Genomic DNA, 72,089 nt, shown 5'->3' on the forward strand with positions numbered 1-72,089 from the left:
ATTAGATGGATGAGCAAGTGAAAAGATGTGATCATTTTTCCCACTATAAAAGCAAAGTACATGGCATCAAATCATTCTTGTAAATAATATCTTCGGCTTAAGTTATTGTGTTCAAATGTTGGGCTAGAGACAAAAGCCATTGCAATTTAGTTTGATAGTTAGAGTGTAATATTTATAGCATAGAACCCAACCCTTCATGCGAGGATGAAGAATATTAATGTCCAATACCATTTTGTTTGAGATATGGTAGAGAATGGGAGGGTGATGTTGGAATAATTTGACACTTGAAGAATGTTGTAGATGCATTGTTAAAGCTAGTGAGCACAATTTTTTTAATGGTGCCATGGTTTCATGGTCCTTTACTATATTAGGTGGTAGAGATGTTGATGCTCTCTTTGATATTTCAAGGTGTTAAAAAAGTGAGAGAATATTAAGGCATCTCAACATTGTTTCTAATGTTAAGATTACAAAAAGTGTGATTTTCATATACAAAATAGAATAACACAAATTTTGGTCTACAAATTTGGTTTTTAGTCAAAATTTATATTCTCAATTCTTAGACATTATCTATGGGTGTAATTTTTACATAAATCTCATTGAGTACTTCAATTTAAAAAACGTGGGACCAATTAACCTAATAGATCAAAAGTTATGGCTTTTAAAAGTTACACTCTTTGATTAACTTATGATGTGTGTTATGACGCATCATAAAACATATTTAATTGGGTTATAATTTGGGTACCACTTTTTGGGTGGGTTTAGCTCATAGATATTTAATTATCATTGGAGGGTTTTGGGATTTATATATTCTAAATATTATTTTCTTGAGATGGAGGTTGTGTACATATAGTTTTGTAGATATTTTTTAGCTGTAAGAATTCTCATAAATCTCTAATCGGTGATATTATTGTGAATGCTTGTTGTCCAAGAGTATTGTAATTGTAGTTTATTGAATAGTACATTGAACTACATTGGAGTGTGGGTTTTTTCTATTGAAAAGGTTTTCCTCATGTACACCTATGTGATGGTATTTATTGTTTATTTAATGTTTAAATATGTTTATGCTATTTTTTTTTGGGTAATATATATTCAATTCAAAAAATATGCTTATGCTTTTTGTAATTTGTAAGAGATTAAAATTTGCGTAAAGCTCTCCTCAAAAGTGTAGGAAGCATTTCTATATACCCTACTTCCTTTCACATTTATACAGGGTTGGATAAGGGAAAAATTTGATGAAGAGGATATTCTTGCATGCACTCAAATATGAATGACCTCATATCATTTATTACACCCACCTTGTGTTGCTTATAATCCTTATTTTAAAAAAAAATATCAAGGTTGGGTGTCAATACGAGTGTGCTTAAGAAAATAGTGTAGAACCTTGTTATATGTATGGTTATGATGCATTGATTGTGGCTCTAGCTTGAAAATTCAAGATACTCAACATCATAGTACACGCCATAAAAACTCTCCTCTTACTCAAAGCTTAAGATGGAATCCTCAAAATCATAACCATTTGTACCCTCAAATCCATCAAGTGTGAAAATAAAATTTGATTTTCATTAAAATCTACAAATAGGAACTCTATATTTGATCCAAAATTTTCTCAGTAAAATTTATTTTTTGGTCTTATATGCATAATTTATTTTCCTCGTACGAATGCCAATGATATTCATCTATAATATTATTATGTAATTCAAAAGTTAAACCTCATCATCATTGAAGGTATCATCAATTATCTCTTGTCATGCTTGTTCCTCAAATGTAGATAGGGGTATTGAACACAACCAGATGTTAAGAGGGGGGAGAGTGAATCAACATATACTAATTTTTTTTCATTAATTTCATTTAGGCTTCATAAAATTATTCATCGCATGTGCATGAATGTAAATAACTGAACCATCAAACTCACCACACAAGAACACCCAAAAATTTGTTTGGAAAAACCATGGTGAGAGTCAAACTCACAATATAATTTTGAAATGCTTACAATGATTTAGGCCATAGGCTAGGGAGCTCGGTGCTCCAGAATTTCAAGCTAAGACGTACAACCTTAGGGAAAGATACAAAAGAGGACTTACATTGCTAAAGACCACTTGTCCAGGTCAAGATACAAAGTACTTGTTCAGATACAACAAAGATAAGAAATTGAACTGTAAGGAGATAACATCTAAAAATATACAGATTGCAGTTCACAAATTAATACTCATCTGATCCAACTTCCATTACTATACTAGAACACATTAGGACCTTTGTATCACTTCACATTAACTTCACATGTCACACATCTCATTTGCACACACACACACACACACACACACACACACACACACACACACACACACACACACACACACACACACATTCTCTCACTCACTTGCCTCATAACTCAATTATTCTATTTTTTTATATATCAACTAGATCTTCAATATCCTCCATAAGATCATCTTGTAAAGACACATAGCATGTATATTTACCAAAACAATCTATACAACACATGGAAAAGACAAAAGAGATGTGTAAAGACTTACACAAAGTTGACACACCTTCCAAATATTTTCAAAAGCATTCTTCACTTCACCACACATAAATGTTTTCAACCAAAATACATAATTAAGTTCATACTAATCTGTTTTACTCAAAACTTTTATTCCAAACCAAAAATAGAACTTGCGAACCATCACACAAGAAACATAAAGTGCTAGAGTACATGAATCAATAGTTCATCACACCTTAGAGTACTAGAAAGACGAGGAATGAAACACATTCCTCTACAACATCCTAAAACCACATAGACCCTAAACACAAACATAAAATAACTCTTGCAAAAAAACATCTATCCATTTGAAGAAATAGAAAGAGCCAAAAATCATCCCTCTACAATGATTACATCCTTCTAATACATATCTGGTACAATCACAGATCACCAAACCATGATATAGATTACTAGAGTAGTCACCAGAATTAGTTGAACAATTTTTAGACCAAACAGAAAGCCATTAGTTCTCTGGAAACATAATACACCAATGCCATCTAGAACACCTCTAGATAGATTCCATACATTTGCATGATATTTTCACACAATATATCCAAACACGTGTGATGCACTCATTCCATCATATCTGCATAATCCCGAAAGCACCTTATTAAAACATCATAAATATTTGCCAACATATAACCATATACCTTTGTATCATATCACTACCAAAAAAAAAAATAGACTACCAATCACCAACAAGATAGACACCAATAACAGAGCTTAACCAAATCACTTCTCATATCACTTCCAGACCACCAACAAGTTTGGCATCAATGATAACATAAACTCAAATGTGTAATAAGGGGAACACATTTTTGACCCAAATATGTAGGTTTCTTCTCCATTACATCCAATAATTCTTAAACATGTTCAACATTGATGAGATATTCAATGTTTAATTTCTCTTTTGTATGAGATTTATCTTTTCACCTTTCTTTCACTTGGAGGTTTACACTTTTAGATAGCTACTTGACTTCTCATTTTCTTTAAAATTTTTATTATAAAATCCTTAAAATAATTTGAAGCTTAATGTGTTTGATGTCATAACTAATTTTATGCCTTCTATATGCACTTGATGCTCATGATATGCTCAAAAAATATATGTACTGCAATAATTTCTTTCTCACATAATTGATTTTTTACATTCATCGTCTCATTACAATAGTATACTTTATCCATTTTTCTATAAAGTTTTCTCTAGTTCCTATGTTTGTTCAATTTTGGGTTTGGAAATAGTTGAGATTATAATGGCACAATTATTACATCTATCGAACATAGGTATCTTATCTTATACAATATAAACATATGCGATGTTGACAAGAGGGCATGAGAAAAGTTGTTCTATAAGCTATGTAGACATAAAATGTTTCTTACTTCATTCAATGGACTGATGTTTTAATTCAATGAGCTTGTGGGAGGGATGACCTATCAAAATCATTTCTTCATTCATCTACCTAGCTTGAAAAAATCAATAGGGTGGGTGGGTGGTGAGCTAAAATTATGCATTTGATAATTTTGAATAATTTGGAAAAATGTATTTTTTTACAAGAAACAATGATTTTATAGGTATGTAAGGTAATTTTCCAAGTTTTACATGGTTTTTCTTGGATTAGACAATCAAATGATTTAATTTAGGGGGAGATTAGAGAACTAAAATTTGAATAAAAATAAAATTTTTTGAATATAAAGTTTTTAGGAAGTGTAGACGTCTAAAAATGGTCAACGCTTGTGGAGTCATACTTTAACATTCGCGCATTGCCTTATTTTAGGGTTTTTGCATTGCATTAACATTTCTTCTATGTTGCGCACTTGGTCTTTATCATTTACGAGCATCGAGTCCTTCTTCTACATTCCTCATTTTTCTCGCTTTCAAATTAGGTCTTGTCGATAGCAATCTTCAGTCATGATTTTGGTCGATCTTATCCTGTCGCATCATGGTGCGTGCTCATTTATCATCATTCTGGACATCATCAATCCTAATCGATGATATAATTAGGGTTTTGTCCTCTTGTCAATCTTTCAATCATCTTTTAGTAATCATTTGCGATTATCAACTTGTCAATTTTGTCATTTTGTGATCGATTCGTCATTGATCCTTGTCCTTGTCAATCTTGTCATTTTTGCGATTGATTCGTCATCGATCCTTGTCCTTGTCAGTCTCATCATTTTGCGATCGATTCATCATCGATCCTTGTCCTTGTCAATCTTGTCATTTTGCAATCGAATTGTCATCGATCCTTTTCCTTTTCAATCATGTCAATTTGGATCAATTAGTCATTGTTCCTCGTCAATTGGCGCCTATCAATTTGATCTCCTTGTCAATCTTGGTCAATTTGTCATCGATTTTTGTCAACCAATCTCAATCATTTATCAACATTGGTCCTTTGCCAATTAGAATCATGATCGAACCTACATTAATTTCTTGTTGTCTTGACCTAAATCCTTGTCCTCTTATTTCTAGGGTTTTATGATTTGTTCATTTAATCCTTTTCTTCTTCTTTGTAGGTTAAATAAATCTATTTATTTAGTCCTGGGTCTCTTGCATGAATTAATTAATGGATGAAAACCTATTAATTAATTCACCTAATTTCTATTTCATCTTTTTCCTCAATTTTCCAATTTACTAATTTCTCCTAATTCCTAATTTCTATTTCTCCTATTTTCTTCAATTTTTCTAATTTTTCCCCTAATTTTCTCCTATGTTTATGCTTCCATTTGTTGCAATCATGGAGGCTATTTTCTCTCTTCCCTTTTGTCATGGAATGACATTTTAATCTTGTCATAATTTGTCATAATTTTGTCAATCAATCAATCTTGCATGTCAATCTTGTCATAATTTGTCATAATTTTGCCATTCATGATTTGAATTTCCATTCGAATCAATTTCATGCTAATCTTGTCCTCTCTCCAATTTGTCTATAAATTGGATGATTTTCTTCAAAAATAAAAAAATCAACCACGCTTCTAGTATCCTTATGCTACAATTTTCATCTTGTCAATCTTGCTTGCTTTCATACTTGCATTTTGCACTTGTAGGTGAGATCCACAAACAAAGTAATTTGAAGGAGAAAGAAGGACAATGGAGGAACAATGAAGGAGATACATGCTTTGGTTTGCATTTTATTCTAGTGTTTCATCTTCATGCCTTTATTGATTGTATTAGGATTTCTTATCATTGCAATCTGGTTTTTGTGGTTGAGCTAGTTTAATATTGCTTTGATGCATTCCATTTTCCTATCTACAGGAAGCATAAAATGCAAAACTTGGAGGTCAACAAATGTTTGTCAAGAATCCTTCCAAGCCTTTTCAAATTGTGATTTAAAGTCTTGTATGCATTATGTAATAAGCTTCTTACTTTACATGAAATGTTGAAGGAGTGAGCTAGTATCTTCTCTTAAAATCAATTGAAGAGACGATTGCTAAGTTTATCCTAACTTGTAATTGGACTAGGTTATAAACCATTCACGTGCTTTATGCTTGAGAGATGAAACACACAACAAGGGACACATTTTGAGCAATAAAGTTGTGAATGTTATAAAAATTTGTAACATCTTGAATGTGATATGGAGAAATGGACCCATCTTTTTATGATAATGTTATTTCCTTTAATATTGATTCAATAATTTGAGACCATTACTATTGTTGTAAGTGTCCATTATAGTCATAGGGTGCAAATGGGAAATTTATCATTAGTACATATTTAGGCGCACATACATATGCTAGGATACCATAGCATAAAAGAATAGAAATTCAAGATCTTATGAGAAAAAAAATTGCCAACTAAGTCATTAAGTGGAAGATCTGTGCTTGTAAGAGTTAACATTTTTTGATTTACCACCAAATGAAAGAAAATATAGAACAAAGATTCAATGAAACAAGATGTACACAAAGGTATATAAATTGTGTCGTATTGAGTGGGTAAAAAATGTTGATGTTTAGATTTACACTTTCATGTAAACCTATACTCGTGTGGACACCAAATATGGGAAACTAGCAAGTGTGAGATATGACTTGTAAGATGACCTCCAAGATTGTGAATATCTAACTCTTCATAACTTTTTTAATGAGTTCTTTTTTAATCACTTTAATGAAAGGGGAGAAAGAAGAACTAGAAATGAAAACCCATTTTAATGAGGCAATGCACCAAACAAGATATTTCTATTTGTATAAAGAGTAATTGAATAAGATTTAGTAAACAAATAGGATAAACGAACACAACTTTGGTCAAACTATTTTAATAAGGTGATGCACCAACCAAGATTTTTCTATTACATAAGACTAATTACATATGATTTAATATTCAAATTGGGTAAACAAACACAATTCAACAATGAAGGGTAGAGATATGCATGATCATTGATTTGTAGAAGGCTGTAAATCAATTGAAAGGTATAACCAATCTCAGATGTATATAAATCAAGATCTTTAATAGAAACTAAAAAAATACCTATTCATTATGTTGACAAACACCCTTACGCCCCTTACACCCCTTCTGTATGTAAGACCTCTAACTTTTTCTCACAATGAATTTCACTTTCTTTTCTCATTCATACCTTTGTGAATTTATAAAATATTAAGACAAACTAATATCAAAGCCTTGACTTTATATCCATAATTCTTAGTGAGCTTTTATATTTTAGTTTTGTTTGAGGACAAAGGCTATGCCTGGAATTTAAATATTTGTGAACATGACTTTACATGTTCCTCCTTATAATAAAAGGTTATCACTTGATGAAATAGTTTCACTTGCCTTTAATTAATCATTAACATTCTTGAGAATTGGAGGTTACACATGATTTTTATTCAAATCAATTATCCAAAACATTGAGATATAGAATATTAGAAGGTGGAGCCTACTAGAAATGATCAAATATTCTCTAAGGAAGGAAAAAAGAGAGTTTCCCAATAAACCACGAGTTTATTAATTAAAACCTTTTTTATAATGTGGAGCCCGCTATTTGATATATTGAATCCAGTTTTCTCTCGGGGCCCACTGGACAAGTCACCATTTTTGATCAATAGTGCAAAAAATAATCCTAAGAGACCTTGTGACTTTTACACAAATGGGCGATGGATTTACTTTTTATTGGACAATGTAGAATGTCTTGTCAACACAAAATATTATAATATTTATTTGTTTGCAATTATTACACATGAAACTTTAAGATAATATTTGTATTATATTGGTTTGGCCCCCTATTTTGATTTATATGATTTATGCTACCATATTTTGAAAATGCTTCACACTTAAAATGATTTGTTCAAAATATTTAGAATGATCATGAACTTTCAAAATAATTGTATAAGATAATATTTTGTTCACATTTTTATTAAAATAAAAGTTTTTAAAATGAAGTGTTTAGCATATAGATTTGTAGTAATTTTAGTAGTATAACAATAATTATAAAATTTATCATTTTTTTAGTGAGATTTTTCTTATTCTTGGTCTTATTTTTTTTTTTATGTTTTTCTACCTTATCTTCTTTTTTTCTTCTAGATTCTTGTGTCTTTCTAGCACGAGCTTCCTTCTCCCTCATCTATTTAGTCTTTTTGGTTTGCTAATATCCTTATTTCTCTCTTCTCTTGCTATCTTATCATGATGGATCATGGTGTTTGATCCAAAACATTGGTAGTAAAAAAATTCAAACAGTCAAATATATAGGAAAGACAATACACAACCATCAAATTAGGAAACCATGAACTAAAACCATTTCAAATGCGGCACCCAAATCTCTAGTTAGAAGATAACACCCAAATCCCAAGGTGAATCCATAGGCCAAAAATAACATATTCCTTATTCTCATTAGTTCATTATAATTTACTCACCAACTTAGGTTGTTTCATTATCTTCATTCAAAGATGCTCACGAATACCATGTGAAATAAGTCGGTTAACAATTGTAACTCTTGCTTATAGATCTTTTATATGTCATTGATGCTTTTACATTTTCAAAGTGGGATACAACTTTTAGAGGCCATAAATTTTGAGCTAGGAGGCTATTGGGTCCATTTAAAAAAATGTATAGCTTAAATAGATCTATAAAAAACGTATCTTGCAAATGGATGCTAACCAATTAGTAATTATTTATGGGGCCTAAAATGACCTTTATATACAAAAAAATCAAGTCTTTTTCTATTCTATAGCTTTTTGTTTTTAAGATTCTAAATATCAGAAGTAAGGTTAAATACTCTTTTACTAACATTATCCTAGTCGTTGATCACCTTGCAAGAGAGAAGAGAGCACTAAGACTATTAACTAATTACTATAGACAAATAGGTCCATAGCCTCATAACATTGCCTAGTTTCATTTGTTGATTCACTTTATCAATGTATTTGCAATGTGTTACAAAGCATCAACTTTCTAGCATCACCCTCCCATCCTCTACATTATGAAAAAATGGTACTAGACATCAATAGGTTTCATTCTTGAATTAAAAGGTCATGTTAGGAGTGTAAATTTCTATTGTTTTTGCTTGCATTTTGCCTTCTAGGTTCCCTAGGTTAGGGTTTTTGAAAGGCTTTGAATAGGGTTTTAACCCTTTAGGCTCTTGAAAAAGAAATGTTGTCTTGCACTCTATTTCACTATTGACTGGCTAGGGCAGGTTGCCATTTTTAAGTTATGACTCGAAGGGTTTAAATTTGTTGTTTAATCGACCCAATGTACTAGGAATTTTATATTTTATCAGTGAATCACCTTACGGGAGGGCCATCTATTATTTTTCTTAATTTCCTGTCTTTTTATCCTAGTGCTTGCACCTCTCACGACCCCCTTTACCCTTAAGCAATAAATTCACGTGCTAATAATTCTATTCAAGTGAAGGCTTTAAGTGACCCCGCATGCCTGTTAGATTATTCAGGTATTTACTTGATTAATTAAACAACATTTGTTTAATTATTTAAGTTCCCTTTATCTCTTTTACACTTAAGCTAACTTTAGGTGCATAATAATTAATTCTTTTATTAATTATTATGTGCAAACCTAGGTTTTCTTGATCTATTAGAGGTTATTATTTTCATTGTATTGTAAGGATTATCACATTACACATTTTGTGGATATTGAGCTCTCATCTTTTTGAGCATATTTTCTGTGTATTTGTTTTATCTATTATTTGCTTCCTTGCTTCTCCTTGTAATAGTTTTTTTAGCTTGCAGAGATCATTTGGGCTCTTGTGGTGTAGTGTTTCTCAACTCTCACATGGTATCAGAACTTCAAATATGTAGCTATCTATTCTTGTTTTGAGAATTTTCGCATTGGAAGCAGATCTGGGGTTTCAAGAAGTTTTTCTTTTGTACTTAGGGATAGGCCTTCTTTTTTTTTTTTTTTTTTTTTTTTTTCTGAGCACTTTAGGTCTAAGCAGACTTCACCATTGTGCTCAGAAGGCCCAAAAACCCCTATAGTCATATAAAACTTGACCATTTTTGGCTCTTGAACTTCTGGGAGTATTTTTTCTCCAGTACCAGGTCGTACGGCCTTGACACGCAGTTCGAGAATTTTTTTTTTCAAAAATATTTTTATTTTGCCTTTTTACAGCATGCAGGCCGATTACGCAGGGTACCGTGGCCCCCCCTGCCATCCTGTAGGAGCGCTGCCGCTGTTAGTGCGGGCCCGGGCCCTGCCACCTACCGGCCTTCGATCGTCGTTGGCGCCCTCTGACCCTCGTCGGCCCCGCTGCCGCAACCCCTCCCTGACCCCCGCTTGCAGCCCTTCTTCCCGTCGCAGCACCCTGACCCTCACCGACCCCACCTCCCCGTTGGCTCCTGCTGTCGCAGCTCCTTGTCGGCCACCACAGCGTCCCGCGTTGTCGGCAATAGTGCCCCGCGCCACCGACACCAGCCCCACCGCCACCGGAACCCCTCCGCTTGGCCGCCACTGTTGTTGCTCCACCACTCAGCCACTGACGCACCACCTTCCAGGCACCAAAGCGCCGCCCATTGGCCACCTCCGCCAAGCTCTTGCCACCAGACCTTCTCCCTCTTGTCTTTTTAAGGGGGGGTTCATTTTTTGGCCATATCTTGAGCATAAAGATTCTTTTTTTTGAAAACGAATAGGCATCGGAAAGCCAGTTCCTTGTTGAACCTCGTGATGTTCAAATTTTTTTCCAATTTTTCTATTTGACTATGTTTTTTCCAGTCAAAGTGGAGTCTCATTTTTGCACTCCGAGAGCCATAAAATGAGCATCCAAACTCCGTTTTTTGAAAAAAAATTATCGTTGGAAAGCTTGTCCTGTGTAATTTCTAGCCATATGAGTTTTCTTTCCAGATTCTGCTCCAGGAATGTTTTCTTCAGTTTTTTGCTTTTTCAACACTCTGTGGATATCTTGGTTGTTTCAGATCCTGGGATCTCTTCTCTGAGTGGGATGTCTCTATTTTGGTTCTCCCTTCTATTTCTAGTCTTCTTCTCATTGTAGCTTCTTTTATGCAAACACACTGAGATAAAGTGCCATCATGCATTGTTTACTTGGGATCTTGCACATCTTGTGCCTTATTGTAGATGCACTACTTATAAAGTGCCATGAGGGGGTTGATATTTTCCTTGTTTTCCATCTACCTTTATCCAGTGAGTGTTCCTTCCATGAAATTTGCCTCATGCTGTGTGTCAAGTGAGTGTTCCTTCCATGACACTATGTACTGTCTCTGCACCTTCGATGTTCCTAGTTCTTCATCGTGCAGTTCCTGTTGGCCATTCTTTTCAGTGTACCTGTCCCTCTCCCTTTTCAACATTATGAGGAGGTTTGTCTAGTTGGTTCTAATGCTTCTGTGGTTCGATTGATTAGCTCTTCAGGCTTTGGTTTCTCATGCCATCTGTATCTTCGAGTTCAGTTGTTTGCCTTTGTTTGCCTTCTGATTCGAGTAGTGTCATTTGAGGGCACTCTTATAGATTACAGTCTTCTCTACCTGGTCATATTCTATTTCAGTGGAGGTTCTTCAGATCAACAGTTATTCTTTGATAATGTTTGCAAGTTCTTCACGCTTCAGTGATTCTTTTGATCTTCTCTTGTTCCTATCTTTTTGGAACATTCTTGTTTGGAGGCTTTTTCAGTCCTTCTTCTTGGTTTTTCCATCTTTTGTTCCCACGTGGTTTTTTCTATTTCTTCGGTTCATAGAGATTTGGTTGTATTTGGGTACCTGATCAGGCCTTGTTGCCGGGACCCATCTTTCTTGCTTTCAGTAGCTGTTCTAGGTTTTAGCTTCTTCCCAAGTCTAGCTTAAGGGGTGGGGGGGGGGTGTTAGAGTATTCAGGTATTTAATTGATTAATTAAACAACAATTGTTTAATTATTTAAGTTCCCTTTATCTCTTTTACACTTAAGCTAACTTTAGGTGCATAATAATTAATTCTTTTATTAATTATTATGTGCCAACCTAGGTTTTCCTTTTTAGGGTTTCTTGACCTATTAGAGGTTATTCTTTTCATTGTCTTGTAAGGATTATCACATTACACATTTTGTGAATATTGAGCTCTCATATTTTTGAGCATATTTTCTGTGTATTTGTTTTAGCTGTTATTTGCTTCCTTGCTTCTCCTTGTAATAGGTTTTTCAGCTTGCAGAGATCATTTGGGCTCCTGTAGTGTTGTGTTTCTCAACTCTCACAATGCCCACTATTGACAAAGAAAATGTGAAGCAGGGTGTTACTTTTAGAAGCACATTTTATGTTGCCCATGTGACCCTGCATGACTATCTCAGCAGAAAAATATATCCCGTGGGGTAGTGGGATAAGGATATTGCAAGAGGGAGATGTTACCCCACAACCCCGCGTGGCTCAACCAAAAAGGAAAGGTCACACCGCAGGTTGGTGGGATGAGCATAAAGAAATGAAAAGACCTCACCCCACATGAGTTTTAGTATGAAGATATAATGGTGTGCGCTGGCAGGATGTAAGCAACAGTGAAGAGAAAGTTATTTTCCCATTATCTCGCAGTGAGAGGATAAACAGTAAAAGAGTTATGTGGGCTAGCGGGATAAAATAACAAACAATGAGGTGTTGCCTTCTACCTTACAGGGATAAATCAGAGATGATAGAAGTGATGTGGGCTAGTGGGATGAAAGGGGAACCAAAGAGAAAGCTTGTCCTCGTTGCCCTGCAAGAGAAAAATAAGGGGAATGATGACCTTGTGGGCTCACGGGTAAGGCCATAACAAGAAAGAAAGTCTTCACCGCTATCCCACAAGACAATTAAAAGGAAAAAAGGTGGTGAGGAATAGTGGGGCTATATTCTTGAAAATGAAAAAAATCAAAGGGTGATGGTGACAAAATTTGAAGGCGTCACATCAACAGTCAAAAGGGGATCAAGGCATGATTGGATCCATCCATTCTTAGATCAACTGTGGCATCCAAAATTCAAGGCCACCAACTCGCAAGGTTTGCACGAAGGGAATTAAGGGTGAAATCTTGTGAGAAATAAAACCAAAATTTGCCATTCATTTGCACACCTTGCATTCAAGCAACTAAGCAACGAACAATTCCAGGAGACCTCAGGTGATTTCCAAAAGCTCAATTACACCCACAACCTATCATGGAACAAGTAATTGATAAGACTTGCATCTCTGTGATTTTGTTGAAAGCATATAGGGTTGTTACAGGGTTTGTAGCTAGAGAAGAAATATAATTCATAGTCCTAGGAAGTAGTAATGGCACCTAAAAGAAAGGATACCATCACCCCTACCACTGAGAAGACTCCTGAGTAGGGAGAGGCCTCAAAACCAAAGAGGAAGAAGTCTGCCACCTAGGAGAATCCTCAAAATCAATGCTTCCTCAACAAGATCCACAGGTTAACCTTATCCCTTCAGAACAAGTAAGGAGAATAGAAAAGGGTAGAGCAATTTTGTTTTATTTTATTGAAATTCTTGATAATGATGAGGATGATGCAGGAGTTCTTCCACCTTCACCTCCCTAAGAAATATTTAAAGATTTTGATTTTGTAGAAGAACACATGGATGGTGATATGACAATTATCCCTAGCATAATTCCTTAAGAGGAAGTCAATGATGAGAGAATTCTTGTTGCGACTCAATTTTTGTCTGATGATGAATTCATCAAGACCCTTGAGTTCATAAGTTTTTGGCTTCACGCCAAGCTAAAAAATATGTCAGAAGAGGAGATGGCAAAGTTTGACAGGGAGAATGTAGATTGCACTCTAAGGCCAAACAAATGATTAAGGCAAGTGACATGATGTTGATCCCAAGTTGGGTATGCAAAATATTTTCATATTGGATTCGGTCATGAAGTAGGATGGCCCTATTTATGCCAAATAATTTGGCACTCATGGTACATGGTTCAATCCAAGCATTAAAGCACTAGCACAATGGGAAAAGACCCCCAATATTGAGAAGCCTAAATTATTATTTGGGGTGGAGGAGAAGATATGTGATGCAATAATTAGAACACTAAAAGATACATCAACAATGGAAGCTGCAACAATTTCTTTGCATGCAACATTTTTTGCTAAGGTTGCTACAAAGGAAGAGGAAAGGAAACATGACCTATTGAAAAGGTAGCATGCAACCCTTTTTGCCATTTTTAATCAATTATACATAGAAAATGCCAAATTAAAAAGGGAGATAGCAAAAAGGGATGCGACCTTTGTAGTGGTGACAAAGAGACAACCACAAAGATAACAAGCACAGGTTGGAATAGGTGAGTCGGAAGAAATTCCCTCCTCTTTGATTTTTAATTTTGAAATGATAACATTCAAAAATAAGGCATTGGCCACCATTATCAATAATGGTGACAAAAGGCTAGTGCAAATGAGAGATGAAGGAGAAGACAAGTTCTTGGCAATCAATAAAGGTATAATTTTACATATGACCAATAAGATGCTAAATAAACTATATGAGGTCCATGCCTCATATTCCTATGTTTTTTGGGTCCACAAGCAACTGCAGGACCTAATTGAATTCTTTCAGTCATTAAGGGACAAGTGGCACCCTAGGGCCACCACTCTGAAGGAAGTATTTTTGGCAATAAAAAATGTTCTCTTTGCTCCCTAGGTTATTGGAGAAACTTGGAGAAATTATAACGTAATGATCAAATAATTTACCCAAGTTATGAATCATGAATCAATATTGAAGGAAAGAATGGCTTATTTTAGGGGTCTACAAAAGTGAGATATTCCCAAAATTTTGAATAATGAGAATCAGGTAAAAGATCTAGAGGAATGGAAGAATGATTTTGGAGAAGCTATAAATTTAGTATTGGACCAGCTGGCGTGGGGAGACCCCACTCAGAGGAACAATTATTATTTGATTATTGACAGAATTTTGGAGATTGATTCTTTATACAAGAATTTTGTGGCTGAGGCGATAGGTGTGCTGGACAACAAGACTATGGAAGTTGTGAATAAATTTCAAGAACTAAGAGATTTGAGTTGTCTCACCATTGAACAAATAGATAACTAGTATAAGGAGTACTGCACACTTGAGGAAGAGAAACTAGAGGAAGAGTTGCTCCCATTGTTAAAATTTTGTTTGCCACATTCTCTTTGTAGGTTTCCTTGTAGGTGCACACACTTCTGCTTCATATTCAACATGTACCAACTAAGGATTGCGCCACTTTCAACACCATATTTTGAATTTTGGACAAGGATAAAAGTTGCAAAATGAGGACACATCAGCCCCACTCCCTTTAGGCTTGCAACATCAATCCCAAAATGTTGTTGTCTTAACCACCTTCTCTCCTTTTCTTTCAAAGAGGATTCAACATTGTACTTGAAAAGGATACCTTTAGGCATATTCTATTGTAAGCAATCAATTTTTGACTTGTGTCCTATCGACTCAAAGCTTGTTTTGCTCCCTTGTTCTATAAAAGGGAAATCAAGGTTGATAGGAAAGGATCCTGGAATTTTGAGAAGTGTATTGTATTAAGTGTAAGCATAATATATAGGGATTTTCTATTTGCGTGTATATTGTGAATTGCTATTACAGTGTAATCAATCCTTTTAAATATTAATGAATGAATGAAATCAATTCAAGCTGTCTCCACTTTTTATGTATATGTTGTATGAAGTTTTATGTTGAGAACACATTGATTTATCTTATCTAATGGAGAATGTATATTCTTGACAATGGGTCTCTTTTAATGAAAGAGTTAAATTCTGTTTCAAGATTATTGCACTATACATGCTTTTGAGTGTGATGTTAGGAATGATTGGCACCGGTTTCAATTAACATGATATGCAAGACATGAAGTGTTAAGTTGAGAGTTATTATATAGATATACATTGTGGTTTTTTATGGTTCGTATGTATTCAGAGTCCGCCCTCATTAAGATAAGCACTGGTCTCTTCTTTTCAATTGTTTTAGGGTCATTTATTCTCATATATCATTTCTTTTCTATTTGTAGGAGTAGTTTTGGTGTAGAAACTGTTGTCATTTTATGACACCCTTGGTCCATTAGTAAGAACCGATCAGAGATATGATCCATAGACCCACGCTGCCCTATTTGATCAAGGAGAAAGCAGAAGAATCATGAGGTGTGAGGTGTTGTCTTGTTCGGAGAAAGTTCCTCCCTTGGCCTTTTCTTCCTTCCTCGGAACCCCGAGGTTCCGAGGTTCTTTACCTTTGCCTTCTCTCACTTTTCCTTCTTCGGAACCCCTTCCCTCTTCGTTTTCTTCTTTCTCCAGAACCTTGAGGTTCTGAAGTTCCTTCGCTTTGCTACCTCTCCTTTATTTTCTCGGAACTCTAGAAACTCGAGTTTTCAAAGTTCCTCTCTTTCTTTCCCTTTCTCTTCCATTCCTCGGAACTCTGGAACCCCAAGGTTCTGAAGTTCCTTTCTTTTCTTCTTCCCTTCCCCAGAACCCTGAAACTCTGGAACCTTGAGGTTTCAAAGTTCCTTTGTGAAATTTTGCCTTTTCCTTTTCTTTCCTTCTCAGTTCCTCGAAACTCTAGAACCTCGAGGTTCTGAAGTTCCTTTCCCTTACCTTCTCTGAAACTCCAAAACCTTGAGGTTACGAAGTTCCCTCCTAGCCTTTCTTCCTTCCTTTCTCCATAACTCTGGAACCTGGTGGTTCCAAATTTCTTTGCCTTGCTTCCCGAAACTCCGGAATCCTGAGGTTTCGAAGTTCCTTCCCCTCCTTGCCTTTTCTCTCTAGTTTCCCCAGAACTTTGGAACCCCGAGGTTCCAAAGTTCCTTCCTTAGCCTTTTTCTAGTTCTCAGAAACTCCGAAACCCTGAGGTTCCAGAGTTCCCTATTGCGTCTCTTTCCTCTTCCCCAGAACTTTGGAATCTCGAGGTTCCAAAGTTTTTTCCTTGTCTTCCCCACTTTGGGAACTCAAGTTTCCAAAGTCCCCAGACTTCTTTCCGACTGGTGACACTTCTGGATGGCGTGATCGACTGTCACATCTTTAAATGCTCCGACGAATTTTGTGACTTGTGCACCTTCTTTTGTGGAGCCACAAGGGTGCATTTAATATTTTTAGCAGGATTTACATTAAGAGAGGTATAGGGCCATGATTGTTGTGGTGACTTATGTCATGTCTACACACTCTGAGTTTGGAAGGTCAGTCAATCCACCCTTCTTAGGATTGCCTTTTCAGGGTATGGCTAGGTTGCATGCATGCATGTACAGAAGTCAAGTTCATGCACTTCCCTGCACTCTCAGACTAACATATAGGGGTCATGATCAATCTTGCAACCATTTTTCTATATAAGGTTGTTAAGCCTCATTGTAAAGGGTTCTCTCCCCGATGCCTTGAGCTTTCCTACGTTCTTTATCTTCTCTTGAAGACTTGTAATTATTTTTGAATTTCTACAACTGTAAGTTTGGCCTTTGGCCTTTGAATTAATTGAAATTACATTCTTTCCTTCCTTCAACTTATACATGTTATGTATGTTCCCTTACCTTCATCATAAGTGTATGTTTTGTGGCCCTTCTCTCCATATATGTTGTGTTAATTTGTTTTTCTGAGTGTGACTTGTGGGAATCCTTCCCCCCTCTTGACACTTAGCAAATTCTAACCTCCATACATGTGTTTGGGTCACTCATGCAACTAAAGTTTGTGCATCTCTTGGGTATTTCAGTTGATTCATCATGTTATTTTAGGTGGGGAGAGGAACAATCTCTTATCTTGGTGCATCACCTCCTTTCATTTTTAGCATTTATCTCTTCCCTTTTCCTCTGTAAGTTGTTAGGGTAGTTTAGAACTAAGAGTTGAGGTGTTGAGTTGATTCAATACCTACACTTGGATTGAGAAGGAAGCCAACTATCTTCGAAGATTCAACCCCTTGTGCAAGGTCCCACACTTCGGGGTCGTTTCCATGTTTCACAAGGTTGTTGAGTTGATATCTTAGCAAGGTTGTGAGCTTTTGTGATAACAGAAACCATTCCCAATAGCTAAGTGAATATAAAGAAACCAAGATTGTAGCCAAATATGAAGTTCATAATCTTTCCTTGGTATAGTTTCATTGGGAATATCTGCTATAGTTTGCAATGTCCAAGCAAGAATTGAAGTAGGTTTGTTTAGACATTGTTAAGGTACACGTGCCTTGGTCCTGTAGAGCCAAAAGTGTTGAAGATTTCAATCTTGTGACTGAATCTCATTTGTTGGCCAAATACAACCTTGAACCTAAGAATAAGAAAGTGGCTAATCCTTTAGGGTTTGGGGATTTGTTGATTTGGGAACCACTAGGTCGAATTCTTTTTCAAGCACATGGTACTCTAACTATCACATAAAACTATAATTGCTCCTTGAGTTAGTCCCACATTCGAATATAAGCATTTACACCAAATTGATTCCTCACACATGAGTAGCTACCATGTACTCTTTTTATGTTGTAAATAAATGAACCACATCTTGCAACTTATTCATCAAATTGATTGTGCCACCAATCATAGTTAAAACATATCCATTGGTGGATCTCTTTCTATCAACATCCCTAACTCAATTTAATTTTATAAATACATGAATAGTCATTGAGTGTCAATCTGCCATAGAATGATAATGAATTGTTAGGATAGGGTGTTGTGCACTTTGCATAACATTGATTTATTTTAATTATGAAATTAATAACTATTTGTTGTAACATTAAATAATTATTTGGGGCCACTTATAAAGTTTTATTTAACATTGTGTTAATTATTTATTGTGTGAAAGATATAAGGTACTATTTGATATTTGTGGAAAGATATTTAGTAAAGTGAAAAATTAGTACCCAATAATAAACGAGGGGTCAATGGTTTTGTGAACTCATGGTTTTGAGTCGCATGTTTTAACTTTACCACTTGGTTGTATTTTTGCAAGCTCATGTCTATAAAAGGAAGCACATGTTTAGTGGTTTAAGGTTGACTTGTAGTGTTTTGTCTTGGTTGTCATTGTATCGATTCTTCTTTTGAAGAGTGTATATGTGAATAATGACATGGGATGTGCAGATACATGCTTGAAAACATTGAGGATGCATTGAAGAGGCTTGAGGTTTCAAAGGTGTTCATAGAGGCTATCCAAGTGTATTGTAATGTCTCATTGTTGAATAATACATTGAGCATGGATTATTTTGGAGGTTGAGTTTTTCCATCTATGAGGGTTTTCCCAAGATATATCTTATGTTATCTTTTTATATGTCTTTGATATTTGCATTTGGTTATATGTATACGTGTATGCATTGTTTTATCTCAAAGGATTAATTAGGAAATAGATTGATCACCATTGTTTATTGTTCTAACATTTGGTATCAGAGCCATGTTTGTGGTGGTGGGGTTATAGATCCATGTGATGGTATAACCCTTGAATGAGTAGATTTGATACAAAGTTGAAGCAATGTGAATGCAAGGGAGTTTCTAAAAATTTAAGGGTATGAACACATGTTCTGATTAATAAAAAAATAGGTTTTCAGGACCCGAAACCTTTAACAAAAGATATTAAGATAAGACACCAAAAAGATCAGTGCTTAAGAACCGCATACAAAAAGACTGGCAAAAAGCTGGTGAACCGAAAGGACAACAAAACTAACAACAACAAAGAAACTAAAAAGGCGCTACACAAAAATTTTCTTCAACAAGTCCTCCACCTTTATCACCAGCTCGTCGTAAGTGGCCCCGACAACTTTAAGGTCTTCCGGATCCTTGTTAGGTTTTTTGTCCTTCTTTTTGCCTCTGGTGTGGGTTTTGGGGCCTTGAGCTTCCCCTGTTCCTTTCGTTTCCGGGTCAATGTCCAGGATTTCCTTTTCATCATCCAGTTTGCTGATGAGAGTGTTGGTGTTATTGGCTGAAATCTTCAGGATGCTAAGGCTCTATTCAACAATGTTCTTCAGACACTCCTCAATTTTACCAATTTTGCTGACAGTTTCCATGAGAGTGTGGTCGTTAGTGTCAGCAGGATTCTTTCTTTCTAGCAAATCCTTCTCAATTTTTTTGAACCTAGGGTTGAAAGCATCTCTTATGTCTCCAGCTTTGGCAATGGTGCTTTTCAGGTCCTCTATGAAGTTGGCCATGGTCTTCCCTTCCCCTGTAATGCTGGTTTCTAGGATCAAGATTATGTTACAGAGTTTTTTATTTTCATCCACAACTTTCTTGTAACCATTGATAAGCCACTCCATAGTTTCCATGAAACCTTGCAAACCCTCGGGGGGAGGGTTGGAGGGGGGGGTCATCTTTTCTAGGGGTTGCCTTTTCCTCTTTAGGGGTGTGTTGGATGGTTGTGTCAACAACCCTAAGAGGCTCTTCCATGGTCTCCTCTTTCCAGATTTTGATCATCTTCCAGGGCCCTTACCTTCTTGTGGGCTTCTGGTTCCTTAACAGTCTCCTCTTTCTTCTTGTGCATTTTCTTGGCTTGGGTGTGAGATTTTGTCTTCTTCTTCAGCCACCCTTGAGGGTTCTCCTCCTCAGAGTCGTACAAAGTCTCCTCTTCCAAAGAAATGCTAATCAAGGGTCTACCTTTAGGCTTTTTTCCCTTAGAGGATGAGGGTCTGGTTTTGATGTATTTCCTCTTCTTCCCACTTTCATAATCCGAGACATCCATGCTGTCCTCAGTATCAATCAAAGGGTCACTTTCAGACTCCTTTTCCTCTGAGAAGGCATGGTTAGACCTCTCATCCTCAGAATCTACAGAGGGCTGCATCCGAGCAATTTGGTTGGCCTTAAGATGGTCATAGATTAGTACCATAAGGCCTTGATGCATGGTCGTATCACCCCGTGGGTTCTCTTTGTAGGCCTTGAGGGATGCATTCATCGAACAGAGCAGAAAATAAGGGAAGTTAACCTTATCATTGTGCCTAAAGTGATTTAGTAGAACAAAGTGATAACCATAAACTTTAGTGAACCTACCATCTAGAGTGATGTATTGCATTAAAACAAAGAGGACTTCCCACCAGGGTTTGGTAAAAGCCCTGGGCAGGTAGTAGGTTTTGCTCAACTTTACCAGTAATTTTTTCTCTTTCTCGGTGTCCAGGTATCTTTCAATAGCTTCCCTACTGACTTTCCCATCTCTATAGAAGTTGCACCCTTCTCTTGTGAGGCCCGTTGCTTGAGCAATTAAATCTTCATCGATTTCTACAGTTTGGTCTCCCATTTTCAACATGCCCTTTTTCCAATTTTTACAGAAAAATTGGTGACCATGCCGTCTTGACTGTGGCGTCTCTCCATGAATTTCGAGAAGCCACCCTTCTGCAGAATACCCCAAACCTCCTCCTTCTATTTCCATTCTTTACAACTACTTGGTTCATATCACCTTTTGTTACCACCCATATTGTCATTGTTCAACACCAAATTTTGAAACTTGCAGAGTAGATTAGCTGGTGAGCTTTTCAGAACTATCAAAGTCACCCAGAAAGTGTGGGAACTTATGGTATTGGTAATATAATAAATGAGTCTCTCATTATTATAATGATTCAAAGTACTCAAGTCAGTTCTTTTCATGATTATCCTGTCCATCAAGTATTTTAGGAGTACTTCTATAACGATCATAGAAAATGATTTTCCTGACATCTTCGGGGAGTCCTTATTATCCCGTCCACATGGTAATTGCTTCCTTGTTAACCACCAGTCAGCAGAGCCATTGGCCTCCTGACAAATGTAGCTTTTTTTAAAGGTACTAATAAGGTCTCTAGCAGAGATGATAATGTTGTTGATCGACCATGAAGGTTTTGAGACCCCCTTAAGACAATTTATAATATTGTTTGAGTCCTCTTCAATCCATAGGTGGGGACAATTCCATTTTTTTGCTAGGAGGATACCTTGGAGAGTTGCCATAGCTTCAGCTTTATGATTAGTTTGAATTCCAATAGGGACAACAACCATTTCCTTGCACATTCCTTTGTCATCTCTTAGAACAGCTCCACAGCCTGAAGGACTCGGGTTACCTTTGGCAGCACCGTTAAAATTAACTTTGAACCAACCATGAGGGGGTGTTTTTCATTTTTCTTCAAGCCTTTTATTATGGTTGAGGTTTGGACTGTCGGTACTCTTCATGTTCCACACCCTTAAAATATTTACTTCCAGTGAATTGTTCGAAAAACAAGGACCCTCAATGATCTCTATATTTTCCTAAATCGCCCATTGGATTTTCTGGAACACAATATCCTGATTAAGGGAAACATCCCTGAAGATTCGATTATTTATTTCTTTCCATAGTCCCCATAGGATGTGAGGAAGCGAGAGCTGCCACAAAGATCTCAAAAAAGAATTAGTCCATTTTATGTTCCAGGAGGAAAAGAGATCTGTGATGGTGTTGGGAAACACCCAGGCAATGCTAAAACTATTGAGAAATCTTTCCCAGACTGAGGATGAGAAGGGGCAGTGAATGGCAAGGTGGTCCACAGACTCTTCTTCTTGAAGGCATAGAGCACATCTATTAGGGATAGCAAAGCTTCTTCTTTTTAGGTTGTCAAGGGTCAAGATTTTATTATGGAGAATGGTCCAAAAGAAGAAATTGATTTTGGGGGTAAGGCCTCTAATCCAGACTTTAGACCAGAAGGGATTACCTAAAGGATCAAGGGACATAACATAATACATAGAGGAAACAGTTAGGGTACCTTTGGGATCATGTTTCCAGATCAGGGAGTCAACCTCTTTGTTCAACCAAACCATAGACAAATGGATCTTGAGCTTAGAAAGGCTTGGGTGGATGCTTTCAATATTCTGCCATTTGTTACCAGTCCAGTACTCAGCAACTAAGGTGCCAAAAGATCTTATACAAGAGGGGGCATAGGGGGCCCATTCATTGATTTCTATCAAAGGTTTATCAAAAAGCCAAGGATCCTCCCATAATTTAACTTTCCTACCATTTTCAACTTTCCAGATCACTCCTTTAGCTATACTTTCTTTACATTTAGAGGCATAATTCCATATGTGGGAACCATTAATACTAATATCCGAATTGATAAAAGAAGAAAGGGAAGAGGACTAAAGAGAGTACTTACTTCGCCAAATTTTACACCATTCGGTATCAAGATGAAACATTCTCCAGACTTGTTTAGACAGAAGAGCTTCACTTAGGGTTCGCATCCTCCTCAGGCCCAGACTGCCATGGCTCTTCGGTTTATAGACCTGGTCCCAAGCCACCAAGGACATTCTTTTCTTGTCCTCAACCCCAGACCAAAGGAATCTTCTTTGGATTTTCTCGATAGCATCAACATACTTAACTAGAATTCTGAAAAGGCTAAGAGCATATATCGAAATACTTAGAAGAGATGCTTTAAGAAGTTGTAGCTTTCCAGCCTGACTTAGGAGGGCTCCTTTCCATCCAGCTAACTTTTTCTGGAATTTGTCCAGTAGAGAACTCCAGAAGGAGTTAGAAGGAGTAGTGCCCATAGGGAGACCAAGGTAGTTTGCAGGAAGATCAGTAATCCTACACTCAAGGATTCTATTGATTCTTTGTTGTCTTCTCTCTGGGGTATTGATGAAAAAAACTTAACTTTTAGTCCAATTGATAAGATGACCCGACGCAGAGGCAAACTTACAAAGAGTACTCTTCAAAATTTTAGCTTCAGAAATACTAGATCCCCCCATGATAATAGTATCATCGACAAATTGTTGATGAGAACAAACAAGATCCATAGAGGAAGGGTGGAGACCCTTAAAGGAGCCTTGCAAAACCAAATTTTCCATACTCCTTCCAAAACATTCTGCCATAATAATGAAGAGGATGGGGGAAATAGCATCCCCTTGCCTAAGACCTCTTGAAGCTTGGAAAAAAGGAGAAGGTGAACCATTGATAATGACAACAAAAGAAGTAGAGGTGATAAGTTGGGTGATGAGATCCAAAACTCTAGGTGAGAAACCAAAAGACACGAGAACCTTCAAGAGAAAAGACCAGTCAACCCTATCATAGGCTTTGGAGAGATCAAGCTTAAGGATGAGACCCTACTTCTTATCTTTAACAAGAGAGTGGATGTTCTCATGGATAGTAATAATCGAGTCAAGAATTTGATGACCAGGGACAAAACCATTTTGCTGGTGATTAATAAGAGCAGGAAGGACAGAAAGCAATCTGGAAGTAAGAACCTTAGAGATAATCTTATAAAAGGAATTGCAAAGACTGATAGGTCTAAATTTGTCCATAGAGTCAGCACCTTGAGATTTGGGAATGAGAGCCAGAAAAGTGCCATTGATTTCTTTCAAAATTTTCCTAGCCCCAAAAAATTCCTTGACTCCATTGGTAACATCTTTCCCGACAATGACCCAGAAATCTTGGAAAAAGAACATTGGAAAACCATCCGGGCCCGGTGCTTTGTTACCATCAAAGGAGAAGACAACATTTTTGATTTCCTGATTAGAAGGAATGGAAGAAAGGGAGGCATTCTTATGATCATCAATGAGACAAGGGATGTTAAGAAGAAAAGAAGATTGAGCTTCAACATCCAATCTATTATCCCTCATTAGCAGTTTCAAAAAAAACCTTTTAGCTTCCTTTCTAATTTCCTCCTCCTTGATAATCTCCCCTTTATCCACCACGAGTTTGGTAACCCTATTAACTGCTTTATGCTTGATAGTCGACATGTGGAAGAATCTTGTATTCCTATCTCCTTCCTTAAGCCAGATGCATCTGGATCTCTTCTTCCAAAAGGATTCCTCTTTGGCAATGATATCATGATATTTTTTGAGAGTCTCATTTTCATCAGCAATGGACACAGTTCTGAAACCATCTTTCTGGATTTGAGTTTGTATTTATTTGAGGTCTTCCTGGACTTTTCTTTTGGCCTAAAAAATGTTCCCAAAGTTAGATTTATTCCAGATTCTTATGTTGTCCTTTACACTCTTAAGCTTCTTAACAACTCTATACATAGCAGTTCCCTCAACTTGAATGCTCCACCATTTCTGAATATTACTTTTGATGTCTGGGTGGAGGGTCCACATTTTTTCAAATCCGAAGGGGAAGTTTCTCCTTTTATTGATGGAGTTAGCAATGAAGGTGATAGGAAAATGATCCGAACCAACCTGAATGTGGGCCGACAGAGAACAAAAATAATGACTAAACCAATCATCGGAGATATCAGTACTAGTTCTCCTGTTAGTCCAAGTATAATTACATCCCTATATTTCCAAGTCATTGAGGGCTTGAGAGTTAATGAAATCCACAAGGGCCAACCTACTTTCCAGCTGAGGGGGGCTTCCTCCATATTTTTCCTCCTCTCTCAAAGGAGTATTGAAGTCTCCCATAACCAGCCAGCTAAGATTCCTGAAGTTGTCCCTAGCTTGAATAAGTTTTTTCCAGAAGGAATTTCTAGCCTTCAAAGTGTTGGGAGCATAAATGTTGGTGAGGACCCATGAAGTACCATCTTTTAGGTGCTCAAATTTGATACATGAGAAATTATTGTCTTGGATGATAACTTGCCCTTTGACAGAATTAAGATTCCAAAGGGTTGCTATGCGTCCTGAAGCACCTTTAGAACTGCCACCACTGACATTTCCATTTTTGAAAAACTTCAATGATTCAATTTTCTCTTTACTCATTTTGGTTTCTTGAATTAGAAAGATATCAGGTTTACTATCCCTTATAATGTTCCTGATAATGTCATGCTTATGGGGGTTATTAGGTCCCCTAATATTCCAAGAAATAATCTTCATAGATACTTACCAATTCCTAACTCCTTAAGAGTCTTCTGGGTTCCATCTGCAATGTTTTTGCTGGCCTCCTTGATTCTAACTGTGTGATTAGAGGGACGACCCAGGAAGGAGGAGGTATACCTGACATCCACTTGAGCTATTCTGCTAGATTTCCTTAGAAGAGAAGTCGAGGGAGTAGTTCCTTTCTTATTCCTTTGCTTTGGTATTTTCCATTCAACGTCTATCTCAGGAGCCGCTACCAGGTTGTTTAGGATTTTGGAAATTTCTTCTTTTTCCCTAGTTAGGGGTTCTAGAAGCATTTGAATCATTTAAATAACTGTTAGCTGATTTTGAACTCTAGACTGAGTTCGAGAGGTTCAGGCCCAAAATTGAACATTTTTGGGCTTCTTGTATTTCAAGACTAGGCATGAGCAAAGAGGAATTAGTCTTTTCTTCTTGGGAAATAGGAATTTCCCCTTCCTCTAGTTGATCATTTTTCTCTTGTAGTTCATTTCCTTCACAAGTATCAGCCACCGCTTCAACTATATTATTTGGGTAATCAGTCTGATCTTTCTGCTCCCCTATTTGAGAAGTAATTGGGAGGTTGACTTTGGTTGGATCATTTCTCAGAGCTTCCTGGGTTGTAGGACTGGAAATAGAGGCTAAGGGCACTTCCTTCTTCTCCCCCAAGGGATTAAAATGATTTGAGTTTTCTACTTTACTATCTGAGTTTTTAACTTGCCATACCTTTTTTTCTGGTGCCCTTTGGTTCTCAGAATGGGGCTTAGGCTGCCTGGATTCTGCCTTGGGTTTGGTGGGATAGGACTTTGCCCCATGCCCTACTTTTTTACAATGGAAGCAGGTAAAGGGAATAGATTCATATTCAATATGTTGCTTCCATGTTCCCAGCTTTGATACTAAATCTATCTAATCCGGCATATCTGCATCATGGGCTACCCCTACGCAAAACCTAGCATGAGTGAGTCTCCTTTTTGAAGCTGTTACTGGGTCTATAGAAAGTAGTTCACCAAAAGAGTTTGCAATTCCAGAGAAGATACTTTCAGCCCAATATTCCAGAGGCAAGCTTGGCAGCTTTACCCAAACTGGAACTTGTGTTAAGAGAGAGTCTTTCATATTCAGATTTGGTTGCCATTTACGAAGAACCAAGGCTATCTTTCCTACCATCCGGAGACTTCCACAAAGAATCATGAGTAAATCTTCTTCACAAGAGAAAGAAAAGGACAGAAGACCTTTGGGTAAGTCCAAAATTTCAACATTACCCTTAAGGGCCCATTTTCGTTTGACATAGGCCCTAACAACTTCAATGTTAGGACGCGGTCCCATAAATTTGCCTACCAAAGAGTTCGACATACTATTTATATTGTGATCCAAAACCAGATCAGGGATAGAGATAGCGAACTTGCCTCCAGAAGGATCAAATATATTCTTGACAGGAGGAAATGAGGATTTACCAGTTGGTCTAGTTCCAAAGAGGGAAGGCTATTTTTTTGATTCTTTTCCGCTCTCCCCGGAGCCGTCACGTGCAATGGGCCCCCCACTAGTCTCTTCCCCCAAGGGCCCAAAGGAACCCTATGTCTTCTCTGGCAAAGTACCACCAATCTGCTGAATAGCAGCAGCTTCCAAAAAGTCCAGAGGCTTATCCTTCTTTCCTATAGGACCAACTACAATCTGGCTGCTCCCATCATTGGAATGAGAATTCCCGCCTTGTAGAGAGTTTGAATTTTGAATTCCCCCATTGCCGCTTACTGCTCCTTCCCCCATTGCCGCAGTCTCTCTATTTATTGTTGTGTCTTTATGAACACATGTTATGTAGGTTGTTTTGTAGATTTAAGGTATTGATAGTGCAAAATTATGTTTTTTTTTGTAGATCATGGGTTTGAACGTAAGTTTAAAAAAATAGTTCATAATGGGTGTTCATTAAAAGGGTTTTGGAGGGGATATTTATAAATGTCTCCTTGGGCCAAAATATAACTCACTATTGGACCTAGAAGTCATGAGAGATGAAGATTAACATAAACTTCAATATATTTTGTAAAAGTTAAAAAAATACCTTCAACCCTAGTTGTACAACTATATGAGTCAAGCAACAAGTGTCATTAGATTTTTTTTTGAAAAATTAGACATCCTTTTAAACATTTGCTTATAGAAATTGTGTGTGTGTGTGTGTGTTGTGTGTCTATATGTATGTTTACACACACACACACACACACACACACACACACACACACACACACACACACACACACACACACACACACACACACACACACACACACACACACACACACACACACACACACATACATACATATATATGTGAATTTCTAAAAATGAGGGACCTCAATTTTTTTATGGGAGTTAAGTTCAAAGGATTTGAATGGAAAGTTGGTGACTTGTAATGTATGAAGGGATATTGGATTTGGTTATGTTGGCCAATTGTTGTTGTAAAGATGAAACATTTTGAAATAATTTTTTTATGGTGAAATCGATAAGTGAATTGGTTTGTGAAAAGTTGGATCGTGAAAGAGGATTTGAAGGTAAAGTATGGTAGGTAAGTGTAACATTGTGGTAAGTGGGTGGAGGAGATGGTTGATGCATGTTTTGAGAAACAAAATGGAGATTGATTGAAGGTATAATATAAGCATATAGATCTATAGAATTAACCCCATTAATAACATGGATACCGTTACCGTTTTGTGTACTAGTAGCCATGACAAAAGATGTGAAGGTAGGAACATTGGATATTATTGTAGGAATATGCATTGATATCTCAAGTTGGTTTGGATGAGCAAAATATCCAAGAAATTCCACACAAATAGATAACTTTATAGTGTCTTCATTCACTCTGTGAGATATGCTATATAAAACTTCAACGCCATGTTCATCACCTAGAATCAAATTTCGTAAACTCTTAATAAAGGGGATTGCCTCTCAATCCAATTTTTATTGACTCAAAAATCACCTAGAATCAAATTCTGTAAACTCTCAATCAAGGGGATTGCCTCTCAATCCAATTGTTCTTGACTCAAAAATTGTGGAATATTTTTAAGTTCTTGCTAACATTCATCAATTGATCATTATAAACTTGTATTGAAGGGTCATTCTTACCATGAGAAGCATGAGGGGAAGGATTATTAGTAATGTTAGGCAAGATAGGTATTGAATTAAGAGAAAATTATTCTCCCAAGTTCTTAGGTGGGAATAAGTTAACACTCAACTCAGGCTCAACACCATATGCAATGATAGTAATGATGCAATTAATTAAGCAAGTGATTAACATATGTGATAGAGAAATGAAATGATCAATTAACCACCTACTTAAGCAATGTGAGATAGAAAAATGATGATTAATCAATGAATGCAATAATATAAAAGATGAATTTAAAAAATCAATGTCTCTAAATCTATTTTTTTATCAAATTAAACTTAGATCTGAACATCCAAATCATAAATTATACAAGCTACGTTGAGTTCACCAAAATGACATGGTAAAAAGTATGGTTGTCTCTAGCTTAAAAATGCAAAATAGGAACCATTTTCTCTTGAGATATCATTTCATGAGGGAACAATCAATTAGGCTTAGCTTCATTCCTCTAGAAGTTGAGCACTATGATCAATTATTTCACTTTTTGATTTGATATAATTGGATAAGAATATGATGAGAAAAGAGGCAAAATTGATAAGATTCAACATAAATAGACAAATATCAGATACAAAAATGAGATGCTAAAAAGAACCCGTCACTAAATTTTGGAACTGAAAGTGCTAGAATATGGAGCTAGGCACTCTAGTCCTGCAAGTGTCCTTATCGACTAAGGCTTTAGATCTCAAATCAAGAGGTTTTATAGATCACTCTCTCCAAATTTTAGCAAAAAATCATTAGATTATCTAGCTAATTGGATTATTCCTAGGGTTTCCACCTACTCAAAATTTGGAACTGTGTGTCTCATCTTGCTCTGCACAATTCTATCACTTTCAGAAGTTAAATATGTAACCCAAACACATAGAGAAAAAATGTTGTCTAGTATAGGGGGTTGCCTAAGTCAAATCCCTGGTAGGTGTTTCCATCTCCACAATAGCTAATGATGGATAGGAGAGAGATTAGCCCTAGTAGGGCAGAGGATGAAAAACTTAAGGAAATTATTGAATTGACAAATGATACCTTGATATGAAACTCCTTTCCTTGAAGCCTCACACAAATTTTGATATTTCTTAATAGGTGTTAATGCATGTCTTCATTCATGGAGGAACACATAACTTGATCATGATTTCTAAACTTGAATGCTTGAATTATTAATTTCATATTTTTCCTCAATTGCCTTGAATATGCTTGATTGAATGCTCAATTGGAGTTATAGGAATTGTAGAGTTAAAAGATAGATGATGAAATGAGAGACAGAGTTGTGTTTATACACAACTTGCACCTTTTTAGCTTGAAAGTTCAAAGAAGGCCGACATTGGGGAGCACTTTCCCACTCAAATTATTGACCATTATGATTTCAAATTTGGGCCCAAATTTATGGGCCATGATGCTAGGTTCCATAATCCATTCTTTTTGAGCTAAAGTCAAGGTCAGTGAACATAGGATTGTGTCGAGCTTCCAGAAATGGTTGTAAACTAAGCACAATCGGGCTTTAATTTGGAGCACAAAGTACAACCAACAAAGTGAGCCCAAAAAGTGTGAAATTGTAGATGGATACAATTTACAACACTACAATCATATAGTTTAAAGTGTTGTGTAAAAGATTTAGAACTTCCACTTAAAATGTTGAGGAGGTCCACTTGACAAATACTACAACCATAAAGGTATGCTTCTATATTTTTGAGATTAGGATTATAAAGAATGTCGTGGTTATGAATTATGCGGAGTCTTGCAAGGTGGCAATGGATGAGGAGATGGTTTATTTAAAGAAAAATAACACATGAAACCTAGAACCTTTTCTTTATGGACGAAATCCCATTGGATGCAAATAGGTGTTCAAAAGAAAGATATTGTGAGACTTTGCCAAGATCAAGGGCACAATGAAAAGTATAAAAGAGAGACAAAAGAATAACAATAACAAACTGTATTCTCATCAATATGCAAACGATCAACTGGATTCATCAATACAATGTATATAGGCCTGCTTATATAGGCAAGGCCATATGGATGTACGAGCACACAATCATGACATGTGGCTCAATGAGAAACAAGGGTAGGTAAGAAATAATAGGGGTAGGTAGGAGAAATAATATAATATTCCACAAGAGGTGGATGACCCACCGAATGTGGAGTGTAACAGCAAAATAAGGCCACAAAAGGTGGAATTCCTCCTACAAGTTATATCCCTATGTGCACACTTCCCTAAGTGTCTCAAATCCAAACTACGAAGAGATGCATTATCCTAAGTTAACTTAAAGTAAAGTGTAATAATATCCATGATGAATATTTATTTACACCAACATATATAATCTGATGGGAAATTTCAAGAGAGGTACAATGTGATCATTGGTAGAACTATGACAAATAAGTGATCAGATGACTAAAACTTTTAGTCACAACAAGTAAAAATGACCAAATTCTAGTCATTTTTTGCAGCACAACTATAAATGACTAATTTGGTCATCGGGTAAGAAAACATAACTAAATAATTATTCACACAAATGAAATTGACTAAATAAATGTCTAATTTGATTATAAGATAAAATACACAACTAAACATTAGATTTATGCTTGAACAACAGTTTTTTTAATATGTACATATATATATATGTACATACATACATACATACATACATATATATATATATATATATATATATATATATATATATATATATATATATGTACATATGTATATGTATATGTATGTACATATATATATATATACATACATACATATACATATACATATGTACATATATATATATATATATGTACATATATATACATATATATATGTACATATGTATATGTATATGTATGTACATATATATATATATATGTACATACATATACATATACATATGTACATATATATATGTATATATATGTACATATGTATATGTATATGTATGTACATATATATATATATATATACATATACATATACATATATATATATATATACATATACATATACATATACATATATATATATATATATATATATACACACACACACACATAAATATAAATATATATGTATGTATGTACACACGTACTTACATACACATACATACACATACCACAAAAATATGGCATTTATTATTATTATTTTATCTCAATTTTTTTTTTCCTATTGCCTATAATTAATTCACTATCCCTTCATAACTTGCCTAGAGTGGAGCTTTAAATGAGATCATTATTACCATTTATTTTTGTTAAGGAAATGAGATCAGATTATAATACCTTTCTTCTTTGATGTATGCACTGTCATAACCCTCTTTTTGGACCTTGATATTATTATTATTATTATTATTATTACTACTACTACTATTATAATATTAATTTTATGAGTAATGTTAGAAAGAAAAGATAAATTGAAATGAGGTTAAAGTTTTTAAATAAAAAGGAATTTAAGTGGTGACACACACATGAGGTCATAATTTATTTGAAAACTGCTTATTTTCTCAATATCCTAATTGAGCACATGGTGTAGGAGAAATACAAAGATTCTAGAAAAGAAATTTTAAATTCAAAATATTAAGGAATAAATATTATATTTACCAAATATATGACATGGGAGTTACAAAATTATTCTATGACAAAAATAATTCTATTCATGACAATTTTTTTATGACAAAGGAGTTACAAAATGCATTTTTGGAGGAGAATTCAAATTTGAATTTTGAATGCATGGTCAAATGTAACCCCCACTATGACAACAAATATTTTTGCATGAAATTAATTTAGAAATTGTTTATTTTCTCAATATTCTATTTAGCACATGTTGTAGGAGGAAATGAGAAGGTTCTAGAAGAGAATTTCAAATTCAATTTTTGCATGTAACCCCCACTATGACAATTAATCATTTTGCATGAAATTATTTTGGGAAAAGAATATGGAAATCAATTAATTTCTTTTGTAGTGGGAAAATGACTCTCTTTTCTATATATTGAGTTCTAAATTTTTGAAAAAGGGGGAGTTCATTGTTTTTTAGATGATAAAGTAGTCTTGAAATTCTTATGAATTTATTTTCAATACCATGTTAGTTGTAGGAGAAATTTTGTAGATGTGTTGCAGGATTTTGGAGAAGATCATTACCAAGCTTCAAGGAGGAATTGAAGGAGGCCAGCAAGGTTCTTCATTCAAATTCAGGTTCCCCTTTTGCACATTCATTGCTTGCTTTTTCTTTTCAAAGAAAATCTTCTTTTCGTCTCTTTCAAAATTTTGCACATAAGAAAGTTTATTTTTTATTTTATTTTTTAAAAAGAAAACTCTTTTATCCATTTCAGATTTTTGCAAGGAAATCTTTTTCATTTTTTGTTGATTGAATGTAATAAATTGCTTTTCTATCCAAAAAAGAAAAAAAATCTTTTTATTTATTTATTCTGCATGTAGGAAATAAATTGGTTAATAGATTTCTTTCAAAATATGCAAATACAAATTCAAATATGGTTTAATATGTTATCTTTTCCTCAATCAACTTTCTTTATAAGCTTATAGTTCTTTGAAATTAAAAATCATTTAGGATTAGTTTATAATTATAAATTTTAATAGTTAAAAATTAATCGAATTTAGTGAGAAATTTATTTATTTATTGAGGTCTATTAATGAAAAATGGTTTTATTTATTGACATCTATTTAAAAAGGATTAATGAGACCTATTTATAATCCAACCTTATTAAAATTAATGGAAATGTGTTTAAAACATCATCTCTAGTTCTAGGAATTAGATTATTAATATATTAAAGGAAAATTTAAGCGAAAAGGGTCTAACCCATATTAATGGATACCTTATTGCAGTTTTATTTTGGAAAATTAAGTTGTAAATTTGAACTCTTTTTAAATTCTAAAGAGTTAGTATCTCCTCAATGATGGGAAAAGAGTCCCTTGGGCTTTGAAAAGATAAATATTGCATAAGGCAAAAGGTTCAATTAACACTTGAGAATTTCAATAGATAATCGAGCATTAAGAGATCCGTCATCTTGAATTAATCCTTCTTAGGATGTAGATATAATAGTTAAATCTCCTTATTAAACAAATTAGTTTGAACTAGGAAAAACAAAGTAAAGGAAAATATTATTTCGCCAATGATACACTTATTCCATAGTTCTGGATTTTTTCATCAATTAAATAAATCCTAATAGTAAGAAGGTTCCCTCAAGACATTCAATACATTTCAAATATTTAAGTTCTTTAATGAATGGATTTCAAAACTACCTTTTGTATATTTCAATTAGTACAAGTATCAAAGGTTAAAGAAATTTACCTAACAAGTAAATGTGTTTAGATTCATGGTAACCCTTTTAGGTATTTCAAGCAATATGAGTTAATGTTAGACAAAGATTTGCCTCAATTTGAAAAGTTGATTATTTGATCCGTTTCCTTATTAGATTCCAAGATATGAGTATACGAGGCATTGAGAATAGTCAACTCTTTTAATAGTTAAAAACATTTACCTTCTAGCTAAAAAGAAACATAAGACTAGTAAAAAGGAAAAGTTACACTTAATAATACAAGTAATTAAGGATAAATTTAATTAACGTTAAATTTAGAGGTAAATTGCATAGTTAAATATTCATAGGGTAATAGTATTAATTAGGATGCAAAGAGAGTTTATTCAAAACCGAAATTGTTTTAACAAACGAGTTTCAAGAAACCTATTCCGTGATCACTTAGAAAATTAAATAACAACTCTAATTGAGGGTAATTTAAGGAGGAAACATTAGCTCTCTTCGAAGTATTTGAAATTGATAAAGTTATTATTTGTAGAATGTATCCAACGATAAAGTTAACGTTACTTCAAGTGGAAGGAGTAATTAGTTATCACTTTATAATCTTGCAAAGGTATTGGTTCAAAAGCAACTAGAAGTTTATTGATTAGATTTTTTTATTAGGAGACTTAGTATTATTTACTTGGTTAACTAGCAAGTGTTTACACTCTTTTCTAATCTCTTTTTCAAACAATTAGTAATTAAGAATAATGTGGTTAATTTGAAGCTTATTGTTGATTAGTTGTTTTTCTTTTCCCTTCAACAAGTGAGTATTAAATTCATTTCCAAAGTATAATCATTTGATAGTTTAAATTTTATTTCAAGCAATTTAGTACCTTTCAAGTATTAGGATTCACATTTAAAGTAGTGTTATCATTTGTAGATGAAATTTATGTTACTTCATATGGAAGAATTAGTTGGGCTTATTAGTAAATACTTTTCACTTCAAACAAGTAGGTGTTAAAATTCATTTCCAAAGTCTTGCTATTCAATCATTTAATTTTCTTTCAAGCAAATCAGTACTAGGATTCATACTTATTGTGTAATGGTTTGTCCAAAACAATTATATCTTGCAAGTAATCCAAATCATTTTCATAAGTTATCTTTGAAAGTATCATGGTTTCCAAACAATTAGTAATTTCATGTATTTAGTTCAAGTTTTCGAATTTTTAATTATTATCATAATTTTCCTTTGAAGAAAATACTATTCCCAAGTAGGCGATTTGTTTATGTTCCTTTCAATTACGTAAAATTTATGCTTTAGTTTTTAAATTCAAGTGACAATTCCTCGTATATAATAGTTTCTTTTTCATAATTGTATTGGTATATTGCTTCATTTAAGATTCATGAATTCAAATTTAAATTCCTAGTTAGATAACTAAACAAGAGGAGCTGAAGCCAAAAATTAGCAGTGTTCAGTATCTATGGTACCTTTGGGTCACACTTACGGGTAATGTCATCGTGTTGCACTACTGTACTTAATGCCTAATAAAGCTGCAACAACGACATCTGTGGCATCGTCCCTATAAATCATCGAGGAGAAATAAGGGTGATTTGGAAGTTAAAATCCAAGGGGTGGGTAATTCCCCTTGGATCGATAATATAAAAAAATAAATTTTAAATGAAATTACATTCGCTCAGTTAAAACCTTAGAAAATCCCATTAGAGTTTGGTTGTGTGTGATGATTTCAGAAATTTATTTTATCTTGATACAATTCAACAGATGATAATGGATTAAGGGTGACATATTTAATAGAAAATAGGACTTAGTTGTTTTAGGACACAAGCAGAAGGCCACCTTAAGCCTTTTTGCTATAGAGCTACCATCGTGGGTAGCAACCATAGAGAAACTGTCTGGGACATTGACCCTAGAAAGGGTTGCGTACCCACCAAACAGTTTACATTAAACCATAGTTAGAAACCATAACTACATACTTTACGCCTTGATCCTGTGCCAAAACGGGTATGTAGGCAGTCAAGGGACAAAGTTGTCCCTTGTACTTAGGCGTTCAGGGATGGGGATTAAGATTTGGTTTTGGGTGAGTAGTTGGTTCTTGAAGCTTCTTGGTCTTTTAATCAAATGGTGCAAATACTAATTGAAAGGTTAAAATTAATTCAATGCATACTCAGAAGGAATCTTGTATGGATTCGCTTGACTTCCCGAGGCTTTAGGCCGAATTCTGAGGTGGAACTCAAGCTTGATTATGTAATTATTTTAATACTCCTAAGGACTGCAACCTTGGTGCACTCCTAGTAGGGGAGTGTAGTCTTTAGAGAGTGGCTCAGGATCCGAATGGTCTCGATGAGTCTAAAGTCTCCGGCCAAAGCATATCCTATTCTTATGAATAGATGCCTACCCCGTTTGGGTAGATGCCTATCCCAAATTGGATAGATGAAACCTCCTATCCCGTATGGACATATGCCTAACCCGTATGGTTAGATTCCTAACCCGTATGGTTATATGCCTAGTCCCGTATGGATAGATGCCTAACCCGCATGGTTAGATGCCTAACCCGTATGGTTAGATGCCTAGTCCCATATGGTTAGATGCCTAACCCGTATGGTTAGATGCCTAGTCCCGTATGGATAGATGCCTAACCCATATGGTTAGATGCCCATCCCGGTTGGCTGGATGCCTATCTTGTTTGGATAGATGTACTTGATTATGTGATTGAATAAAAAATAAATAAGAATAAGTAAGAATAAGAAATCAATATTTTTATATATTAAAAAAAAATTCAGTTGAGTTTTTGGATTAAGTTAAGTGTGTTATTACATGCACTCCTTGATTCAATACCGATTCAGATTTACTATTGTTGTGAACAGGTAAGTTCAATTTGTATGATTGTAAGAATGCAATTTAAAACAATGAAGGATCGTAGCACTTGTAATAGAGAGATGGCTGCACTTGTAGTGGCACTGGTTTTATGTACATTATGTGTTTCCAAATGTAGGCCGAAAAGGATATAAATATGCGAGTAGAGAGGCATGTCCATGTAGGGACATGTGCATGCCTCTACATGAGACATGTCCGTTCGATGATAATATAACAATCGATAATATAACAATGATAACGATAACAATGCATGATCGATGTTTGATTTATCGTTGTGGTTAATATTGATTTCTCTAATCGATAATGATTATCGGGTTAATGAAAGTTTCAGAGCATAGTTAATTTATTTTATTTAATTAACATAAATCGCTTATAACATAATGATATTCATATACTGATTCGACAATTGTTTTTTGATCAATTTAATTTGACCAAAGCTACAACATTAACACTCCCTCTTAGCTAGGGAGGATTGTGGTATGATCAATATACTGTATTCTCAAGTTATGAGAGAGGAAATAATCATCTCAATATGATAACGTAAAAATAATAAAGGATAGCAATATCTATCTATCATTTAAATGTTACTTTACGGTATCATCAAGGTATGGTACATTCAAGAATATCAACCATAGGATATTCACCATACTTATATCTTCCTTGATATGTGCACTGACATCAAGTCTCATGATGCCTATCAAGGAGGATATCTGCACATGATGTCTCCATTGATACTAAATCTCATAGTATCCATCATGCCATATCTTAGTAACTCAGTTACATAAGATATTACACTATCATGATCTCCATAGACATTATTCATATAATATCCATCATGGCAGCAAGTTAAACTATTTATAAGATCGTCACCTTACAATAGTAACCATAATTAGACATCAGTGAAAGATTGTCACCTTCCACGATGTCTCTACAGAATCATGTAGTAACTCACATGCTAAAATAACATAGATATATTTTAACATTAAAACATTACTGAGACTCAACCTCAGAAAATATAATTACATTCTTACCATACCAAGTTTACCTCTGAAGTGATTCACTTTTAATTTGGAGAGGGGCTTGGTTAAAATGTCTGCAATTTATTCATCCATGTTGATATATTTCAATTGTATGAAATTTATTTCCACCATATCCTTGATGTACTGGTAGGGGATCTCAATATGTTTTGATCTATTATGAAATACCAGATTCACAAAGCTTAATACAACTTTGATTATCATAGTGTATAATAGTGGGGTTCATGGATTGTCCAAACAATCCTACCAATAGTTTCCTCAACCATACTACTTCTCGATCTCCCATTGATGCTGCAATGTACTCAGCTTCTGTGGAGCTCTATGCAACTGAAGATTGCTTTCTGCTGAACTATGATATCATGGCAGATCCCAAGCTAAAACAATATCCTGAAGTACTTTTACGATCAACAACACTACCAAACCAATTTGAGTTAGAATATCCGTATAGACATATATCTACATTATCATATTTTAGTCCCAGACCAATAGTTCCACATAGATACCTCATGACATGTTTTTCTGCTACAAGGTGTATTTTCTTGGGTTCACACATGAATTGACTGAGAGTGTTTGTTTCATAAAAAATGTCTAGCCTGGTATCTACCAAGTACATCAATGATCCAATTATTTGTCGATATAGAGTAGGATTGACTAATTCTAACTCAAAGGCTACATCTTTTAGTTTATGTAGATTCGTTTCCATGGGTGTAGACATAAGTTTGCTGTCCATCATTCCAAATATTTTTAGAATATCAATAGTGTATTTACCTTGATTTAGAATGATATAATTGTCTTCTTTCCATACTTATAGTCCCAGAAAGTAATGCAGGAGACCCAAGCCTTTCATATCAAATTTAGAAGCCAGATCTTGTTTGCATTTTATGATGAGATGATCTTCACCCGTGATTAGTAAATCATGAACATAAAGAACAAGAATTAACATGTTACCATTTGTTACTTTGAAGTAGAGGCTAGGATCTGCTTCATTCTTAGAGAATCCTAACTTTATGAGGTAACTATCTATTCTCTCATACCAGGCTCTAGGGGCTTGTTTGAGCCCATAGAGAGCCTTCTTCAATTTGCAAGCATGAGAAGTACTATTATGAACAGTGAAACCTTCAAGTTGCTCTAGGTATACTTCTTCTTCCATGATACCATTCAAAAATGCAGTCTTTACATCCATCTGGTGTATTTTCCATCATTTTGAGGTGGAAATAGAAATTATGGTCCTTACTGAAGTGTACCAAGCAACTGGGGCAAATGTTTCTTCATAATCAATTCCGACCTTTTGAGAGAACCCTCTAGCAACAAATCTAGCTTTGTGTTTTTCAATACTTCCATCTACTGCATGTTTGATTTTAAATAACCATCTGGATGTAACAACTGACTTTCCTTTAGGTCTAGGCACAATATCCCAGACATCATTCTTCAAAATGGATTGATACTCTACAATCATGGTATCCTTCCAAACTTGATTTTTTAATGCTTCTTCAACATTTGAAGGTTTGAATTTAATGAGTTCACTCATAAGAGCAACATAGTTTAAATAACCTCTTGGTTTCTTGCTTTCTCTAAATGTCCCCTTGGGTGCAGCATAGATCTCTACTTCTTCAATTATTTTCCTTGCCCAAAGTGGTCTTTTTCTATTAGTAGCAGGTTCAAGAGGTTTAGGAGTAGAGTTGATAGGTTCATTATCTTCTACAAGTAGCTCCCTTTGAATCTTAGTGCCATGATCCTCGGTCATGTCTTGAGAAGACTTATCATCTGCTTCATTAGTGTGTTTAGAAATTTTGAATGCAATGTATTCTTTAAAAGTTACATCTCTGTTAAGCTTAATTATATTCTGACTGGGAACATATATCCTGTAGGCTTTGGATGTTTCACTATAACCAACAAATATCGCTTTCTTTCCTGATGGCTCTAGTTTGTATCTTGTCTCCTTGGGAATGTGGATGTAGACTCGACAACCAAATATTCTTAAGTGATTTAAGTTAGGCTTATTTCATTTGAATGCTTCATCGGGAGTTCTATTGTCAACAATAGAATGAGGACATCTATTTTGTATGTAAACAATGGTGTTAGAGGCGGCTTCAACCTAAAATGAGGTGTGAAGGTTTTGATCATGTATCATCAGCTACCCCATTTTGTTGAGGGTTGTAAGGAATAGTGTACTCCCTCTTAATCCCGACTGTACTACAAAATTCTTTAAAATTTTCAGAGATATATTCTCTCCCATTATCTGACCTTAGTGTTTTAATTATTTTCCCATTCTTGTTTTCAACTAAGGCCTTAAATTCCTTAAATTTTGATAGTACTTCATTAGATTCTTTATGTTTTAGGAAGTAAATCCAGGTTTTCCTGGAGTAGTCATCAACAAAAATAACATAGTACAAAAATCCCCCCAAGGAGGGTACTGTCATTGGACCACATAAGTAAGTGTGAATAAGTTCAAGTATATTTTTGGATTTGTTCTCACTACAATAAAAGGTCCCCTTAGAGTTCTTACCTAAAACACAACCCTTGCATATCCCTTTGTGTTCTTGATTTAATTTAGGTAGTCCTGTAACAATTTTTTCTATGAAAGGTAGGGCATGAAAGTGAAGATGTCCTAACCTTCTATGCCATATTTCATTAGTAGTGGAAACATCATGAGTTAAGGCTTGGGTTTGAACATTGCAAAGTTTGTAGAAACATCCATCTCGAATCCCTATTGTGTATGCCTTCTTTATGTTTGAGTTCTTAGGCCAGGTTAATACTTTTCCATCAAAGAAGGTGATTCGATACCCTTTGTCTTCAAGGGATGAGATAGAAACTATATTTCTTTTGATGCCTGGTACACATAGTAATCCTGTTACTTGAAGAGAAACTCCAGATTTTAGATGAACTGTACAAGCCCTGATTCCTTTCACAGGGTAGGTGGAGTTATCTCCTATGGTAACTTCCTCATTTGAGTTTTCTTCAAAACTATCCAGTTGTTCTATGAATCCCGTTATATGATGAGATGCTCCGCTCTCAATGACCCAAGTATTCCTGTTAGTCGTTAATTCAGTTGATAGGGCTGAAAAGAATATCATTTTCTCTATATCTTTGTCTTTACTGATTTAAGCTAGTGAGGCTTGATTCTTGAGTCTTTTTGAGAACTTCACAACAAGGTGTCCATATCGGTCACATCTATAACATTGTACCTTAGACATGTCCTTCCTTCTTTTGAATGAATGTTTATTGTTGTCTCTTCCCCTTTTTCGTTTGAAGTTTCCTTTCTTCCCTTTCTTGTGAGAATTTGTGTTCAGTACTTGAATCTCTCCATTCGTATTGTTTAGCCCAATACCTCTGGTTGTTAATCTAGACTCTTCCTGAATAAAGTCAGTTTTTAGTCGATCGAACTTTGGAAGTTTGGATCGTGCGCTTATCCCTTGAATAAATGCTTCCCAAGATGTAGGAAGTTCGTTGAGTGCCAACATTGTTAATTTTTTTGTCATCAATTGTATGTCCAATTGTAGATAATTGATCCCTTAACTCAGTTATTCTTATGAAATAAGATGTAATAAATTAACCCTTACTCATTTTTACATGATGCAATTGTTGTTTTAGTGAGAGATCTCGGCTGGTGTTGTTAATCTCATACATGTCTCCTAGGAAGGTAAACATGGCATGTGCAGTGTCCAACTTTGATATAGCAGGAACTATATGATCTTTTATTGCATCTAATATGATCTTCATGGCTTTGTTGTTGCTCTTTTTCCATTGGTTTTTCTCATCTTCATCATCTGGTATAGATACGGTATTTTCCACAAATGTGTCTAATTCTTGTTCTCTAAGTGTCATCATTAATTTGAGTTTCCATGAGGTGAAATTTGTAGCACCCTCGAGTATGTCTTGATGGTGTTTTGGATTTTATGTAATTATATTTTCTCTTGGTATTATTTTCAATGTGGCTCTGATACCATGTTAAGGAAATGAGATCAGATTATAATACCTTTCTTCATTGATGTATGCACTCCTTGATTCAATACTGATTCAGATTTACTGTTGTTGTGAACACGTAAGTTCGATTTGTATGCTTGTAAGAATACGATTTAAAACAATGAAGGATCATAGCACTTGTAATAGCGAGATGGCTGCACTTGTAGTGGCACTCGTTTTATGTACATTATGTGTTTTCCAAATGCAGGCCGAAAAGGATATAAATATGTAGACAGAGAGGCATGTCAATGTAGGGACATGTCTCTATGTGGAGGCATGCCTCTACATGAGACATGTTCATTCGATGATAATATAACAATCGATAATATAACAACGATAATGATAATAATGCATGATCAATGTTTGATTTATCGCTGTGGTTAATATCGATTTCTCTAATCGATAATGATTATCGGGTTAATGAAGGTTTCAGAGCATAGTTAATTTATTTTATTTAATTAGCATAAATCGCTTAGAACATAATGATCTTTGTATACTGATTAGACAATTGTTTCTCGATCAATTTAATCTGATCGAAGCTACAACATTAACAATTTTTAGGTTGAGAATCCCTTGTTTCTACCAAATGAAATTCGTTTCAGTCTCTCTTTTTCTTTAGCTATAGATTTAACTAGATTTCCATTTATTTTATTTGATGTGGTTATAGTCCTATGGAGTGGCTATGAAGAGAGGTTTTTAATAGATTTAAATACTTTTATCTATTTTATTTTTTGTTTTTCAATTTATCATAGGTTTGATTTGCACACTTGGATAAAAATATAAAAATAAATGATCAGGAAAGACCTCCCAGAAATATTGTGCCAGACATGCAAATGGTTAACAAAGGTAAAATCATTAATGGATTTGAGGGCATTGTAGCAGAGACCCTTTTAATTTTAAAATAATAAGAGGAATCTGGAAAATTTGATTTAAAATAATAAGAGGAATATGACAAATTTGATGGAGCAAAGGCAACCTCTGTATTTGGTCATACCTCTCTTGAAAGCCACGATCTGCACAAGGTCCCAACACAGTAAAGGCTGAGGCACTAGCCCACCAGAACCCTAGACATTTTTTTTAGTTTTAATTTATTCTTAAAGTATGTTACAATTTTATATAATTTCATATGGGTTAATATGGGCATCTAATTAATTTATCTAATCATTGTTGTAATATGTGTGTGTGTGTGTGTGCGCGCGCGCGTGCGTGCATGTGTGTATGTGAAATTATAAATATAAGAATCTTTTCTTAATTTTCTTAGTTACTTATGTGATTTTGCAAGGTAGTTTAGTTATCATGTATTTGAAAAAGATAAACACATGTAATGATCTAAAATAAACCAGTTGATTAAGTCAACAATAATATTGAGATGATTTTCTAGAAATTAATTGCCAGGAAATTTAATTATTTGTTTTTCTTTCCCTCTTGTTTTTTCTATAAAACCCTAGATCTAATGTAATTTTTCTTTTGATTGCAGGTTCGGGGTTGGAAGGAGTGGTGACCATATGATTTGTGGGAGATTAATATCTCCATTTTCTTGTTTGTAATTTTTTTTTTGATATATATTAGTTTTTTATTTTTGAATCTCCGACCTCTCAGGCAAGGGGGGACCGCACCCTTTTTTTTAATATTTGTTCATATTAATTTTTTTAAATATTTCTTTTTTTTTTTTATCGGTAATAGTTTTTGTATTATATTAATGCAAAATTTAAGCATACAAAAATGCAGTCTCTCATAGTGCATTTACATACTGTAAACAACAAACCCCCATACTACCCACAACCATACAATATGTTATAAAGAACCATACAACCTATGTAAGTCCAAAAAAAGACCACTTCAATGCTGCTCCCACCAAACCCAAATATTACAAAGATAGTTTAGTTTTAACAGTTAACTATTATCAAAAAATTTGTAAAAGCATCTAAAAACAATGGCCAAATGGCCACTCACTCGCTATCGCCCTGGCTCTCCTTCTCCCCTCCCTCCTTGGTGGACGAAGCTTTACCTCTTGCCGCTTCACATTTCATCTTTGGGATGCAATCCAAACATCCGAAATCGGGGTCACTTTCCAAGCTCGCCAGCAATTGAACAACCCGTCCTTCCTCAAACTTGTCTCTCAGGTCTCTACCGGCTTCCACCCGTGCTACCACATGAAATGCCTTCAGAACTTCATTCATCCTAATTAGTTTCACACATAGCTTCATAGCTTCCTATCCAATACGAGCACATTCACGACATTGTTCTTTTGTATCATCCTCCGACCAATAGACAAAAGGCAACAACTCCTCCTGGTCATCTCCCTCCTTGATACAAATGCCTACTCGAGGCACAACCCACTCCAGAAGTGAGTCAAGATTGAGCAAGTACTCCCCATTAATTAGTTTGGTCAATGTGAGTCTAATATTCTCCACCTTTGGCTCAAACTCGCATGCCCATGCCAGAATCAAGGAGTACACTTCCATATTCATCCGGTATCGATGATGGACATACACCACCTCTTCTGCAAGCATGAGGTGAGTCACACTCCACAACTTCTCTACCTTGTAATGGAAAAGTCCCTTCATTCTCTTCTCCATCACCTTGCCCACGAATGACACCAACTTCTTTTCTGTGCGCAGGGTGAAATTTGCTTCCATAGTCACCTGCAAATTGAAACTGCACCAACTTCTGCAATGACAATGTCATAAAAGCCACAAAGAAGTGCAATCAATTAATAAACATACAAACACTAGTTCACAAACCAAAGGAAAATAAATTCCTCCACCATCATTTAGGATGAGTAATGAATGTAGAAGTGATGGCATAAATGTCATGAGATTGCACAGAGGATTTGCTGCCATCCTCCACCCGCACCAAATGTGCGACCTGCCAAGGATAACTACCACATTCAAAGAGCAAGCGCCAACTTGCGTGCTGTACTTGCCAAAAAACTTCCCTCACTGACATATTGGAGGGTGCAAGTTCCTAAAAGACTGCATTTAAGACCACCTCCATTGTCTTCCATCACCCTTCCACCACTTGGCCGTATAACTGTCCATATCACATCCAATATTAGATATAAAATCTGCCAATGTATTTGCTCCTCGCTTGACATGGGAGACATGAAATTCCACAAATGTTTTAAGCTTCTCTCTGATCGTAGACACCCAATGATTTATTTTCCAGCATGGAGTGTTGCCTTTAGCAATTGCATTAATAACTACCCTTAGAATCTCCTTCCAAATGTAGCCATTGGACTTTCATATTTAAAGCCAACTCAATTGCCAGAAGTGCCACCTGGACCTCCACTTCATTGTTTGTACCATCCTGCAAACATTGTGCTCCTTTGAAGAGGATAGACCTGTTATCATCCCTCACCACCACCCCAACACCTGAGATTCCTAGATTTCCTCTTGAGGTACCATCAAAATTGACCTTTATCCACTCTTTACTAGGTGGTTCCCATTCAATGAAATGATATTTAAATGATAATTAATGATTACAATGATTAAATAAATGATTACCATGACTAAATAAATGACTAGTTAACAATAATCAATAACTAAATTAACCACTTAATATACTAATATGCTACCAAATTGATGACGGAATTAAACACTAAATATACTACCAAATTGATCAATCAAAACAACCAATAAATGACCAAAATGGTTTAGTCATAAATTTGGTCGCGTTATAAATGATTGGCAATAAACTACTAATGGTCATGTGATCAAGATTAGTCATTTATATGCATTTTTAGTAGTTTTTTTAGTCATTTATTGTTGTTTTCGTACTAGTGGATATTGGTTATGAAGGTTTATTCAAAATTTGAGAGAATAGATTATGATGACATTTTCTCCCTAATAGAAAATTTGACATCCATTTGCTTTCTATTATCTCTTGTTACAAAGTACGGTCTTGAGGTTGAGAAGATGAATTTGAAGACAACATACCGCCATCGTGATTTGGAAGAATATATTTACATGACATAGTCAAAGCACTACTAAAAGCACTACATTGGGAAGGGTAAAGAACATTTGGTTTGTAAGTTGAAATACTATTTGTATGGTCTTACATAATATTCTAAGAAGTGAAACCAAAAGTTTGATTCTTTTGTGTTAAGTTTGAGATTTCGAAAATCCAAATCATATCTTTGATTCTTTTGTGTTAAGTTTTGGATTTCTAAAATCCAAATCATATCATTACATCTACTATAAGATGGATGGTGATTGTATTATCTGTTAGAGCATATTTAGCTATTAGTTGCTTTATTACAACTAGTTATGCTGTTTTGGTTAAGTTCTCCTAGGAGCGCTTGCTTCTAATTTAGCTTTTGTGCATCTAGTTTAGCTAGAGTTGAGCTTTATTTAGCTCCCCATGCTTGCACTTTAGTTATTTTAAATTTAGCTCAGATCTTTCTTTATAAGCACCTCATTGTACAATAATAATTCATTTTGTATTTTTGATTTTGAGTAATATAACATTCATTTGTGCAGTTCTTATTTATGGAAGGTGCTTTTTTTTCCTTTGATATTGTAGGTGCTTGTGTTACAAAATTGAACATGGTATTAGAGCATGGATTCAACAAGCCCCTTCCCAAGCTTTGAGAGTTTTCTTTACTCAAAAGTGTTGTAGGGTCATAAATTTGCTTTTTTGGATGTGGTGGTGGGAATTCTTTTAATCAGTTTTGGAGTAAAATGAGCATCACCACTGCATTCATAGCATTAAAAAACCTTAAGATTGACTGTGGTTTCATCAAAATTGGAGTAATTGAAAAATTGGGTCAAATCAGTTGAGGGCACATTTTTTTAAGTGGGTTCTAGAGGTCAACGAAAAATTTGGTCAGTTTGGATTGAAATGGAGGTCACCTTCATGCTCAAAAGGCCCAAAAACCCTAATATCACCTGTCAATTCATCACAAATAGAGATTGAGGAATTCTTTGCAAAATTTTTCGAAAAGTTCTCATTTTAGAAAAGTTTCTATTTAAAAAAAAATTCTTTTTTTGGAATGTTTCTATTTTTGAAAACTTACTATTTTACAAACTTTCTATTTTCAAAAAGTTTCCATTTTAGGAACATTTCCATTTTTGGGAACCCTTCAAGCCTTCCAAACCATAAAAAGCAACAATTCATTTTTTACCCATAACTTCGTCATATAGAGTTGAAATCAAGCAAATGAGTTATCATTAGAAAGTTGGTTCTAGCACCAATCTATTTCAATAGGTGGTTTAATTATAATTTGCACCATTTTTTCGTACCATGCCTCCAAAGTCAACCTTTAGTTTTGCACTTTCAGGGCTATATCTTGCACACCTAAACTCTATTTTTTGACTTCTGCATATCATCAAAAAGCTCTTAGAGGCCTATATTTATATTTGATGTTAATTTTTCCATACTTTTTTCCCAAGAATATTTTATTTGGTTTTTTTTTTTTTTTTCACTTCATGGCTTATTACTTGGTCATTCTGACTCTTGGAATTTTTCTGTTTGTGGTGGATGGCTTCTATTGGGTTGTCCTACATGTATTTAAAACACTTTGCCCAATTTGGACATTTTGAACATCATGTTTCATGCACTTATTTTCTTGTAGTCACACTAAGATAAAGTGCCACTTTTGTGTATGTTTTTTTGGGATTTTGTACATTCTGTTGTGCTTTATTTTGTACATGCACTATATTATAAAGTGCCATGGGGGGTTGTGTAGTGCCTTTTGTTTTTCCATCACACCTTTTCTTACTGAGTGTCCCTCCACTATAACATTGAATCCTAGATATTCTTGTCCCATGCATGTATGCATTAGTTACATGCCCTTTTTTAGTTGCAGGTACCTTCTTGAGCACATTTAGATTCTCCTTCATGCACTTCATGATGACAAACAGTTTCAGTGGACCTATAATGCCTCTCCCTTGTTAGCATCATATAAGGGGTTTCTATTGTTGGTGCTAATTCTTCATTGGTTTTTGTTTGGATTCAAACACCGTCACATTCCAATTTTGTGGAGGCAACCTTCCATCTTTTGTTAATCAGAGTTCGTCATACCATTGGCACCTGTAGTTTCAACTAGCAATTTTCTCTTAATGCAAGTGTCGTTGGGGTCACTTGTGTAGATTCATGTTCTATTTGTATCTTCGATTGATAATTGTTTTTGCCTTTGTTTGCCATCTGATTATTCATGTAGTGTCGTTGGGGGCACTCATGCAAAATGTTGTCTTCTTGATCCTGATCATCATCTTTTTTTCAAAGGATGTTCTTCATTCAACACTACAATACTTATCATTTGACAGTTGTATGCAAATTATTTATGCTTTGAGGATGTTCTTCGTGTTCGTATTCTTTTGGGATATTTTATTGGAGGCTTCCTAGTCCTTCATTCCTTCATTTTTTTAACAGTTTATATTTCATTTAATGTATTGCATCTCTCACATTTTTCCCCACATGTTTTTTCTTCCTTTCTCTTCTTAGAGAAACTTTATTCATTTATACATGGGTACCTAATTAGGTCTTTTCTTGTGGGGACCCATTTCTGCATTCAGATATTTTACTCACCCTAAGTTTCACTTAAGAGGGGGTGGGGGGAGGGGGAGGGGGTGTTAAAGCATAATATTTATCTATTAGTTACTTTTTTACAACTAGTTATGTTTTTTTGGTTAAGTTAATTTAGGAGTGATTGCTTCTAATTTAGCCTCTATGCTTTCTTTATAAGCACCTCATTGTACAATTATAATTTATTTTACATTCTTTTCTTTTGAATAATATATCCTTCATTTGTACAAATTTCATTTGTGGAAGGTAGTTTGTTTGTTGTGTGATCTTGTAAGTGCTTGTGTTGCAAAATTCAACATTCTCATTGTTGGGTTAAATTTTGATGATATGCTATTTTCGGTCATGGGAATGGTTTGATTTGTCATTTAAATTATTAGCTTTTAGCATAATTTAAGATGAAGGAATTAGGGACAGCCAAGTACGTCTTGGGATGGAGATCAAAAGAGATAGAGAGAACAAAAAAAATGTTGGTTCAAAGTTGTTGTAAATGTGAAGTTGATGGTATGTCAATATGGTTGTCATTGATGTCAACGTATTGATTTTGTGATTCAATGAGTGGTTTGTGCTCCGCATTTCTAATTTGTTGCAATTATAGTCATGAGGTTTTTGTATATTATTGGAAGTTTCTTTTGGATGTCATGCTTATGATTTGGTGAGCCGAAAGTTGTGCTCTTGAAGCCTAATTAGTGATGATGATGTTTGACAGTGTTTACAGTGTTCCGCGTTTTTGATTCTGATGACGATATTTTAATTTATGCTATTAATGACTTTATCTTTGATATTCTCATTTGGAACATGATGGTGAGCTTTGGAGTAGTGGTTCCTAATATGTTCATTTTGGGTCTAGTTGACCTTGGATGATTTTGTTTTTGTTCTAGCATTTGTGGCATATGAATAACATGTTGTTTTGATTGATGTTGTACATTGTGGTGTGGTCCACTTCTCATTCCTTTCCACTACAATAATGTTTAGTGTAGACATATTTAAAATTGTGCTTCTACAAATTATTCTTTTGGCCGACTTGGAGAGATTCTTAATTCAAGAGATCGATATAAATTAAGGATGATTATAATGAAGAATATATGGAAGTAAGTGTTAGACTTGTGTGAATGTTGTCATTGATGTCAAACCCTGTGATCCGGTTAGGACCAAATGTAGCATGTTGAGCAAGAGTGCAAGAGAGATATGTATGTGAAGTTGAGTTGTAGTGGAAGATTGGTATGTATGTGATATTGAGCAGTGAGAAATGTATGGATTACTTGAGTATTTCTTTAGAAGATCCTTTTGTATCAGTGTTGGTATTAGTTGTGACAGTTGAATTTCTATCTGAATGTTTGTATCACAATATGATCTATGAATTCTATGCTTTAGAATTTGTGGCATTCGTATCTTGAAGACAAAAGTCGTTATGATTGGAATTTGTTTTTATGGGTCTATGTCTATGGGTTTGACAGACCTTTGTTGTGCTCTTGTAATTGAAGCATGTGCTTTGGTAATTAAAAAGGAAGCATGTAGAAGATCAATGAAGGTCGATTTCGTTACCTTGTTTTAGTCAAGGCATGTTTGAGTAGTGTGTTGATTCAAACAATGCATTATTGTATAAACCTTTTGTGCTTGGTTGACATATTGTCTTGTTGGTGATACATATAGACATATATATATACATGTACATAATGATTGATGAGTATGTGAGCAATAGAGAGTGACATGAGTAATAAAATGTATGTGTGTAGTAGTGTGCGATGCAAAGTGTGGAAAGTACGAGTGGAGTTATAGTATTGCAGTAATCCCTTACCAGATCTACTGCAACTGGTTGGATTGATAGATTAAAAATAATGTTGCAGGTAATCCCTTACTGGATCTACTGCAAGCAGTTGGATTGACAGATTGAAGATAGTGTTGTAGTAATTCCTTAACAAACTTGTTGCAAGTAGTTATGTTGACAAGTTGGAGAAAGTGTTGCGAAGATATCTCACCAAATATGCTATAAGTTGTTGTTTTGATATATGAGCTTATCATGGAACTGACCTCATCCATTTGGAGATGCAATTTTCCTCAGTTATTTTATTTCTATTGCAGTGAGCATTCCAACATGAGTCGTGTTGTAATTCGATAGTGAGCCATGTTACAATATGGCAGTTAGCCACCCTTTTGTAAACACCATATAACTAGTTATATCATTTTGAGAGTTAACCCTCTCTATGGTTTTTCCCGTTTGGGTTTTCCACGTATAAAAATTTGGTGTCTATCTTGTGATTATTTTTTCATTTATTTTGTATTTGTTGATTCATGTTGATGAGATTAATTGTTAAGGTTTAAATAATTGGAAAGTTTTTATTGCTATGGGAATACTGATTCACCCCCCTCTCAATATTTTGGTGCATTCAACCATTCAACAATTGGTATCAGAGCTTGGTCCCTTGTTTGTTAACTTAACCACTTGAGCGAGATCCTTGTTGGTTGAATCATGACATTGATGAGTATGACTGAATAATATCATCTGGATGAATAATTGAATACAACTCTTGAAGATTTGGAAAGTGTGGAATCAGAGAATGAGGAATTGAAACAAAACATTAGAGAAGCAAATAAGTGTGTAGTGAAATTGCAAGAACAAATCCAGAAATTCAAGTTGAGACATAAAGAAGTTAATAATCAGTTAAAGAAAGTGAATGAAACTGTTAAGGATCTAATGCTGAAAATTGAGGAAAAGAACAAAGTGGAAGAAACTCTGAAATATTCAATTAAGCTAAAGACTGAAGAATGTGAGAAGCTGGAACAAGAAGTAAAGAAGTTGAAGGCAAAAACTAAAGCTAATGAAAGAATCAAACTACTTGATGACTTGATTAACATGTAGAAACCTCATCAAGACAAGACTGGACTAGGATTTCAAACCGGTGAATGTTCAAATCAGAAAGAGAAAGAAAAAGGAAAGGAAGTTAAGGTGGAAGTAAAGAGGAAATCTAAAAATATAAGAAAAATCTGAAATCATAAATCTACTGCAAGAAGATAAGTGGTTCGTTAATTGAATGCACAAAGGTACCCATCATTTAATGGTTATTATTTTCAATGCATTAAATTTGGTCATAAGTCTATAGAATGTAGAAGCATGAAAGAGCTGAACAATCAATGTTTCAATTGCAAGAAGTTTGGTCATAAAGCAAATTACTGTAGGAATCATGTTATGAGTCAAAATTATTATTCGGTTGGAATAAATAGGATGAATAGTAATTTTCATGGCTATTGTCATCTATGCAATGATTATGGTCATAAATCTAATCAGTGCAGATCTAGAACAAACCCAGTGCATTCAATGTAGAACATTAAATGTTATAATTGTAAACAATCCAAACATTATGCTAGTAAGTGTAAAAATGTGGAGAAGAATATGATCACGACTTCTGAATCTAAGAAAAAGGAAGTCATGGTATGGAGAAAGAAGGCGGTAAATAATGCAAGAAAACCTAATGTACCAAAATTCGGTGCAGGCACCACTTTCTCTGGCAAATTGAGTGTGTTGCTTTGGCTCAGGGAGATATCTCAAGGGTATCATTTGGCCCCCCTTCTTTGAAGTAGTTCATGTTGTGGGTTCGACATGATTGTGTTGGATACATAATTCGGTAATTTGGTGAAGATGTTGATGTTATTGACAAGACACTCTTTTTGACGGGTAAACCCTAGAAGTAATTGACAAGGTAAAAATATAGAACTTTGAGATCATTTTCTACATTATGCAAAGAAAGGAGTCTAAAGAGCTGAAAAACAATTGAAGAGAAAAAGTAGAGCAATAGTTCACATCATGGAATCCAAGATGATCGTCAGGGAATCAAGCAACGAAAAATTTCAATATCTAGAGAAGGTACGATAGGATAAATTTGATAGTGAAAAGATTAGGAAAATGGAAAGAAATTTGGCTAATGTAGAATTATAAAAGATTAAAGAGTTAGGGTAGAAAGCACTGGATCTATGGAGCGAATTTGCCTGGTTTGATAATGAAGGTTTGATCAAGCTTGTCCTGAGTTGAGTACAAGATGATTTCATCGTGTTGGAAAAATCCTATCTGATCACCAAAGATATCATTTTAGTAATTACTGGGCTATGTGACAAAGGAATTGTTCTAGTAAAGAAGACTGTGAAGAACAAGGAAGTTGGAACCCTAATCGAAGTTATGAGAGATCAAAGAGCACTGCTGATTGACACAATTTTTAATCCTGTGGTAAGGTGTGTCGTGTACAAAATCTGTTACAAAATTTACTTCAGAAATAGGGAAGGTTCTACTAGGGCCATTCTTTTATTTGTTGCACATAAGATTTGTTATGGAAGATGCAGTTTTTGACTTGTGTGAATTATTGAAGAATCAATTGCTAGAGAACATTAACATGACAAAGAGTGAATTATTGAGGAATCAATTGCTAGAGAACATTAACATGACAAAGAATCAAGGCTACCCCTTCCAGTTTGGATCTTTTCTTGTATTCTTAACACTATATTTTCTGAAATCTCTATCATTAATGTGTTGTGGAAGTCACAAGTTTCAGTTACTAAGCATATCTTTCGATATCTGAAGTATTTGGAAAAGAAAGATGAAGCATCTGAAAGTTAATTTAAGATATTTCAGGAGGCTTGGTGTATCAATTAGGTATCCCTTGTTACTAGTTTTGCTAAGGAGATTCTCGCCTCTAGAAAAAAGAAACTGAAGGATATTGTGGTTTTTGGTAATCTGGAACCTGTGAAGAAGAAGAAAGACCAAAAACAAAAAGATGATCCAAAATCTCCTATGCTTGAAGAGAAGTTGATTGTTGTAAAGCAAGGAGAAGATGATTTAGGGACATAAGTGGATGATATGCAGAACATGCTGGAAAGATGCAATGATGCTCAAAGAACATTGACATAATGCATATGTGAAATGAAGGATTGTATTGATAGCACCAACAGAGTATACAGGTATCGCCTCCAATGGTTGGTTGCTATGGAAAATCTGAAGGTAAAAGTTGAATTTGAATTAAACTCTATTGGGAAAACATTTAATTTTTTGAGTGATAAAGATGGTAGCCGGATGAAAAAGGTAGATTCTTTGCAAGATGGGCTATTATCACTTCAAAGACAAAAAGAAGACATTGTGAGTATTTTCTGAAGGTTGAAAGATATTGTTGAAGCTAAACTAGAACATCTTCCATGTTTCTTAGAGATGTAGTTGAATATAAATAGAATTCATCCATTTCAAACAACTTATCTCATGCCATTGACCTGTTAGTTGAAACCAGAGACTTATTAGTGAGTATCAAACTGACACTGAATTCTTTTTGGTTGATACACATTTTTTTGTGTGTTGAAGGTACCCTTTGTCCTTGATTTTAAAGGTGGATAAATGGAGAAATATGAGTGATATCATGAGTAAGGGGTAGATATATTCATTATTGTGCAGATATATATGCGAACATGTTTTTCCTTTTGAGAAGTTTTGCCATCAATGACAAAAGGGGAGATTGTTAGACTTGTGTGAATGTTGTCATTGATGTCAAACCTTGTGATCCGGTTAGGACTGGATGTATCATGTTGAGTAGCGGTGGAAGATAAGTATGTATGTGATGTTGAGCCATAGTGGAAGATTGGTATGTGTGTGATATTGAGCAGCAAGGTATGTATAGATTACAAGAGTAATTTTTGAAAGATCCTTTACTCAGGAATCTAGTGTTTTTCTAGTCATGGTTGAGTTTTTCCTTTTGTATCTAGTGTTGGTATTAGTTGTGATAGTTGAATTTCTATCCAAATGTTTGTATCACAATATGATCTATTTATTCTATGCTCTAAAATTTGTGGCATTTGTATCTTAAAGATGGAAGTCGTTATGCTTGGAATTTGTGTTTATGGGTCCATGTCTATAGGTCTGATAGACCTTTGTTGTGCACTGGTAATTGAAGTGTGTGTTTCAGTAATTAAAAAGGAAGGCATAGAAGATCAGTGAAGGCCGACTTGGTTACCCTATTTTATTCAAGGCATATTTGAGTAGCGTGTTTATCTAAGAAATGCATTATTGTATAAACCTTTTGTGCTTGGCCGACATATTGTCTTATTGGTGATACACATAGACACATATATATACATGTACATGATGATTCATGAGTATGCGAGCAATAAAGAGTGATGTGAGTAATAAAATGTATGTGAGTAGTAGTGTGAAGTATGGAAAGTGCGAGTGTAGTTATAGTATTGCAGTAATCCCTTACCAGATCTATTGCAAGCTGTTGGATTGATAGATTGAAGACAATGTTGTAATAATCCTTAACCAGATTTGATGCAAGTAGTTGGATTGACAAATTGAAGATAGTGTTTTAGTAATCCCTTATCGAACTTGCTGCAAGCAGTTGTGTTGACAAGTTGGAGAAAGTGTTGCAGAGATCCCTCATTAAATTTGTTGCAAGTTGTTGTTTTGATATCTAAGCTTATTGTGGAATTGACCTCATGCATTTGGAGATGCAATTTTACTCAGTTCACTTATTTTTATTGTAGTGAGCATTTCGACAATGAGCCATGTTGTAATCCAACAGTGAGTCGTGTTGTAATCTGGTAGTGCACCATACAATAGTGAGCCACCCTTTTGTAAACACCATATAACTAGTTATATTATCTTGAGAGTTAACCCTCTCCATGGTTTTTTCCATTTGGGTTTCCCATGTATAAAAATCTGGTGTTTATCTTGTGATTATGTTTTTCATTTATTTTACATTTGCTAATTCATGTTGATGAGATTAATTGTTAAGGTTAAATCAATGGAATTTTTTTATTGTCATGGGAATACTGATTCACCCCCCTCTTAGTATTCCGGTCCATTCAACCATTCAACAGTAAGTGGATCAAAAAGGAAGATCTATTTTTTGCGAATTTGTGCAAGGTTGTGTGAAGTTGTGGTTGAGTAGTGAGATTGTGTGTTGTTGTTTGGTACCAGAGGTAGTGAGCGAAAAGTTTCTTCTGATATTGCAGTGTTGTGGTAGTTGTGCTTCAGTGGTGGATTCTTTCTTTTCCTTCTTCTTCTTCTTCTTCTTCTTCTGGGAAGTGAGCCACCCTTTGTTAAAATCACCTTAACTGGTGTCACCCTAACAAGTATTTCATAATTGAGAATTAGCATTCTCTGTGATTTTTCCTCCTTGAGTTTTCCACGTATATCTGGTGTTCTTGTGTATGATTTATGTGTGTCCTCCATGCTTATATCTATAAATGGTTAAGTTATCATAATTTTTTTTACCGGATCTGTTTATGTTGATTAAGTAAAATATACTAATTGGCACAACTGATTCACCCCATCCCCTCTCAATTATTTGAGATATTCAACAATTGGTATTAGAGCTTTGGTTCCTAGAAAGTGAGACTAATCACTTGAGGAAGATTTGATGGCACATTAATTTACTATTCTTAGCTTTGAAGGATTTGACTATAGTTTCTGAAGAATGAAAATGAGAGGATACTTGATTTCTCCGATTTACAAGACTTGGAAAGCTGTGGAGAGAAAGTATGTGATGTCAGCAAATGGTCCTACTACCCCGGATGAGATTGAAGCCTATGAAGAGAATGAAAGAAAAAGGTATGATATCATTAGTTCCCTATCTAAAAATTAATTGGTGAAGGTTGTTTCATTGGACACTTCTTATGAAGTTTGGGAAAGATTATAAAACATATATGAAGGGAATGACAAAGTTAAGCTAGCTAAGATATAGACTGCTAAAGGCGGATATGAGAACTTGAGGATGGAAGAAGGTGAAGACATAACAAGTTATTTTCAAAAGGTTGATAGTTAAATGAATGAGATAAGAGATATTTTGGTACCTTGGATGATAAGGATGTGATAGAGAATATCCTAAGGAATTTACTAGAATCTTACAGTGACAAGATTTTAGCTATTGAGGAAACTTATGATTCGTCCAAATCCACTAAAGAAAAATTGTATGACACCTTAACTGTATTCAAGATGATGAAATTTGGTAAAGACAAAGGAAGAACTGAGACAACATTTCAAGCATCATCAAAAGATTTGAATGAAGCTTCAGATGATGAGAGCCTGGATGAGATGAAAGAGAACTTTGTGAGAAAGCTGAAGAGAGGAACTGACAAGTATTAAGGTATGTTACCCCTTAAATGTTTTAAGTGTGGAAATATTGGTCATTATGCATCTAGATGTCTAGAGAGGAACAAAACAAAAATTTAAGGAAAAAAAAAGGAAAGTTCAATAAGAAATCCTACTACGTTAATGATGATGCTAGTATTTCAGATGACGAGACAGATTATAAAGATGGTGAGTATTTGTTCTTGGCTGAAAAAGATGAATCTAAGCCTAGCAATAATAAGAAAATGTCTAAGGTTGTTGAAATTGTTGCATCAACATTTCATGTTAGAAGAGATGGAAACGAATTGTTGTTTGATAGCATATGTTCAAATCATATGACTGGTGACAAAACTAAGTTTGCACAACTTGAAAAGAATGATGGTAGTTTTGTTAGATTTGGAGATGATTAGACTGCTCATATTGTTGGAATAGGTTCTATTACCTTTGATAGAAAACATATCACTGACAATGTATACTATGTGAAAGGATTACATCATAATCTCTTGAGTGTTGGGAAGATATGCGAAAATGGTTATAATGTTATTTTTTAGGATGGTGGGTTGTGATATTTGAAGAGATTCGAAACTGTTATTGCCATAGGAAAGAGGACAAATGGAAACATGTATCAATTGGAATTTGTTACAAGGCATTGCTTATTATCTCAGATCAATAAATGTTGGCTATGGCATTGGAGGATGTGTCCCATAATTTTTGATAATTTGGTGAAGATTAGTTTGTTAAGTGTTGTGAGAGATTTACCAAGGTTGACTAAACTAGATAACAATGTTTGCAAAGAATGTCAAGTGGGAAAACAGACAAAGGGAATGTTCAAATAAAATGAATAATCTTCTACCAGATTGTTGGATTTGGTACACATAGACTTATGCAGTCTAACCAGAACAAGGAGTTTACAAGGTGAGAGGTATTTCATGCTCTTACTTGATGAGAATTCTAGAATGACTAGCATTGCATTTTTAAGAGAAAATTCAAAGGCATTAGATAAGTTTAAGATATTGAAAGCTAGAGTTGAAAATGAAGTTGATAGAATAATCAAATGCTAAAGATCAGATAGGGGAGGAGAGTTCGTTTCTGATGAATTTGATACTTTTTGTGTGAAATATGTGATTAGGAGACATTTGTTTACCCCTAGTATACCTCAACACAATGGTGTAGTAGAAAGAATGAATGAGACTATATAAGAAGTAGAAAGAACTATGATCAAAGAGGAAAACCTACCAAAAGTGTACTGAAGAGAAGCACTAGACACTGTAGTATATACCCTTAACAGAGTCCTATTTAGAAAGAAGTATGGGAAGACATCATATGAGTTATGACGTGGAAGGATTCCATCAGTAAGGTATTTCAAAGTTTTTGGAAGAAAATGCTATATCCAGAGAGATGAAGGAAATCTTGGAAAGTTTGAAAGCAAAGAAGATGAAGGTATATTTGTAGGATATTCTACAAAGAGAAAATCTTACTGATGTTACAACAAGAGATTGGATAAAATTATTGAAAGTGCAAATATGAAGGTTGATGAAAATACTTCTAAAGACTCAGGTATACAAGTAGGATATTGTTGATTAGGTTGAAAGCACCACAATACAGAGAGAGGGGGTGGATCAGTATTCCCATAGATTAAATAAAAAAACAACTTTTCAAAAATTATAACTGTTGACAAAAATATCAAACAAACTTGACTAGTATAAAGAAGCTAATGCATAATAAACATGAAGAACACAATCACAAGATAAACACCGGATTTTATATGTGGGAAACCTGAATGAGAAAAACCACAGAGAGTGTTAACTCTTAGGAGAATATAACTATTTATATTTGATTTTACAAGGAGGTGGCTTATTGTTGGGTGGCTCACTGATGGACTGCTCACTGCAGATATGCAAAGAGATGACTAACCGTCAGAATACTCACTGCAATTGAAAAGGGTGAACTAAAAAGGTTTGCATCTCCAAATGCATGGGTTCATTTCCAAGGTTAAGCTCAAGTTACAAATCTCAAACTCTACAATAGACCCAGTTAGAGATCTCTACACAACTGTCTTGCAGAAGGTCTGATAAAGGACTACTGCACTACTGCAATATTTTTTGCCTTTGTTGTCTGCAACTCACACTTCACACACACACTACTATCTTCACTGCCAACTTTCTTTCACATATCACACACACTTCACACACTTAATCTCTTATTCAATTTTGCTTATGCTACTACACATGTATATGTATCGAAGGGCACAAATATAAAATAGTGTGTTGGCCAAGCCCAACATATTATCAATAAACTCATGTCGGCCTCCATGAGACTTCTACCCACTTCCTTTGCATACTCCGATTGCCAATGCATATATTGAGATTACCGGAAAGGGATAGGGTCATCCAGACTCAAGAATACCACTCCAATATCACAAGATCAAGGCCAATATCTCCAAAATGTAGACTTCATGTGCATCAAGAAAACCACAACACAAAATTCGAAGAGATAATTCTGACAATTACCAAGACTGCTAACACCAGGACACATAACTGATACTGGGATCCATGAGAACTCCTAACACTAGGATGTTGGGATCAATGAGAACTTAAGGACTATCCATGTTGCATAATGCCTTCTGAAAAAAAATTGCAACATCGGAATTGCACATATGTATTAACTGCATTTGATATTCACAACAACCATAACATCCATAACATTTAGACTAATACCCAGAGCTCATACACTGTCTGGACCAAAACTAGAGGACTGGTTTGACATGAATGACAACATTATTCACACAAGTCTAACAATCTCCCCCTTTGTCATTGATGGCAAAATATATTCAAAACATAACTGTACAACTCCCCCCTTACTCATGCAATTCCTCAAATCAACATTCCTTAAAATCTTATTCCTTTCTCCCCCTTTTGACATCAAGGACAAAGGATGCCTCTGATGAGAAAGGAAAGAATAGATATATGCAACCAAAAATGTCAAAATGTAAATCTCTCACAATAACTTTCAGCTGCTCTTCTTCAGAAATATAAGCTTGTATTTTTCTTGTAGATCCAGAAGAAGAACTTCCCAAGAATGTATAGCTAGTTTGATACTTACTGAAAGACTTCTGCACTCAACCATTAGATCATCTGAATTTGAAAAATTATCAGGGGCAATTGGTTTTTGCTCATATTCAATTGCATTCTCAAGCAATACCAAAAAGTGCTATAGCTTAGCTTCAACAATTTCCTTAACTTTCCAAAAGATGCTCACAAAGTTTTCCTTCTTCCTTTGCAGGAGAGGGAGCTCAACTTGAAGAGAATTAGCTCTTTTCATTTTCTCACCATCCTTATCATTCAAAAAATCAAAAGACTTGCCTAGACTTGTCATTTCATCTTCAATAGCATCAATCTTACCTTTGTGCTTCACTGCAACTACCAACCAAGAGTTGTAAAATATTTGTAGACTCTGCTAGCACTGCGAATACAATCTCTTAATATATGTCGACAAGTTTTTTTGTGCAATGATATAATCATTCAGTAGATTCTGCATATCAAAGCCTTTTACTTCAACTGACTACTCAGACATTCTTTCTTTTAGAACCTCATTCAAAGATTTCAGGAGGATATCGCTGATATCTTTAGGCTCATGTTGTTCTAGATCAAATACTTCATCAAAATGCTCTCAATTCTAACTTGACTGAAGTCAACCATTTCACACCAATCTTCTTGATTCCATCTATATCGTCAACTAATTTTAGCAAATTACACTCATCATCTGAGTCTCCAACTTCCTGCTCTCCAACTTCTGAAATTCCTCTAGCTATAGGGGATCCTAGATCTCCTTTTCTTCTTTCCAGAGGACAAATCTCCAGAACTAGAAGCAAAAGACAAAGAAACCAAGCCACCACTCCACATATCCACAAATGATTTGAAATAGCCACTACAAACTTCTTCTTTGTTAGCCAAACTGTTCAAGTATCTAAATATTTGTCTTACGATAGGAACACTAGACTCCCATATGCCATAATCTTTTGCTGGAAGGGACTCTAAACAATACATAACCAAAATTACAAGCAAATACTCAAACCGAATAGCATATTCTTCTCTTTTATCATCTTAATGTTCTCTAACAACAATTATTTCAGTAATTCACACAAGTCGAATGATTTGTTCTCCATCACAAGCATATGTGCCATATATATACTGCAATTGCCAAGGTGGCACCTTCCCTATTTTTGAAATAGATTTTATAAGAGATGCCATAGGCAACATACCTCACTATAGGGTTGATGATTGTGTTAATGATTAGAGCTTGCTAATCACCCTTCACGTCAGTTAGGGCTTCCACTTCTCTGCTCAAGATCAAATTATTTGTTGGAACTTCTCCATTGTTGCACAAGCCAATGACCATAGAAATGATTTCCTTCGTGATCAGATAAGTTTTATCTAGCACAATACATTTATCTCGCACACAACTAAGAGTTACATTGATAACCTTTGCAATTCATCATTATTCAAACCAACTTCAACTTTGATCTTCTCTAGGCTAAACTCATCCAGGAGCACCTTGTCCACAATCTAAAATTCTTCACTGCTAGATTCCTTGATGATCAATTTTCCTTCCATGATTTCTCTCACTACTCACTCTGCTATTTCTCTACTATTCATAATGTTCTCAAACACAAATAAATGATATGAAATAAGTGAACTCAAAAGTTGATACTTAACTTTCTAAAGATACTTCATTAGGGTTTTGCCACCAAGAACTGTCTTATCAATGATGTCAACAAGATTCATCTGATAACTGGATACCACTCAAGCACTGTCATGATGGGTTAGCGACATGATCCACTCAGATGGGGAGGATAGAATATTTTTATTGTAGATCAAAACTCCCCCTATCCCAAAAATCTAAACTTAATTATCGAAGGAAGAAGTACTTGCACCGGATTTCGGTACATTAGGCTCACTTCCTTTGTTCTCACTCCTCTTTCTCTAGACCAAATTTTCTCAACAGATTTCTCCACCTTTTCATTCTTGCATTGATTAGAATAATGTCTATTCTATTTGCATTTGAAACAACTAACAATATTCCTTTAAGGTCTTACTAGATGTGATTTGTATTTGCATCGACTAGCTTTATGTCCATAGTTATTGCAAATGTAATTGTATCAAGGGAAGTTGTAGCTCTTCCTGCTTGCAATAAGCAGATTATAATTCTGATTCACGACATTATTTCTACAGAGAATTAGATAAGCAAGCATAGGCGAAGATATACATCATCAAGCATTCAAGTCTTCTTCATTCATCCATTGGAGCAATATTACAACATTCATTTGGAAGTATGTGTGTGTGTTAGGGTTTTGTCATGTTACATGCCATTCCATGCAACACTTGTGATAACATTCAAGAAGCAAAGCAATCATCATCAACAAATTGCAGATCTACAAGGTATACATTTCCATTGTTTACATTCAAGCATTTGCAATTACTTTCTTTCAAGGTTGATTCCTCAACTGGGGTTTGACTGAGGCAAACCCCTATCCACAACCCTTCTTTCCCTCTTTTTTGTGTGTAGGTTGTTGGCATTTCAATAGAAAGAGAGATTGTTGATATTCATTAAGGATATTGAGAAGGTTGTTGAAGATTATTGATATAACTGAAAAAGGATGATAACTATCTTTATAATATTATTTTGTCATTGATGTCAAGAAATTGATTTTATGATTCAGTATGATGTTGCCATATCTTGAGAAGATTGATTTGAAGAGAATTAAGTGGTCGGTAAGTGACACAGAAAGAATGTGATAAGAAAGGGGAGAAATAAGTTATTCAATGGGCAACTATTACCGAGTTAGACAATGATTAGATCATGATGTTTAGATTATTTTGATATCCTACATATGTTGTTGATTGTAAGGTTAATACTATACTATGTCATCGAGCAAAGAACCTAGTCGGTAAACCCTAAGGTTATCGATATCGGTAAATGAAGGCGGAATGTCTACCGAGTAAAGTTTAGTATTTACCGAGTTGCAACCGAGTTATGACAGAGCGCGTTGGATGAATACAAGCATTATTTAATGAAGGACAATGATGAGCTGGAGTTGTTTAAATGATTGGTATGCCGCGAATGAAGTTTGTTAAGGATCTATGGCAATGAAAGATCGACAGGAAGATGTACAGCTCAGATTGAACCGCAATTACCTTGTGCAAGTTCCAAGAAAGGAATGCAAGTCCCAAGGCGAGGTAAAACATTTTCAGATCGAAGGATACATTGAACCTAGTCAAGATTGAAGATCTGATGGCTAAGATTGATCATGGGAAATGTGATCAAGGAGATTCAACGGTTAGCAAATTGTTTATAAATAAGGAATTGTTGATAAACAATGTATGTGGGCAAGTGTAAGCACAAGGATGCTACATAGTGATTACCGAGTAGAAAAGCTTGAAGACCTGTTTGAATAACAGAGTAAGGAGCCCAGCAGATGGACAAGATAAGTCCTATGACAAGATTGTTTTGAGCAAATAAGAATTTGCTTTAGCATTTTAGATGTGAAGTTGCAGATATATATTTTTATTACTGTTATTTTGTAAGTGACAGAAAATCTCTTAATCGAGTGGACTTAACAGTCTTATTTGTAAATTTTCTAGCAAGGTGACATTCTAAATGAGTGTTTGAAATCCTTTGACAAGGTCACTTCTAACAAAGTGAAGATCCTAACAGATCTGAGGGAAATCCCTTAACCGGGTCACATCTAGCAATGTGTTTGTAATCTTTAACAGGATTTGCTTTTAACTGAGCATACTCTAGAAGAGTATATTTCTTAGTGGGTCCGAAATCCCATAGTGGTTTTTCCCTATTTGGGTTTCCACGTTAAATCTGGTGTTATATGTGTTATGATGATTATGTGCTTATGAGTTCGCATGTTTAGCAGTTTTTGGTTATGTTGCTGAAGTATAAGTTACCGAGGTTGAATCTGTTGATTTTATGGAAGATTAAGTTTGTATGATTCACCCCCCCTCTCATCTTGTTAGCTATTGGCATCTGTAATTAACATTTAGTATTAGAACTTAACAATTGGTATTAGAGCTTTGGACTTCGGATGAAAAAGTTTAAAGGTACTTGAGCCAAAGATCTGAAGATGTACAAAAGGGATGCACCAAAGCTGAACAAGTCAAGTTTCTCCACATGGCAGAAAAGAATGAAGCTGCACCTATCAGGAATTGGAGAATATGCGACATATTATCTGGGGAATGATTACATTGCACTGAGCACCGACCCAATGACCTTGGAAGAGATAAAGGAAAAGCAAGAACATATTCAAGCTATGATTGAAATAACATCAGCATTGACCGACTCGGAGTTTAATGATCTAGAAGGATGTAATGATGCAAAAGAAATGTGGACTAAGCTCATATCTATGTATGGCGGTGATGAACATGTTCAAAGAGAAAAATTAGATAGTCTAAGAGGACAACTTGAATCCATGAGAATGAATGAAGGTGAGAACATAACCCAATACATTACAAGGTTAAAGGAGTCTATCAATCAAATTAAAGGAGCAGGAGGAACTATTGAAGAAAATGATGTAACAAGTAAGTTGTTGAGAACCCTTCTACCTGCTTATGCTATTCGAGTCTCTGCAATCAATGAATTGAGGTCTATACCTAACATGCCAATTTCTTTGGATGCTACTATTGGTAAGCTACATGCATTTGAGTTAAGTAATTTTGATAACAGTGGGTCTTCGGTAAATAAAGTAGAATTTGCATTCAGTTCTTTTCATATTGGTGAATCTGATGATTACAATGATAGAATGAGTAAGTACTCTGAAGGGAATCACAGTGGAGCAAGTGAAAGATTTCGCAAGAACATGGAAGAAGTGCACAAATTGTATGAGGAAATCAAGAAGCAAGAAGAGTTTGAAGCATTATTAGCTAGAAGGTTAGCGAGAGGAAAAGGTAAGTATAAAGGAAAGCTACCTTTAAAATGTTTCAATTGTGATAAAATAGGACATATGGCTTCTAACTGTCCTGACAAGGAATCTAGTGAAAAGAGAGAATACTGAGATAACAAGCAGAAAGATAACCAATACAGAGGACACTGAGACTTCAGAAGGAGAGACATAAAGACATGTCTAGTAGCTGATGAGGAATCCAATGACGACAAATCTGATGAAACTGATATTGGGGAAGTTGTTTATGTGGCTATTAAAGATGGATCTGATGAAGAAAGGTATGAAGAAAAAGCCCTAGTATCTCACATAAATAATAATGATTCTTGGATCATAGATAGTGGATGCTCATATCACATGACAGGTGATAAACACAAGTTTGTTAAGTTAGAACACTATGATGGAGGCTATGTAAGATTTGGTAATGATGCACCATGTCCGGTGAAAGGTAAAGGATCTATAACACTTCTTGACAATGCTAAATGTGATGATGTATACTGGGTTGAGGATTGAAATACAATTTGTTGAGTGTAGCACAACTAAACAATACAGGATACAGAATAGAATTTCAGAAAGGAATTGTCAAAGTTCATGACAAGCATGGAAAATTAGCTGCTACTGGGACACAAACAAAAGGTAATACATTTCGTCTTGACTCAACTCGGAAAAAAGTGTCTTTATGCAAAGATAGATGATACCTGGTTATGGCATAAAAGGTTTTGTCATGTAAATTTTGATAATCTGATCAAAATAAGTAAGAAGCACCGAGTAAGAGGTCTACCAAGTCTGGAAAAACCTGAGAATGCTATATGTCGAGGATGCCAGATGGGTAAGATGACAAGATCAAGCTTTACAAGTAAGTCCTACACTTCTAAAGGAATTTTAGATCTAGTGCACACTGATCTTTGTGGTCCCATGAAAGTTCAAAGTTATTAAGGTGATAAATATTTCATATTATTTGTGGATGATTACTCAAGGATGATGTCAGTTATGTTTTTAAAAGAAAAATTAGAAGCTTTTCAAACGTTCAAATGGTACAAGGCAAGAGTTGAAAATGAAACAGGAAGACAACTGAAATGTCTTAGATTTGATAGAGGAGGAGAGTTCACTTCTGATGAATTTAACTTATACTGCAATGATCATGGTATAAAAAGGCAAGTGTCTGCACCAAGAACACCTTAGCAAAATGGGATAGGCAAGAGAAGAAACAGATCAATTGTGGATTGTGCCAGAACCCTGATGATAGAAAAAAGGGTACCTCAAACATTTTGGAGAGAAGCAATCAACATTGCAGTTTACACCCTGAACCGAGTTCAACTTAAGAAAGGAACTATGAAGACACCATATGAGATTTGGTATGACAAGAAACTTAATGTAAGTTATTTTAAAATATCTGGAAGTAGATGTTATGTTCACAAAGATGACAGAAATGGAAAGTTCGATCAGAAAAGTGAAGAAGGAACATTTCTTGGTTATTCTTCTAGAAGTAAAGCATTTAAATGTTTGATCAAATCATCTAACAAAATAGTGGAAAGTGCAAATGTGAAAATTGATGAATTTGCAGAAAGAAATGATGAAGGAAATTCCAAAGAACCAGAAGATTATGAAGAATTTGTTTATGTTCAACCGAGAAGTCCTACCGAGAAAGCTGCTGAAGAAAATGAAGATAATTTCCAGTTACCGAGTGATGAAGAAGATCATACAGAACCTACTGAGCCTATATTAGCCAAATATGTCAGAAGACATCATGCACCAAGTCAGATTATAGGAGATAAGGATGATCCAGTGATGACAGGGAACAAACTGAGACAAAACACATGTCTGATATTTGAATGTGAACCGAGAATAGTAAAAGAGGCATTTAACAGTGAAGATTGGGTAAATGCTATGACAAAAGAGATTGATCAAATCAAGAAGAATGACACATGGACACTGATCCCAAGACCGAAGGATAAAAATGTAATCGTACTAAGTGGATTTTTAGAAACAAGCTAAATGAAAAAGGTGAGGTCATTCGCAACAAAGCAAGACTAGTTTGCAAAGGTTATGCTCAAGAAGAAGGAATAGCTTATGGTGAGAATTTTGCACCTATGGCTAGACTTGAGGGAGTAAGAACATTGTTGGCATATGCTGCTTTCAAAAATTTCAAGGTATATCAAATGGATGTTAAATCTGCATTTTTGAATGGTATACTAGAAGAAGAAGTTTACATTGAACAACCTGAAGGATTTTTTGAAGACAGGTGTAAAGATCAGGTATGTAAACTAAACAAAGTTTTATATGGTCTGAAACAAGCACCTAGAGCATGGTATGAGAGACTGCACTCTTATCTGATCAAAATTGGTTTTATAAGGACAAGTGAAAACAACAACATGTACATGAAGAATGATGAGGATAATGGAATACTAATCTCAGCCATATTTGTTGATGATATTATTTTTTGTGGTAATGACTCCTTATGCAAGAACTTTGGAAATGAAATGAGCAAAGAATTTGAGATGTCATTAATCAGTGAGATAAAGTATTTTATAGGTTTACAGATACTGCAAATGAAAGATGAGATTTTTATTGCTCAATCCAAGTACATAAAGGAAATCTTGAAGAAATTTGGAATGGAGGATTCTAAACCAGTAAGTACTCCTATGACTACTAACTGTAAACTATCAAAGAATGATGAATTTGCATCTGTTGATGAGACACTTTACTGATCTATGATTGAGAATTTGCAATATGTTGTGCATAGTAGACTGGATATAGCACATGCAGTAGGTATTGTTGCAATGTTTTCTGTAGATCCCAAAGAAACCCATATGACAACAATCAAGAGAATTTTTAGATACCTGAGAGGCACTGAAGATTATGGCTTAGTATATGAAAAGAGGAATGATTTTGATTTAAAAGTTTATACTGATGCTGATTGGGTAGGGAACATTGATGATAGGAAAAGCACAAGTGGTGGAGCTTTCTTTTTAGGAGAAAGACTAGTAAGTTGGCTTAGCAAGAAACAAGGATGTATCTCACAGTCAACAGCAAAAGCTGAATATGTTGCTGTAGCATTGAATTGCACAAACATAGCATGGATCAAACAACTGTTGGAAGGTATAAATGAAAAGGTTACCGAGCCAATAACTATATTCTGTGATAATACTAGTGCCATTAACATTTCAAAGAATCCGGTAATGCACTCTAAGACAAAGCATATCTCTATAAAGTATCATTATCTCAGAGATAAAGTTCAAGAGAAGAAAGTTGTGCTAGAATATATCAGTTCAAAGGAGCAATTAGCAGACATCTTCACAAAGCCACTGCCAAGGGACACTTTTGAGTATCTCAGAAGCAAGTTAGGGGTCCTACCCCTATCTTCTACTCACTGACCGAGTTCAGTGAAAGCATCAATTCAATGAATCTACAAAATATTATGTGTGGATTGATGTTGATTTACACACTTTAGAAGGTTTTCTAAAGGTATACAGGAAATAGTGAATAGAGACAAGTTGCTTTGACCGAGACTAAGATGATACACAACAAGGCAAATCAATTCACAGAGGAAGAAATCATGATTTAGTTCTTTTACTTTTTGGCATTGTTGTCAAAGGGGGAGAAGACTAAATGGTAAAATCCTAAATGAAGAAGATAACTGAAGAATAATGATAGGGGCAGAATACTTTTAGAAGAAGTCTACAACTCAAGGATAACAGGAGAAGATTACAACAATCTGAATCCGAATCAATTTGAATATCTTGTTCGTATTACCATTTAATTGTTGGTTTTGCCATCAATGCCAAAGGGGGAGATTGTTAGCATTTCAATAGAAAGAGAGATTGTTGATATTCATTAAGGATATTGAGAAGGTTGTTGAAGATTATTGATATAACTAAAAAAGGATGATACCTATCTTTATAACATTATTTTGTCATTGATGTGAAGAAATCGATTTTCTGATTCAGTATGATGTTGCCATATCTTGAGAAGATTGATTTGAAGAGAATTAAGTGGTTAGTAAGTGACACAGAAAGAATGTGATAAGAAAGGGGAGAAATAAGTTATTCAATGGGCAACTATTACCGAGTTAGACAATGATGAGATCATGATGTTTAGATTATTTTGATATCCTACATATGTTGTTGATTGTAAGGTTAATACTATACTATGTCACCGAGCAAAGAACCTAGTCGGTAAACCCTAAGGTTATCGATATCGGTTAATGAAGGCAGAATGTCTACCGAGTAAAGTTTAGTATTTACCGAGTTGCAATCGAGTTATGACAGAGCGCACTGGATGAATACAAGCATTATTTAATGAAGGACAATGATGAGCTGGAGTTGTTTAAATGATTGGTATGCTGCGCATGAAGTTTGTTAAGGATCTATGGCAATGAAAGATCGACAGGAAGATCTACAGCTCAGATTGAACCACAATTACCTTGTGCAAGTTCCAAGAAAGGAATGCAAGTCCCAAGGCGAGGTAAAACATTTTCAGATCGAAGGATACATTGAACCTAGTCAAGATTGAAGATCTGATGGCTAAGATTGATCATGAGAAATGTGATCAAGGAGATTCAACGGTTAGCAAAATTATAAATAAGGAATTATTGAGAAACAATGTATGTGGGCAAGTGTAAGCACAAGGATGCTACATAGTGATTACAGAGCACAGAAGCTTGAAGACCTGTTTGAATAACAGAGTAAGGAGCCCAGCAGATGGACAAGATAAGTCCTATGACAAGATTGTTTTGAGCAAATAAGAATCTGGTTTAGCATTTTAGATGTGAAGTTGCAGATATATATTTTTATTACTGTTATTTTGTAAGTGACAGAAAATCTCTTAACCGAGTGGACTTAACATTCTTATTTGTAAATCCTCTAGCAAGGTGACATTCTAAATGAGTGTTTGAAATCCTTTGACAAGGTCACTTCTAACAAAGTGAAGATCCTAACAGATCTGAGGGAAATCCCTTAACTGGGTCACATCTAGCAATGTGTTTGCAATCTTTAATAGGATTTGCTTTTAATCGAGCATACTCTAGAAGGGTATATTTCTTAGTGGGTCTGAAATCCCACAATGGTTTTTCCCTATTTGGGTTTCCACGTTAAATCTGGTGTTATATGTGTTATGATGATTATGTGCTTATGAGTTTGCATGTTTTGCAGTTTTTGGTTATGTTGCTGAAGTGTAAGTTACCGAGGTTGAATCTGTTGATTTTATGGAAGATTAAGTTTGTATGATTCACCCCCCCCCCTCTCATCTTGTTAGCTATTGGCATTTGTACTTAACATTTAGTATCAAAACTTAACAATAGGTTGCAGGTGAGTAGCTGTAATTGTAGGTTTGGGCTTCATTTGCAGAGACAGAAGAACCCTTTTCATTTTTGTGGAGGACCATGTACACTCCCGCCACGGTCTCGATGACTTTTCTCCAAATTTGCAGGGCAGATCTATATCAATCTAATTAGCTCAGATATGAAGTTACTACGCGATCCCGAACTGGTAGCTCCTCATTTCACTCATTTTCTTTCTCTTTTCCACATAGTTAACAAGCCAACTTTCTCATTTACAAAAGAGGGTAAATCACACTTCAACCATTTCAATCCACTTGGAATTCACATCCTTGTTTCCCTTTGATTTGGATCTAGTGGATTCAAGCCCCTCTTTTGAATGTAAAGTTCCTCCAAGTGAAAATCATCCTAGTGGCTTCATTTCTCTCTCCTAGGTGGGGAGTCACTAGGGTTCAAAGACATGAAAAAATTACACCTATAGATAGTGTCAAAGAATTTAAAATATAAATTTTGGCTAAAAACCAAACTTATAGCCCAAAATTTGAGTTTTTTCATTTTGTATTTAAAAATCACACTCTTTGTAATCTTAACATTAGAAACAAGGTTAAGACACCTTTATATATTCCCACTTTTTGAATACCTTGCAATATCAAAGAGAGCATCAACATCTCTACCACCTAAGGCTTGAGAGGCCCATAGAATCATAACACCATTTAAATTTTTTGTGCTCACTAGTTTTTTTGATGCATCTATAACATTCTTTAAAGTGTCAAATTATCCTAACATCACCCTCTCATTCTCTACCATATCTCAAACAAAATAGTATTAGACTTTAATATTCTTCATCCTCACATGAAAGGTCAAGTTCTTTTCTATAAATATAACACTCTAAATATCAAAGTAAATAATAATGGCTTCTACCCCTAGCCCAACATTTGAACACAATATCTTAAGCCAAAGATATTGTTTACAAGAATGATTTGGTGTCGTGTAATCTACTTTTATAGTGGAAAAAATGATCACATTTTGTCACTTAATCATCCATCTAATTGCATCATCAAATACGCAATAAAGCATATCATTTAATGGCACTTTTATTGTTGATATCTCCAACCCAATATAAATCCATAAATCTATTATAAGCTCATGTCGGTCTCCGCAATACTTCTACACAATTCATTTACATACTTCCGAATACCAACACATATATCGAGATTACTGTAAAAGGGAAAAGGTCATCCAGACCCAAGAGAAGGAACCTATCATCATAAGATTATGCTCAATATCCCCAAGATGTAGACTCCACGTGTACAAAGGAAACCACAATCACAAAAATTGAAGAGATGCTTTTGATAGATACCGAAAACCACCAACTTTTGACTCCAGGGCACATAACTGATACCGAGATCACCCAAGAATCCTAACACCGAGATATCAGGGTCAATGGGACTCAATGGTTATCATACAAAGTTTTCCATGCTGCATAATAACTCCTAACCAAAACCCACAACACCTGAACTGCACATGCAAACTGACCGCATACAGTCCTATAACATTCATGACATTTGAACTGATATTAGAGACTGCATACACTGTTCGGTAAAGAACTGGATGACTGGTTTGACATCAATGACAACATTATTCACACAAGTCTAACACAAGGGACACATTTTGAGCAATAAAGTTATTATAAAAAAATGTAACATCTTGAATGTGATATGGAGAAATGGAGCCATCTTTTTATGATAGTGTTATTTCCTTTAATGTTGATTCAATAATTTGAGACCATTACTATTGTTACAATTGTTCGTTATAGTCATAGGGTGCAAATGGAAAATTTATCATCGGTACATATTTATGTGTACATGCATATGTTAGGATACCATAGCATACAAGAATAGAAATTCAAGATCTTGTGAGAAAAAAAAATTGCCAACTAAGTCATTAAGTGGAAGATTTGTTCTCGTAAGAGTTAACATTTTTTGATTTACCACCAAATGAAAGAAAATATAAAACAAAGATTCAATGAAACAAGATGTAGGCAGAGGTATAATGAATTGTGTTCTACTGGGTGTGTAAAAAATGTTAATATTCAGATTTACACTTTCATGTAAACCTATGCTCGTGTGGACACCAAGTATGGGAAATCGACAAGTGTGAGATATGATTTGTAAGATGAACTCCAAGATTGTGAAGCTAACTCTTCATAACATTTTTAATGAGTTCTTTTTTAATCACTTCAAGGAAAGGGTAGAAATAAGATCTTGAAATGAAAAACCTATTTAATGAGGTAATGCACCAAACAAGATCTTTTTGTCTGTATAAGACTAATTGAATAATATTTAATAAACAAATAGGATAAATAAGCATAACTTTGGTCAGACTATTTTAATAAGGTGATGCACCAACCAAGATATTTCTATTGCACAAGACTGACTACATATGATTCAGTAATCA

This window comes from Cryptomeria japonica, chromosome 1 (genome assembly GCF_030272615.1).
Source record: "Cryptomeria japonica chromosome 1, Sugi_1.0, whole genome shotgun sequence".
In the NCBI taxonomy this organism is placed as follows: Eukaryota; Viridiplantae; Streptophyta; class Pinopsida; order Cupressales; family Cupressaceae; genus Cryptomeria; species Cryptomeria japonica.